The following is a 70265-nucleotide window of genomic DNA, read 5'->3' as shown; positions in this document are numbered from 1 at the left end:
GATGCTTCAATACCATATTTGTTTTCCATGTTCGACCTTATGTTCTTAGAAATATCTTTTGCAAACTTTTAAATATCAGTTTTTATAATCTATGAAAGACTATATGTCTGTATACTTTTTCTGTTGTATTCTTCAGTTCATTTCAAAATCTAAAACCATGTAATTTCATACATACACAAGCATTTACCTGGGTATCTAAATAATAGGGGATTTCATTACCTCATCAGATTACCTATTTAAATACCTCAAAATTTGTTTTTCAAATTTCACCTTATATTCTTACAATAATCTTTCACATGTGTTTTTAAAAAAAACTTATACTCTTTTAGTGTATTTTCTAATGTTTCAACTTGTTTGTATATTTTTAAACAGCTGTGAACTGTGTATCTCTCTTATCCACAGAATTTTGGAACTTTTCCAAACTAAAATAGTATAAAAAGAGCAACCCCTTAGTTAAAAGCCTTGGTGAACAGAAATGTTTTGGCCTGGCATCTGAAAGAAAGCAAGATTGGTGCCAGGCGAGCCTCAAGAGGAAGAGCTTTCCATAAGTGAGGTGCCACTACTGAAAAAGCCCTGTCTGTGGTTGCCACCTGCCTCACCTCTGAAAGTGGGGTACAGAGAGTAGGGCTTGTAAGGCCGATCTTAACTGGAGGGCTGGACAATATGGGAGGAGACAGTCCTTCAGGTCCCCTGGCCCCAAGCTGCTTAGAGCTTTAAAGAACCTGCACTTGAATTGTTCCTAGAATCAAATGGGCAGCCAGTGCAGATCTTTCAGCACCGGGGTGGTACAATCCCTGTATCTTGCTGCTGACAATAGCCCGGCTCCTGCATTTTGGACCAGCTGAAGCTTCTCTGCCATTTTCAGAGGCAGCCCCATGTAAAGTGCATTACAGTAATCTAACCTGGGTGTATCAAAGCATGGGTCCCCGTGGCCTGACCAGGCTCTCTGAGGAACGGCTGTAGCTGGGATATCAGCAGAAGCTGCTAAAACATGCCACAGGAGAGATGGGGTCCTCCAACTGTAGTCCAGGATCGAGCCGTACCCCCAAGCTGTGAACCTATTCCTTCAGGGGGAATGTAACGTTTTTGTTAAAACACAAGGAAACAACACGTTTTTCTGCAATGGTCTTCACAGTTAAAACTACCCACCTGTGCTTCCACATTGTGGGCTCTCAAACCTTTAGTTCTGCACATAAGGAGGAAAGGGAAGCGGGAGCCTTCAGGATATGTTGCCTGCAGTGTGTTAGAGTCTAAGTGTTGATGCTTTCTCTCCCCCTTCTCTTCCTGCCCCCCCCCCCAGTCTGTATCGTGGGCCCCAACGGTGTGGGAAAGAGTACGCTGCTGCTGCTGCTAAATGGGAAACTGCCACCGGTAAGAGAGCCTTATTCTGCTTTTCACATTTGGGCCTTCTCCCTGTAGCTCCTCCCGCTGTGTTTGTAAGGGTTTTTTAAATACACGCCCAGCAATACAGTCCTGAGTGACCACTGCCACTTAAGCAGTGCTGAGGACCTCTGTGGATAACGTCCCAAACTCAATGTAAAAACACAGGGGTTTCTTGAAGGGGAAGTTAGCCGACCAAACACACATGTCGCACGCGGTGAGTGCAGATTACAAACTGGCCACAAATGGTATGAGGCCGGTGCGATACCGTCAAAGCCAGACCATTGATCCATCTAGGTTCGTATTGTCCGCTTAGACTGTCGATGGGTCTTCAAAGTCTTAGGTGGGTCTTTTAAAGAGGAAATACCAGTGGCTCAACCTGGGTTCTGTGTGCACTTTGGATGCCTAGCGTGCGCTCTCACATGAAGCCCGGGCTTTCCTTTGCACAGCTTGCAGGCCATCCTGTTGTCTTGGCAAATTCAGTCCAGCCTCTGAAGTACTGGGAGCTGGCAAACCTTTCTCACCTACAGTGCCAATCTTTACCTGACATCGTTGTGAGTTTTTAGGGTTGATGCTCAGGAGATCACCAATAATGAGACACACAGTAACCGAAAATTAAACAGGGCAGTTCCGGTGTGCCTTCTCACCAACTTCACTTCCCAGTACTCCAGCCAACAGACCCTCTTGTCCCTAGCGCCCCGCACATTCATGGGGAACCCAGTGCTAAATCATTCGTAGATGACTTGATTCTGGGTCAGGGTTTTGTTCGCAGCAGAGCAGCTCCCTCGCTGCGATCTGTTGAAAGTCAGCCCTCGACACAAGCTTTTGTCATTTTTCTTTAAAAGAAAAGAAAAGAAACAAGAAAGAAAAATAAACACAGACAGGCTAGCAGAAGCCAGGCCGAATCTCCACTGTTGCTCCTAAAATAGCCCTTTTGCATCTTGCAGCTGGACAAGGGATTTTCCCAGTCAAATGGCCAACTGAGCTCTCCCCCAAGAGGCTGCCTCTTGACCCTCTTAGAGGGTGGAACCCATTTTTAGCCATATCTCTGTCTGCATCTGCACAGACACGTAAATTCGGATGGAACACAGATCTAACTTTTCTCCCCCCCTCCCCCTTTATATCGTTCCAGACAAGAGGAGAAATGAGAAAAAACCACAGACTAGTGAGTATTGGCGACGCCGTAAGGGTCTTCTGGGGAAGGTGGGACAGAATTTGTGAAAGCTGAAGGGGGCTGGGGGTGGTGAGCAGGTCCTCCTCCTTACGCTCTGCCGTTCTCCTTTCCCATCATCTGTAATTCAGTAAATCACTTCCATTGCAGTGAGCCTCAGTGTCACGATTTCAAACCTTTGCCACCAACCAGCGCCTTCCGGCCTGGGGCCGGATCAACCCCACTCTAGGCCTGGAAGCAGGGTCACCTGGGCTCGCTAAGCACCCCCTTTTGGACAAAACATCCTCTCTTCTTTTTCCCCCTGGTAGAAAATTGGGTTCTTCAACCAGCAGTATGCCGATCAGCTGAACATGCAGGAGACAGCGACAGAGTACCTGCAGCGCAACTTCAACCTGCCCTACCAGGATGCGCGCAAGTGCCTTGGGCGTTTTGGCCTGGAGAGCCACGCCCACACCATCCAGATCTGCAAGCTCTCTGGTATGAGGCGGGCTGGCTTCTGGAGAAGAGGGGCACAGGGCCCCTGCGGGGGTTGGGATGGGGTCAAGGGGCCACTGCTGAGACAGACCCAGCCCGATCTGAGGACACTAAGTAGGGTCAGCCCTGGTTAGTCCTTGGATGGGAGACTCCCAAGGAAGTCCAGGGTTGCTAGGCAGAAACAGGCAATGGCAAACCACCTCTGTTCATCTCTTGCCTTGAAAACCCTTTGGGGTAGCCGTAAGTCAGCTGTGATGTGATGGCAGAAAATTTCCTAGAGGTGAGAGGGAATATGGCTGGGAAGCTTAATGGTGCAGGCAGGCATCGGGACCTAACAAAGGCCAAGGGCTTGTGCAGAGCTAAGGAAACTTTGGCTCCCGCGTGCATGCCTAAGACTCCCACCAGTTCTTGGATCTTTCTGGCTCCTTTCTTGGAACTGTGAGGGTTCAGAAGTGCCTGATGTATCTGTGGAACAACAGGATTGTGTGTTTGTGTGTTGTATTCTTGGACTGCAAAGTGTGCTTTGTACAAAACGAACATCTCCCTTCTTGATTCGTATAGTGGCAGAGTAACGCCAGGATGAAGATGAGCAGTTTGCAAAGCTCATCAGGGGTTCTGTGGTACAATAGTGTGTGAGCTTATCTGGGTGGCAGTCGGGATACAGTTTATTGTCCCTGGTCCCTTTGAAAGGATAGGATCTCTTCCCTAACCAACTTTGCAGGGAGGATTTCCTTCAGCAATTTCATCATCTGTTCTTACTCTCGCTTGCTTGTTTGTTTACTTCTCCAGGGGGACAGAAAGCCCGTGTGGTATTTGCTGAACTGGCTTGCAGGGAGCCAGACGTCCTCGTTTTGGTGAGTTCATGGAACGGAAAGCAGCAGAGAGTGTTGTGGGGGAAAGTGCCTTTAACGATGCAATACAGTTCTGCGAATCGGGGCCTCGTGGTGTTCTGGGCTGCCTCCCTCTCCCCTCCCACCACCTGGCCTGGGTGCCGAAAAGAGACCGATCTGAGCTCCCTTTCTCCTTGCGCCAGAAAACTTGATCAGGTTTTTGGCTTGGGGGCGGGGGGGGCTTTGGGGCTGTCGGCGAGCACCCCCGTTCGGTCTCCTCTACAGCTGTCCCAGCCAGACCTCGCATCTGTTAAGTGGGGACCCTCCACGGGGGCTCTTTTGTTGAGAGCCAGGCAGAGTGTTAGTGGTTCAAGATCCAGGTTCAGATCCCCGCTGTGTCACAGAAAGTTGCTGGCTGGCCTTGGGTCCGTCACACGCTGTCAGCCGTCCCTGCTGTGAGGACAGAGTGGAGGAGAGGAGAACGACATAAACCACTTTTGGATCCCCCTTTGAGTAGAAATGAAGTGAATGAATGTTTTGTTTGTTTGTCTACAAAAGGTGTTAATTCTGCAGGCAGGTTCTTTCGGAACAGCTTGTGTGGTGAAGTGCTTCATCCAAAAAAAAAAAAAAGATTCCTATACTTAGAGGCAGTGTTCCCTCTAAGCTGAGTTAGTGTGAGCTAGCTCACAGTTTTTTAGCCTCCGGCTCACAGATTCTTGCCTTAGCTCAGGAAGGGTGGCTCCAGAGCAAACTAATTTATGCAGTAGCCAAACCGCTCACTCACAACTTTAATGCCAGTAGCTCACAAAGTAGAATTTTTGCTCACAAGACTCCACAGCTTAGAGGACAATACGTCAGAGGGAAGAAAGGGCTTACAGCTCTTCTGTATGTGCCAGATATATTTTTGTGCGGAGGAGCCGTCAGTCATTCGAAGCCCACGGGCCGTCTGAAGCGACATAGCTCGGTTTGCCAACCTCCCGGTGGGGCCTGGAGGTCTCCCGGAAGTCAAAGTGATCTCCGGGTGATAGAGATCTGCTCCTCTGGATAAAACTGGAGCTTTCGGGAGTGGGATTCTGTGGCATTATGCCCTGCTGGTCCTGCTGACCTGGGTAGCCCAGATCTCATCAGATCTCGGAAGCTAAGCCGAGTCAGCCCCGGAGTTATTTGGATGGGAGACCCCCAAGACGTATCAGGGCTGCTACGCAGAGGCAGGCAATGGCAAACCACCTCTGAGCGTCTTTCGCCTTGTCATCAGTTGGCTGCAACATTTGATAGGAACAAACAAACACAAACCCTGCTGAGGTCCCCTCCCCAGACTCCATCCCCAAATCTCCAGGACTGTTCTAAGCCAGAGTTGGCAACTTTCCACCTCAGTAACAACTAGGCCTCATTCTGTGGCTCTTTTCCTAACTGCCTAGAAATGACCCCTGGGGGCCTCTGGGTGGTAGGGCCCATCTGAACTGGTGTTGGTTTCTGGATCCTGGTATTTGCCAGTGCGGCGGGCAACTCCTGAGCCCTCCCACCCCCTGTGACTTGGGTAGAACAGTGAAAAGCCAAGAGGCCTCCTCTTTCCCCCTCAAGTGAACGCCTCCTCTTTCCTGCGTCCTCTTCCCCATCCCTGCCTAGGACGAACCTACGAATAACCTGGATATCGAGTCCATCGATGCCTTGGGAGACGCCATCAATGAATACAAAGGGGGTAAGTGGTGGCCTTGTGGTACAGTGTGGTGGTGGTGGTGGGGCGACAACGACAAAAGAACACTAAGCAGCTGCTTAGCAGCTGGGGTGGACATTTGTCTGGGGGAGGCACCAGGCCCTCTTCAAACCTTGCGCAGGCCACAGCTGGGCATTAGTAGGATGGATAGGAAGCACTGCTGGGGACTATGGTCTCCTCTGCCCCCTGAAGGTGTTGTCCTGTGGTCATGCCACCAGTGCTAAACTGCCACACCGATAGGTCTGCTTTTATAGAACTTCTAGCCAGGACTCAAATCTGGCAGCAAGCAAACGAGGGGGGACTAAAAAGTCCCGATGCAAAAAGGGGGGGGGGTACTTTAAAAAAATGTCCTGCTTACTCTGTGCATTCTTGGGGACATTAATTTTCTAAATATTTATTACCTTAGTTTTTACAACCTACCCTTCCTCCAAGGAGTACTTGGTGGTGTGCCTGGTCCCTTTCCCCCTCCCTCACTTTATCATCACAACAACCCTATGGGGTAGGTTAGGCTGTGGGAGTGACTGCCCAGAGTCACCTAGCGGCTTCATGGCAGAGTGAGGGTTTGGACTTGGGTGTCCCTTGTCATAGTCTGTGTGGGCCTGCCTCTGTCCCATGAACGCCTTTGCTCTACCCCAGCCTCGTTTTTGATTCACCACTAGGTGGCAGCACTAGGCTGCGAGTTGGGTTGATTGGCAGTACATTGGAGATAGGCGGAACTGAGGTTCCCCCCTAGGGTTCCCAAGTACTTACCGCGATCCGGCAAGGGAAACATGCTCCCTGGCCGGACCATTCCTCCCTGTAACGCACCATGCCATTGCCAGAAAGACGCCAGACGACGCTCTGGCAATGGGGCTGAAAACTCGGTGGTACCATTGAGTTTCCAGCCCCATTGCCAGAGCGTCGCCCGGCGTCACGTCCTGGCGACAGCATGGTGCGGCACGTCTGTGTCCCCCGCCGAATCACGGTAAGTACTTGGGAAGCCCGTTCCCACCCCATGTATTTAATGCATAAGTGAGATACAGAATTTTGTCTGCCACAGGATGCAGTAATGAGCACTACCTGAAATGGCTTTACAAGGGGAATTAGACAAGCTCATGGCGTGCTCTTGGCAGCTGTTAGCCATAAATGGAAACTCCATGTTCAGGGGCACCATACCCATGAGTATCTGGTGCTGGAAACTGATAACTGTGGAGGGCTGTTGCCCTCATGCCTTGCTTGCAGGCTTCCCCAAAGCATCCGGCTGTTTACTTCTGGAGACAGGATACTGGTCTCGGTGGAAGTTCTGAACGAGCCGGGATCTCGTTCTTGCAGCTTTCCCAGGAGGGGGGGGGCGGCAGGGCTAGGATGACTGCCGCTTGTGGGGAAACAGCTGCACTCTTGAGGGCGGTGCCTGTAGCCGAGCTCCCGACCTGGGCATTCTATCCTTCCTCTCATCCCATATCCCACTGCTGAATAAGCAGCCTCTAGGATTCATAGGATTTTCAGCGCAGTGCATGGTGCTGCTGCTGGCGGGAAAGCAGTGGAGGATACTCCAGGATATTCAAGGCCTTGCAGGTGCCTAAAGAGTTCTTTAGATCCTGGCCAAAGAGTCTGTATATGATGATCAGAAAAGAAAAGAAAACATCCATTTGATTCTGCCTTGTGTGGAGAGGTGGTTAGAGCGTGACCTTCCCTGCCAGTGTGGTGTGGGGTGGGGTGGAGACTGGCCTGAGCACGGCTGTTACCGAGAGGGCCTTCTGGAGGTCCCAGGGGCCATAGGGTTGCCATAAGTTGTAAGCGACTTGATGGCACGCCACCCCCCCCCCCCCCCCCACACACACACATATAGAGTGTAGCGGCTGCAGTGTCAGGCTAGGATCCGAGAGACCCAAGTTCAAGTTCCCACTCTGCCATGGAAGCTTGCTGGGTGGCTTTGGGATGGGCCACTCAAACCCTCTTAACAGACCTCAGAGGGGTCGTTGTGGGGACAAAATGGAGGAGAGGAACTATGTGAACTGCTCTGAGTACCCAGTGGGGAGAAAAGCAGGGTATAAAAGAAGTTAAATAAATAAATACACAAAGGCACCTCTGAATAAGAAGGTGACAGGCAGGGCCTGCCCACGGTGACTTCCCCACCCCCAAGAATGTGGATGTAGCTCTGTGGGAGGCGGGGGAGGCTCTTTCTGGCCCCACAAAAACTCTGCCGCTGCGCCCCCCCCTTTCCGTCTTCCAGCTGTGATTATCGTCAGCCATGACGCCCGCCTTATCACGGAGACCAACTGCCAGCTGTGGGTGGTGGAGGACCAGTCCATCAACCAGATAGACGGAGACTTTGAGGACTATAAGCGGGAAGTGCTGGAGGCCTTGGGCGAGGTTATCATCAATCGGCCTCGGGAGTGAGGCTGAAGGAGGAAGAGGAGGAGGAGGTGGCGGCGGCAGAGAGACTCCACCGTCCAGCTTCCCTCATCAGAAGCTCAGATCTCTCCTCATTCGCAGGACTCTCTTGAGTGGGGGGGGAGGGGTTGGCCGAAGCCAAAAGCTTCTTTTCCCCCTCGGCTGCTGTCTTCTCACCCCGCCCACCCGCCGGGAAAATTAAAGTTTTGGGGGTGGAGGGGTGGGAGTGCGGATATGTCTAAGCATGGCTCATTCTTACGAAACACAAGGTAGCATTTTACAGGCCGTTCCTCCCCCTTATCTCCCCCCCCTTTTTTCCCTGAGAATAGTTCAAGCAGAGTTTGTGTAAACCGATTTAAATTAAAATGTGAAGGATACTTTTGGGCAAGCCTGTCTCTGAGTCTTTATTTGGGAGAATGGAGACCGAGAAGTGGGGCCTCCTTTAAGAAGTGAGCTGAACACAGGGGGAAGAGGGCAAAACCCTCCGGGGACAACTTTTCCCATTGTCTCCTTGGGCCAAAGGATTGTGTGGTGGATCGTGCCCTTACGGCTGAGCTAGTCCAGATGGCATGCAGCCATGGTTATAGTGCTGATCTGAATTCTGGGTCTATAACGCATACCGTGGTTCTAAACTGAGACATGAAAGTCAGTGCTTTTCTCTTTGAATTTTAGCTATGAGCCCCACTCGGCACCAAGAAAACCAGTAATAGTTTCTTTGGCTGCATTTAGAATCATAGAGTTGGAAGAGATCTCCGGGGTCCACTAGTCCAACCCCCTGCACAAGCCAGGAAATTCACAAATACCTCCCCCGCACACACACCCAGTGACCCCTGCTCCATGCGCAGAAGATGACAAACATTTGGTAGCAGCTGAAATGTAGAGCGAAGAGTAGAAGCATGAAGGAGAATGAACAAAGAACATTGAGAATGATCTTAAGGAAAGGGCAAATGGGCACAGGAAGCTGCCTTAGTCTGTTAGATCCTTGGTCCATCAAGATCAGCATTTGTCTATTATGCCTGGTCTCCGGTAGAGGTCTTCCTTATCACCTTCTACATTACTTTTTTAAACTGGAGATGCCAGGAACTGAACTTGGGACCTTTTGCGTATAAAGTAGATGCTGCGCCACTGAGCCATGGCCCCTGTCCTTGGAGCTTCGTTTAAAAACAAATGAAAGCTTTGCTCTTCATCTATGTGGATAAAAACTCGCTCTTTAGATTTGAAAGAAGAATGTTGATAGCTTCTTGGAAATGCTATAGAAGGACCAGGTCCACCCACTGGAAATCAGCAACATGCAAGAAGGGTTTTTGGCGGTACTGCTGGAAATCTTTCTTCCTTGGGAGCACTCCTGCTTCCTTAACTGGATCGGGATGCTGAATGTACCCTGGTTCATTGTTGGACGCTCCAGCAGTAATTGTGACCATCAATGAACTGAGTAGAAAAGGGGAGGGGGAACGGTGCAGCCTCACCGCAGATGCGCACCACATTTCCTAACTTGCTGCCTGGGGACACAGCTGCTCTGTTTTTCTGCACGTGCCTTGAAAGCTAATCCTGTGATAGAAATGCAGTTCTGTGCCTTGAAAGCTAATCCTGTGATAGAAATGCAACTTCTATTACTGCATGAGGTTGGAGTTTCTTTAGTTGCATTCAGTTGAATGCCTGGGTTGGGTCCAGCAATCTGTGCAAGGGTCACAGATGTTCCTCACTCCCTCAGCAGCACCTTCCAACCTTAACTGCAGGGAGGGAGGGCAAAATTACTCCTTCCACTGCCACCCCCTCCCCCTGTCAACAGTGCTCTGCTGACAGAAGTGGCAGAAAGGGTGATCTCGCCCCTTTCTCCCTCCTTACTGCAGTTCCCCCACCTGCATGGCTGTCCTTGACATGGGTCCTGTGACCTTGGGGAGTCAACGGTGCTGGGGCTGGACAGTACTCCTGAGCTCAGGAGAGAGGAAAACAGTAAAGATCCACAAGGGACAGGACCTTCTGCTGATCGCTCCAACTCGCGAATGGAAACCGAAGCCTTTTTTTATATATACCATCACTGCTGAGAACATTTTCAGAGCTGCATCGCCTTCCAGTCGGGCGTGGTTTTGTGACATCTGCTTAAGTCAAGTGACCGGATGAAAGGACAGCTGTGTTCTTGGACCTTGAGTGGTTGTGTATAAGGGGCTTGTGAAGCCTGAATGAATGAAAGCAAAAAACCTCCAAAAAAGCATTACTTGCTGAAGTTTCCTCTCTTCCACCAGCAGAGAGTCTACTGGCCTCTGCAGTTGGCCAGAGGCTGGTTGCTGCTCAGGTTCCGGTGCCTTCTAGGGTTATCTCTTGCTTTCCTGTCTCGCAGAGAAGTGTTGCAAAGTTCAGGGGAACTCGAATGAATTAATTATCGTATGGCGTGTGTGGAATAACCGGGAGATCCTAAGCTTGTCTGGCAGCCTGAAGTTCCAGCTCTTTAGTATTATGCACCACCAGGTGGAGAGCTAGGCTTATTTTTAAGGTAAAAGACATTTCAGAGCTGGTCTGCCATTGCCTGGCTCTGCGTCACGACCGACCCTAGTATTTCTTGGAGGTCGCCCATCCAAATACTAGCGAAGGCCGACCCTGCTTAGTTTCCAAAATCTGACGGGATCGGGCAAGCCTGGTCAGGGTTAGGGGACGTGCATACAGGAGCCACCCAAAGAACCCAGAGGTCCCAGGTTACAACCTGCCGGCTGCATCCCTCACTGCCTTTCTCTCTGTCTGAAAACAGCTCCTCTTCTCTCCTTACCCCGTCTGCATATTTTCCCCTAGGTGTGGTGGTGCACAGACCTCCAGGTGTGCTGTAGAGCAAGCTGGACTGGGAGAGGGTAAGGCAGGCAGGCGTATCTTCCGCCCAGGCCAAAAGCAGGCCTGACCTGTTCCATCAGATCACAACAGCTTGAGTGGTGGATTTAAAGGTAAAGAATCCATGTGCGTGGCAACTCGGCCCTCCACTGTACAAGCCACACACACCACCAAAACACAGTATACACTGTCCCTTAAGCCTTTTGCTGGTTAATGTCTAATTGCTCCAAGCCTTCTAGCCAGCTTCCTCACTGGGACTGGTTCCCTGCCCTGCTGCCAGCTGCGAAGGCAACCTGTCTTGGAGCAGCATGGTAGAAGGCGTCTGTTTCCACCCCTCTTGTGCTGCTGCCAGCACCACCGGGACGCAGAGGCCCTCCGCAGCCTGCCTTGCAGCCACGGGGAGTGCCTGGGAGCCAGGGAGCAGTGATGCGGGGAGGGCACACCTCTTCCTCTGCAGTACTGTCAATCTGCTTGCTTTATTTCGTTATTTACCAGCAGCCAATTTACAACAACCCTGTAGGGCAGGGGTGTCAAACATGCGGCCCGAGGGCCGAATGAGGCCCCCGGAGGGCTTCTAGCAGGCCTGCAGTGGAACTGGCTGTCTTCTGCTGCTTCTTCCAGTTCTGCTGCTGCTGCGTCATTGTAGGTTTGCCACTTACAGGTACACACCTGAACAGCATACTCAAGACTGCAACAGCAGAGACATTTTGATGCAATAATTCAGAACAAGAGGTGTCAGTTATCAGACACAGTTAAATAAAATATTGCAAGAGTGCTAATGTTTTAAGCATGTTTTTATTTTAAGTTAAAAAAAACACCTTTGTGTTTGTGTCCTTTATGAAGTTTATATCTCCGTTACCTGGCATTACATTTTATGACACACATGGCCCAGCCCAACAAAGTCTCATTTATGTCAGATCTGGCCCTCATAACAAATGAGTTCGACACACCTGCTGTAGGGGTTTCAAGGAAAGAGGTGTTCAGAGGTGGTTTCCCATTGTCTGCTCGGCCTCCATGTAGTGACCCTGGTGTTCCTTGGAGGGTCTTCCAACCAAATACTGACCAGGACTGCCTCTGCTAAGCTTCTGAGATCTGACGAAATTGGGCTAGCCTAGGCGATTTTTTATAGGGGCTGTGGTGGCTCAGAGGTTAAGGCGCTGAGCTGCAGACCGGAAGGTCTGTAGATCGGCAGTTCAAAACCCGAGTGCCATGTGACAGAGTGAGCTCCCGTCTTTGGCCCCAGCTCCTGCCAACCTAGCAGTTGGAAAGTAGATAAATAGGTACCACTTCGATGGGAAGGGAACAGTGTTCCATGCGCCTCAGCATTTAGTCATGCCGGCCACATGACCACGGCGAAGTCTTCGGACAGTGCTGGCTCTTTGGCTTGGAAACGGAGATGAGCCCCTAGAGTCAGATTCGACTGGCTTTTGAGCAAGGGAAGCCTTTACCTTTAGGCAATTTTTTGCCCAAAAGAGTTGAGTCGCTTTGTTCCTCCCTTACATTTGGTTGGATTCACTGGAAGAGCTTATTGGAAGGAGCTGACAGAAGTGATCTTTTCCCCCGTCTTCCCCTTCCTCATGCAGTCTGCCATTTAAAAGTGATGTATGAACGCCACACAGGCCAGATCCTGATTAGGCCTGAATCACAGCAGGCTGAAGCATTTTTGTCCCCTGCCCCTATCCCTGCCCTCCATGTTTTGAATGGCAAAAAGCCCTCATAATCCCACATCATCATTATGATAGCATATGCCACACCCCCTGACATCACCGGAAGTGTGTCATAAGGCCACACACCCCGCCCCCAACGGTCCCGGCCGCCACCGCCGGCCTTGCAGCTCCACTGCCGAGCCCCATGAGGGGCCCGGCGGTGGACCTGCAGAGCCGGCGGGAGTGCGAGGAAGCCCCGCGAAGGCCCTCCCTGGCCCCAGGCAGGCAGGGGTGGGGAGAGGCAGGGAGGAAGCAACTTACCCTCCCTCTTCTCCTGCCTCCTCCTGGCTGAATGAGGGCCGGAAGCGGGGCGGCCGGAAGCAGGTGGCGGGGCTTCGTCATGTGCCCCGCCCCCCGTACCTCACCCAAGGGAACTGCGATCCCTCGCGATCCCCCCCAAAATGACCTCTGATGATATGGAGAAAGCATTATTCAAAAGATGCCTGTTGGCTTACTGTGGATTATAGCTGCCTACCCATCGTGTGCTTGTGTGAGTATGTATATATACACAATACACATACATACACATCTACGCTACTCTATGAAGGTGACGTACAACTAGTTCAGTGCTGTCTATGCTACCTGGTAATGGTACTCCAGGCTCCCAAATAGACTTGGGTCTTTGCGGAGATGTGAGGAATTGAACCTGGCTGGGAACGTCAACATGCAAAGCAGGTGCTGTACCAGATAGTCCATTACAATAAAAAATCAAAACATACCAACCAAATTGTTACCAAATACATAGCAAAGCTGCATTGGGTATTTGGGGTGTACAGCAGCATTGCCTCAGTGTAGGTTGAAAACTAACTGGGAAAGGAAAGTATAAATCTTCAAATGAAAAGGTGGAAACTCTCCCAAAAAGTGTTTAAAGATAAGTAATGATACTTGCTCAAATACATTGGCCACCAAATGAGAAGGGAGCACTCACTGGAGAAGACCCTGATGCTGGGAAAGATTGAAGGTCAAAGAAGACGGGGACGGCAAAGGATGAGATGGTTGGACAGTGTCATAGATGCAACGAACATGAAATTGAGCAAACTTCAGAGGACGGCGGAAGACAGGAAAGCCTGGCGTGATCTGGTCCATGGGGTCGCGAAGAGTCGGACTCGACTGTGCGACTGAACAACAAACAAAAAATGATACTCTTCCAAAAAATGTTTAAAGACGAGTAAACTATAGTGAATATGTAAACACATACAGCACTTCAAAATAATGTAATGTACGTCATAAAGTCACTCGAAACGGTCTTTATATGACGTACGATACCGTCGGGGTATACTGGACAGTATTTTTTCTATGGACTGTTATTGCCTCTAGGAGGGCTTGTGCTTGTGGACTCTTTCGGATTGTATTACTTTAGGAATAATCATTCTGTGGTTTATATGACTTTCTGATGTGCATTACATTCTTTTGAAGTGCTGTATGTGTTTACATATTCAGTATATTTAATCTATTCCTATGAGTATTATTACTTGTCTTTAAACGCTTTTTGGGAGAGTTTCCACCTTTCCAGTGTAGGCTGAGGCGTGATTTCAGAAACGAAGGACAAGTCATTTCAGAATTAACGGAGAAACTTTTCTTTCATGACTCATGAGATTGTAGGTATAGGATAGGACTGTTACAAATTTGTAACAGGTCCTTGGGGGGGAAATGCTTCGGCTCCATTTCTACATAGTCCTTTGTTCTTAAATCACGGTTTAAGCCACCTGGTATTCTCAGTCCCAGCCAACAGGCAGCCATACATGCGCTCTCTCTCTCTAGGGAGAATACCCACAGCTCTCCCGTGTGCCTATTTCTGGAGTCACTGCAGTTTCATCCTAGCTGTGTGTCCTTGAAACTTGCTTGTCTGCTGCTTTACGAAACAAGCAAGTGCTATGGGATGGAGGTGGGGTTGTGTTGCAGAACAAAAGAGGGGGAAATGTCAACTGATAGGTGACTGGTTTATTATCATACAAAGCCTCTAGACGCTTCACCATGCAGGCGTCCAGGGAAGAGGGGATCTATAAAAATATAATTCTGCATTAAATACAAATAGGACCCCATAATAACAACTATTACAAAGTATTAAAAATGGTATTAGCTTAAAAGACTGAATTAAAATTAATTTCACAAATAGATACACAGTCAAAATACAGAATAAGATGAGTGAACTATGCATTGGACATGAAGCAAGACAATTAAATATATAATTATATTAAGCAAATGATGACTAGGGAATTCACCTAGTGCTGGACCTGTCGACAGCAATGAAATTCTTTTACTAGAGTAAGGTCAGGAGTCCCAGATCAGAATTTAACCCATGAGGAGTCAAAGTCTGTAACCTTAAAATCCATTCAATCGTGTTTTTAAAAGGACTTTTTCATTGTGAAAATGAATTAGCCCCCCAAAATGAAATCAATGTGTCCATGTTCCTTTTCCATGAAATCCTGTACCAAAAGGGCACCAACGTTTCTGCGGAATATATCGCTTCTATGTTCAGTTATTCAAGTCTTTAATTTTCTAGAGGTCTCCCTTACATGCATCTTATTACAAGAACATCTGATGATATATATAACTGTAACTGAATTGCATGTATAATTGTTTAAAAGGTATTATTTTTTATCAGAGGGATTAATGAAACTTTTCATATTTTGAGTTAGGTTGCAACACCTGCAATGTCCACTTGGTCCTGGAATGGTATGTTGTAGGTTCATGGGAACAAAGGCACTGTTGTGCCAATTTGTCCTTTAAACTGGATGTTCTTTTAAAAGAGGGAGTTCGGGTTTTTTTTATCACAAAGTGGAATATCATATACCATATTCCAGTTTTTTTATATATGCTCTTTTTAAATTGTATGCTGATGTGATTACAAATCAAACTGATTGTAATTCTCTCACTTTGTGATGTGCTTTTGTTATGTAATAAATCTTCCTTTCTACAAGCTCTAGCCTTATCATATGCTGTTTGCAAGATGTGGTCTGAGTAACGCCTAGTGGCAAGATTTTGTTTTGGGGCTCTTGCCTTCCTTTGAATAATCTTCAATATTTATGCAATTCCTTCTAACCCTTAAGAATTGACGATATGGTACATTATTTTTTATATGAGCTGGATTAAAACTATCAAAACTTAAAAAGAAAACTCTATCTGTAGTTTTTGTGTGTATATTTGTCCATATCCTATTGTCCTTTGTATTACTCATGACATCCAGGAAATTGATATGATTTTCATTGAAATGTATTTCAGATTTGATATTATTATCTTGAACATTGAGCCACCTATGAGATTCTTGCAATTGTCCAACTGCCCTTCCATATGAAGAAAATATCATCAATATATCTCCACCATATAAATCTTTGAAAAGGTTCCTCTTTGAATATACACATTTCTCCTCAAGATTGCCCATATATAAATCCACAATTTCCAGTGCCATAAAGGATCCCACTTGAATCTGCCAAAAAAATTCATTTAATGAAAATAATTCTTGGTTAATGTAAATTTAAGACAGTGCCGCAAAAAAAAAAAATGTAGGTGGATGACTATCTTGTCTCTACATCAAAGTTTTTTTTAATAACTGAATGTGCTTCTTGTTGTGAAATAGTTGTAAACGAGGAGACCACATCTAAAGTTTCTAGAAAAACATTGGTATCAACCAGGGGTCGTTTTGTAGAAAAAGAGCTAGGGGAACTCATTAGCATAACTCATTAGCATATGCCACACACCCTGACATCACCGGAAGTGTGTCATAAGGCCACACACCCCGCCCCCAACGGTCCCGGCCGCCGCTGCCGGCCTTGCAGCTCCACTGTCGAGCCCATGAGGGGCCCGGCGGTGGACCTGCAAGGCTGGCAGGAGTGCAAGGAAGCCCCGCAAAGGCCATCCCTGGCCCCAGGCAGGCAGGAAGCAACTTACCCTCCCTCTTCTCCTGCCTCCTCCTGGCTGAATAAGGGCTGGAAGCGGGGTGGCCGGAAGCAGGGGGCGGGGCTTCGTCATGTGCCCCGCCCCCCATACCTCACCCGGGGGAACTGCGATCCCCCGCGATCCCCCCCGAAATGACCTCTGGTATCAACATATTTCAGATGGTCCAATCAGACCATCCCAGCATCAAAATAAACTAGAGTCTATGTTGTTTTAGTCTCCTGCATCTCTGTGGTAATTTCACCCTTCCTCCAAGGAACTCAGAGCAGCACGGATAGGTTTCTTGACCCAATTTTATCCTCTTAGTAACTCTGTGAGGCAGGTTACATTCAGACAGTGCGACTGGGCCAGGGTCACCCAGAAGGCTTCAGGGAGTGTTGCCAACCCCCATCTGGCACTGCACCGGAGATCTCCAGGAATTAAAACTGGTCTCAAGACAGCCAAGATCAGACGACAGAGCTCAGTTCACCTGGAGAAAATGCTTGTGAGGGAGGGTGGGACTCTATGGCATTATAGCCTGCTGAGGCTCCTCCCCAGGTTTCACTCTGAGTTGGCAACCCTAGTAGGGCCGCATGGTGATTTGAATCTGGGCCTCCCAGATTCTAGTCTGACATGCTAACTGCACCCCCACATTGTCTGTCTTAGAGCAGACAAGGGAAAGGTTTTTCCTTTTAAGGGCTGGAAGCTGGGTGGGGAGACTGTATCACCCCCTCTTCTCTCACTGGAGGGGTGGGACTTCATCCCTCTTTCTCACTGTCCTGTCCAGCGCGAGCTGTGGCTAAGCCAGCGCTTTCTAGGTGTGAGCCAACACACGACCACTGAAGAAAGCTTAAATCATCTTTATTCAACTTCACACACATTCAGAAGATAATTTACTCACAATCGTTCAGATGGCTGGGTGGAAAGTTACATCTTGTGATCTAGGTTAGTTCAATAGCCACGGTGAGAAAGAGATAGGCTTCCCCTCTCCTTGCAGTAAGGGTTGATGAACAAAGAAAACGGAAAAGAACAAAGCACTCCTATCTTTGCGCCTCTGAGCTCAGGAAATTACTCTTAATGAGCCAGTCAGAGGGAAGCTTCTGGGACCCCTAACTCTGGACCAATTCCCATGTGCAACTACTCTTAAAGGTACAGAGCAGTTTTACTAAACTACAGATAACTGGGGGCAGCACATTGACTGGGGGCAGCACATTGTCTCTTCTCCACAGTGCACGTATGCTTTTGGTGCTAGAACATGTTTACCATTTGGGAGGACACTGTTGTATGTGTCAAAACACCCCGGACTCACCTGTTTCAAATATCAGAAGGTGAGGTCCGGGGTCGCTAGTTCCTTAAAACGCTACCTACAAAAGTATTTGCCTTAGGCCCTCCCTATGGGGAGGAGTTCTGTTATACTACGAAAATCCCACCCACCTTGCAATGAGAGAGCAGGCTTTGCTTGCACCTGCAGAGGACAAACTTGAATCAGCATCTGGCTGCAAAACACTGTCCCTGACCTATCATGGAATGTGTGGTGTGGTGGATAGAGTATCTGACTAGGAGCTGAGAGACCCAGGTTTGAAGCCCTACTCTGCTGTGGATGCTTGCTGGGTGACCTTGGACCAGTCACACACTCTAATCAGCCTAACCTACCTCACAGGGTTGTTGTGAGGGTAAAATGGAGGACAGGAGAACAATGTAAGCTGCTTAGGGCCCCCTGCCATTGGGGAGAAAGGGGAGGTCTGACATTTGCCATACCTCTAATCTTGGCTACAGTTTGCCAAAACGGATCTCTGCTGCTGCTGCTGAATTACTGCAACTCTTTGGGTGGGAGTCAGAATGGCTCCTACCATTTTCAAACTGCTATTAAATACGGCAAGGCCAAGTGAGCGGGCACACCTCTAGTATCTGAATTAGGGTTGCCAGGTCTGGGTTGGGAAATACCTGGAGACTTTGGGGGTGGAGCCAGGAGAGGGCAGGGTTTGGGGCGGGGCGGGGCCTCAGCATAGTACAGTACCAAAGCAGCCATTTTCTCCAGGGGAGCTGATCTCTGTCAGCTGGAGAGCAGTTGTAAAAGTGGGAGATCTCCAGGCCCCACCTGGAGGCTGGCAACCCTAATCTGAATAGATACAATTCCTTGTGGTCTCCCTGCAGGCATAAAGAGGCAGCAATTGGGCCCTTCTAGACTGAAGGCCAATGACATCGTTATTTAAACTTTTCCCTCAAGGAAACAAATCAGCGTGGTTTGAAGGACGGAGTAAGCACGCTCCTGCTTATTTTCGTTTGACTGCTACAGCGGCAGCGGCAGCACGGTAGAGAGTGTTCGCTGCCAGATTCTACTCTTTAGCAAACTTTGGCACAACCTTTTTTGCCTGATCTCTCTTTTCTTGGCAGTTTCCCCCCCTCTAAGGACAAGGGTGTCCATTTGTCTTGTTTTCAATAGTTCTGTTTTTTATAAGTGAGCTGTTGCCTGTGTTGCACTAAACACACCTCTCCAGAGTAGGCCACAGGGTGGCAGGTTCTCTTCAGAATTCTAGGGAGAGCAAGAGCAATCGAACACACACCAGGTTAGATTTACACATCGAACCATTTTTATTAAGCACAATAGCACACGACACTAGCAAACAGCAAATAATCAAGTATACACATACAAAACATGTCCTGTTACCTCACCCACAGGAACTAAGGATACCATCTTACACTATAGGGCGGTCAGTTTATCACTGCAGAGGTAGAGAGCGTGTCTGGTCTTCTCAGTTATGGCAAGGAGGAACCTAGAGCCTAACTTTGCTCCTGCTGTGGTTGGAGAGTGTAGAAACAAGCTTGATTTCTTGAAACAATAGTTAATTCTCTAGGTTTCTCTCTTCCTGGATTGCTCTGAGCTTTCAGTGGCTAGATGGTCCAATTTTCAAGAAAAAAAAAACTTAAATTGCTTTTAATGGGCAGCTCAGTTACATCTCCTTCATCCACAGTTCGGTTATATTACCTTCTTGATTTTTTCCCCCTGCGTGTGTTCTGACCACATCTTGTCCAGGACAAGCATACTTTCATGTGTACATGTGAAGCAAAGATTTTGGGACCTTAATTCAGGAGTTCCCATGTTATACCTGTCCAGTAACAATATCACATCATAAATCTGGTCAGGTGGGGAAACGGCAACCACCAACACGAACCCAGCTGTCCAACAAAACTACAATGCTACTGTATGCTTATGTCCTGTTGAAAATAGTAGAACTTACTTAAGATGGTGTAAGACACTGAGCTCAACCTCAGAAGCCAGTGCCGCAGTGAACAGCACCACATCTTGATCTCAGACTTTTCTATGTCAGCATTTACCAGTCAATCCCTGTAAAACTGCACTTACACCTAGTCTCCTAGTCCCATGAGGCCTAAAGGAAGTATGATCTGGGTGTAACTGTTGAAGAAAGCCTTCTTCTTTTCCAAGTCCTCCTAGAGTTCAAAACAATTAAAAAATGTGGTAGGCATGATTGTTATTTTCCTTCACCTTTGCAAAATCTCTCCCCTGCTAGTATTCTTCACTTTTATTACCTCTTCCCAGGTCACCCACTTGGTCCATTTCCACTCCGCATTTAAAATTCTCACACAACTCATGCCCTATTTGCTAGCCTCTAAGGCAAGGGTCTCCAATCTTGTGGAGCCTGTGAACACTATTGGAATGGAGAGGGAGAGCAGTGGGCACTATCACAAAATGGCTGCCATGGGAAGTGGGAATCACAAAATGGCTGCTATGGGGGGTATTACAAAATCAAGACCAAATTCCAAGTCCAGCATCCTCCTATGTTCCTACAATGAAAAGCAGCTATTTCTGAACAGGTGGTCCGTGCAGACCCAAAGGTTATGCTTTCTCTTTCACTGAGGTAAAGGAAAGCCTGATTTGGCTCTTTGCTTTGCTTTGGGTGAGAAACCAAGTGGGCATTATGTTGGTGATCACTGGCCTAAGGATGTGTTCCTTTCCCCTCCTTTTTTGCTTTCCACATATTTTTCTTTTTTAGTCTCTGTTTCTGACACCAAGCATGGGAGACAACTTTGTGCACAGTCTTGTACCTCACTGCTGTTGCTCCCTTCCATTTGCATTTAGAAATTAGTCGAGAGTTGGGCGTAGGCTAGATTCCCTACTATGCTGAGAGACAAAGGCTATTATTTGCTTAAAAAATTAAAAAAATTAAAGCCACATTCACATTTTAAAACAAATCCTGCGTTCATGGTGTTCTCTTAAAACACAAGCAGAAAAGCTAGCCTGTGGCATGTTCAGTTAGCCTTTAAAATGGCAAGGCTTCTTCTACAACTGGGAGAAGTGCAAACACAATGAAATTGTTAGGAAATAGGTCCGGATTCCCATTTTTTATCGCAGGAAAAACTTCTTTACTCAATAATTAAACAGTGGCATTCACTGCCTGTGGAGGTAGGGATGGCCAGATAGCTTGAAAAGGGTGTCAGTCCAATTCATGAAAGAGATCCATGAGTGGCTACTAGCTGTGGTGACTGAAGGGAGCCTCCATCTACAGAGGTAGCAAACCTCCGACTACCAGTGATGGGAGGTGCTGGCAGTGGGCGAAGGCCCTCAGCCTCTATGTAATGTTCATTTGGCTCTCCAGGGCAACTGTTTGAACAGACACTGTTTGACTGGATGGCCCAGTGGCCTGAGACGATGGGAAATCTTCAAAACAAATAAAAGTGGCATAAATTAGGCTTCCAGAAAACAGCAGGGTTACTGCATGGTGTGTGTGTGGGAGGGAAGTGCAGCTGTGGATACTGAAGAGTGGATGGCAAAGTTGCACAGCCTAGCTCCTTTCAACTGCTTTTTATTATTTAAGACCACCTCTGCTTAATCATACCAGCATCCTGTTTTACACAGTGGTCAAGCAAGGGGCCTTCCCCCAATACTGCCTCCTGACACGCCTATTCAGATATTTGCTGTTGGTTAAAGTTCCCTTTAGTTACCATGGCTAGTAGTCATTGATGGACCCTCTCCTCTTCAAATCTGTCTAAAACCATCTATGCTTTATGTTTACATTTAAGAAGATTGTAACCCTATGCATACCCAACTAAGAGTATGTCAACACTCTGCCCCCCCCCCCCCGCCCCAGTTGACATATTCCACATTTGTACCTCACCTCTTCTAATAAATCTACAGAATAGCTTGCATACCATTCCATGCCAGCCTCCCATTCTGGCAGCCTATCTGGTATGGTCTTAGCAAAATGGTGTTAGGTGCCTACTAATCACCTATTATTTTTTTAGCCATAGGTTTTAGACCACTGGCTTTTTAGGGCAACTCAGCATTTTAGCCAAGGATGTGAGGAATAAGGGGAAAGAAATTGCCTCCAAGTCCCTACTATTTACTGAGAGGCCTATTAAAGTACTGCGTTCAGTAGGTCTGATGTTCATGTAAGCATTTTTAGGATTATGGCCATAAGATTCCTCTTCTGCTCCACTGAAACTAATAGAGGGTTCTGTTTAGGCATCTGGTCCTTTGCGTCCTGTTGTATTTTCACTCCCCATGTCAAAGAAGGGTGGCTGCTTATGACGGGAGGTAGAAAAATACTGAATGTGTAATTCTGCAGAATTCTATTCCAGGTACACAATGGCATTTGGCTACAAGACAGGTGCTAAATAGATAGTTCTGGACGGGCTTTTGAAATGTGCAGCTACCTGTAGCAAATTGGGAAAAAGGGCTCAGAGAAGAATGATGTAGGACAAGGTAGAGGGATTTGTTTAATCTGCAGAAAAGTTTGTTACTATATAGATTTTTACCTATGTGAATCACATACCTATGTGAATTAGGAAGCCTAATTTGTGACTGATTTTTACTCCCAAGATCCTGTCTGAGAGGATCAAAATCACTAAGTATCCAGAACTTTTTTGATAAAGCCAGTGGAATCCTCTGGTAAAAAGTACTGCAGTTAGACGGTAACAAATTGTCTGCTCTCTTTCTTTGAAAGAAAGCAGTATTAACAGTTTTTAAATCCTTAAAAAATGGGAAAGTAGATAATTTCCTGAACTATTTTGAACTATTTGATTTTTTTTAAAGAATCTCTAAGACGGCTAAGTTCCCCCCACCCATAGGGAAGTAAGATGGTAAGAACAGTTTAAGGAGCACAAAAAAATGCAGAAAGGGGAAATATTGCAACGGGAGACAGGTCTGTTCTGAGCGCTCTGGCTTCCAAGTCCTGCAAATGTTAGCAGATACTATAAGCACAATCGCAATAGGCCAGAAAATTATCCAAGGAATCTAAATTCCCAATATTACACACAAAACTAGATTTTGTACAAAGATTCCACCTATTCGTGAACTGACAGAATAAAAAACAAACATCTCTAGCCAGTTCCAGATGGGGAGCTGTGTTAGCTTGTAGCAGAACAAAACTGGAGTCCAGTGAGACCTTAAAGCCTAAACACGTTTATTCCAGCATGCGTTATTTGTCAGCCAGAGCTCATAAAAGTTTATCTTGGAGTAAAAGTCAGTCACAAAGGTGCCACCGAAGTACTATTTTGTTCAGTTTGAGACAGGGTTTCCTGGTTCTGAAGCTCCAGGTAAATATGCTGGACTGGGGAGATCTTAGAACCTCTCTAACCTCCTTTTTGGTGCAGTTTAGAAGCCCTCCTTCCCCTTTAGTGAAGACAACAGAACAAAGAATAACCTAGGCTATCATGGTTAAATTAGAGAATGTCTTTTTTTCCATCATGTTTATTACTAATGTACAAAATATACAAAACACAGAGGGAAACATCTCTTCCCCTCAGGAGAGGGATTGCTGCACCCACTTTGGGGGGGGAGGGAGGGAAAAGTGTGAAGAGACAAAAGATGTAGTGAGGAGTCCACATCTTGTGAGCCAGTTTTTAAAAAAACAAAACAAAAACAACCCACAGCCAACGACAATGTTATCAGGAAAACAGAAGTCACCCCTCCCCCCCAAAAATTATTAGAGTCGAGTTTTCACAGAAAACAGTTGGTAGATTTCCCCCAATGACAGCCTTAGCACCAAGGGAAATCATATCTCTGCAGTCAGTGGGGGCACTGCAGGGGGCACTTCACAAAGAGAAGAAGGGGCACCACGGGCAAAGAGGATATTGTGCAAGAGGGCGCTGATGGAATCCCCCCCCTCCCCCAGCCCCATGTGGTCTTTAGGCACAGTAAAGATCCCACAGAGTAAAGCCAACTGATCTACGGGCAGCTGCTTCACTTCTATCCCTGCCTCACATGCATGTTCCTAAAAGGGCCAAATTCCCCTGCTGTTCCTCCAGACCGAAGCCAAAGTTCTCAGTGCAGGCCTGGTGCCTGGGAACCGGCAGGCAGAATACAATACGGAACCCAAGTAGGACTGTGTGGTGGTGGAGTGTCCCCCTCTTCCTTTGCTGGTTTTCACAGGGCTATTTACACAAATAGTTTTAAAAAAAATATCCACAAGTCTCTTGTGCTTTCAAGTCATTGGTTGCCTCCTTGCCCCACAAACAAGAGGGAGAAGGTTCCTCCCAGTGGTTCCTCTTCGGTGGGTTGTGGCCTTTCACCAGTAGCAGCAGATGTGGCAGGAGGGATCAGCCACCCTCCCTTGCCCCAAGCATTCAAAGGGCCTCACAGAAGCCATATGGGGAAAAAAGGGGCCGGGGGGGGGGGGGGGGGGGGTTCAGACCCCCATAAAGTCCATGGCATGGGAATGTGCGCTGACACCACAGTTAAAAGACAGAGGCAAAGAGGAATAGGTCCTTGTGACTAGGGCAAGGGCGGCCCATTCACTCCGGGGTGGTAGAAGGCACAGTTGTTCTCGTATCGACAGCTGCCTTTCATCGTGAAATGACGACATACTGGCCGCTTTGACCTGTCTGAGAGGCACAAAAGAAATAGGACTGTCAGCAGCGGCAGGAAGATCTAGGAAATCCACACGCCACTCCCTCAGCATGCATGGCCCTACTCCTCCCCCCAGCCAGACCGCATCAAGAATCCAGAATACAACACATGACCCTGCTTTTACAGTAATAAAGGCTACCGCTCCTGCTTCAACAGGTTTACACAGAAATTACAACTGCCAGCATGCCTTGGCAGTGGGAGGAAGGAATCTTCCACTCAATCCAGGCCAGAATCAATCCCTTTGAAAAGCCCACCTTTTAATAGCTGAAGAAAACACAGGCACCCAGCAACACATGCAGTCCTCGCTCTCATAAAACTGCATTTTGATCCAACCCCTTTCTAAATCCCGTCCCATCCCATCAGGGCACAGCAATCCACACTGCCAGTATTTACCTCCTCCATGGCCTCCTCCATGCCCCCAGCCGTGGTCCCCTGGGTGACCTCTGCCATGGTCCCCTGGATGTCCCCTGCCGTGGTCCCCAGGGTGGCCTCCTGGATGTCCCCTGCCGTGGTCCCCTGGATATCCCCTGCTGTGGTCCCCTGGGTGGCCTCCTGGATGTCCCCTGCTGTGGTCTCCAGGGTGGCCCCCTCCTCCATGACCTCCATGGCCACCGCCGTGTCCTCCTCCATGGCCGCCACCACCTCCATGTCCCCCTCCATGGCCACCGCCCATGTTGCTGTTCGGAGGTCCACCCCTGCCATTGGGGGGCCCACCATTGCGTCCACCGCCACGCCCACGGTAAGGGGGCTCTCTGCCACCACGCCCACGGTGGAAAGGACCAGGGCCAGGGCCGGGGCTGCCACCCCTCATGCCTCCATGGGGCCCACCACGCATTCCACTATCTGGAGGGTCCCAGTATCCGTCATTACACTGTGGAGGAGGCGGACCCATCATTCGAGGCCCACTTGGTACACCAGGGCCTGGTGGCATGTTAGGGCCTCCTGGGCCTCCATGTGGTCCTAAGGAAAACAGAAGAGGAACATGATGAGCATGATGCAGGATAGAAGTCCCCTCTCACAGCCCACCACAGATTATGCCCAACACCATGCCATCCCCCCCACCAGTCCCAGCACAGTCTATCATGTTGGTATTTGTCAAGCTAGGAAAAAATCTCTCTGCACTTACCAGGCATGGGTCCTGGCCCTCCAGGAGCAAAGTGCTGCATATTCTTTGGCCCTTGCGGGAATCCATTAGGAACTGGTCCAGGTCCTGGTCCAAGGAGTCCATGTGGAACTGTAAAACAAACAGAGCACCCAGATAAGCGTACCCTCCCATTTGACAGTCTTGTAAAAAGTTGTTTTATGTTATGTTATTTTATTTTATTATTTATTTATTTATTGCATTTATATCCCGCCCTCCCTGTGAACAGGCTCAGGGCGGCTTACACTGACCAGTTTTTAAGCTGAAATTTCAGTTTTGAAACTGAAAATATATTTTAACTATTACTGTAAGCCACCTTGTTGAACTACAAGGAAAGGTGGGCCATAAATGTTTTAACAATTAATAAATGAACTATTCAGGACTCAGTTTCCAGGTGGGGAAAAGTAGTGCTACCCTGCCATGTGACAGAGTCTTCTGTTGGGGAGAAGCTGTGTTGTACATAGGAGGATGGTTGATAAAAACATGTGGTTCCCAGGACTTGCCACCAACTGGAGTCAGCACAAGATTGAAAGGGGGGGGGGCTGCTTCAAAAAAGGGACCTCCACCAACTTACCTCCTCCTGAAGGACCTGGTCCAGGCTGGCCCTGTAAGTTGCCCAGCAGGTGCTTGATTTTGTCTGAATAATCTGGTTGCTTCATCAATTCTTCTGTTTTATGATTGTTTGAGCCTCCCTGTGTTAAATGTTAAGAAAATCCATGGGATTAGAGAGAATGCTTACAGGATAGCCCTAATCTGTTGCTGTTTGCTATGCTTGCCCTGCATTCAACCCTACTTGGAAATACTACCTAGGGACAACTTTTTGACTACTTAAGTCGATAAATCTTGACCTAGGCTAGAATGTCAGAAAATGGGCTTCCAGAAAGAATCCCATTTGTCTGCTTACCTTCCTGCCGCAGTATGGGAACTCAGACTGGAGCAGGACAAAATAAAACATTTCTGGGGCCCTTAGCGACACCTATTTGAAGGTGTTGAGTTAAGATGAGCACAACGGGTTAGCGTAGATCTGGTGCCTCTACTATGCTGAAGGCCATTGACGAAGGCAGCTTATTTGCACACAGGCAAGAAGGCCCAAGTAGGTTTTCTCTTTCCCAGCTCGACTGCCATTAATTGTTCTGCTGTTAAAGGCTGCACTGTGGCAGCTCTAGTTACCATGATAGAGGTGAGGATCTCTTGTACGTTGAGAGAGGAGTTGGGGTTGGGGCCCTGCGGGTTCTTGCCTGCCCCCATGCTGCCCATGAGGTTGGCCAGGACCGGGGGCAGCTTGGAGCCCCCAGCTCCATCCGGAGACTGCGAGGCGGTGGCCGGGTCGAGTCTCTCCTCGTAGGTAGCCTCATCCATGGAGCATTCCTGAGAGAGGTGATAGAGGAGACACAAGGAGTCAGGAGGGAATGGCTACTGGGGAGCTGGCTGCTCAAACCCAGGGGGAGAAGATTGTTAAGGAGGAGTCATGGAGGAAAGGGGGGCTGGCTGCTCTACTTTGAGGGGGGGGGGAACAGCTGTGCTTCTGTCTAGAATATTCCTCTTCTCCAGCTTGTTTCCCCTACACTGAGGGGGAACAGAGACAGAAAGAAGGGGGAAATGGTACGGAACACAGGACTGCTGGTATTGCTGCTGTAACAGATAGCCTCCCCGAGAGGGAGCCCATCAGCTTTGCCTATCTGCTGCCCTGCTCTAAACAAAAATCCCTGTCCTGCTCCACAGTGCCAAGATGATCCCTGGCTATCACTCCCACTCCTGCCACGGCCCACCAGAGTTTCTGCTCAGAGCAAAGGGTGGAATGCAAGAAGGCTGGGATACACTTACCTCATCCAGAGGGATGAGCTTGGGTGGCACTGGCTCATAAGATTCTGGGTCAGGCTCATGAGGACTGTCGGGAACACTAGAATGAAAGAGCAGCTTGGATTTAACACAAGGACAGATGAGAAGATGGCACAAAACGGCATGTCTGTCCAAAGTTAGGATTATTAAACCTGTGGGGGGACAGACCAGAAAACTTAAATTTCCACAGGGTCAGGTCACATAATGCCCCCGATTATAGACCTTTGTCTGCCTCATAAAAGAACTGGGAAGACAAGCAAGTCCAAAACTGTTAGGGACCCTGATAGTACAAATGGATGAAGAGAGAAAAGCAGCATTACTAAGAGCTGCCCAGAATGAACTAGGCATATACCTCCTCTCTCCACTCTAGGTTGTTCCTGCAGCCAAAATTCCTTAGCTGCAACCCCTCTGGGCGAATGACCAAACTCAGTTACATTTAGAGCATCTCCTACTGAGTCAAGCAATGCTCCAGCTAATCTTCAATGTGTGGGACTCACACAGAGAACTTCAGCGTCTTGGGAAAAGGTTTCTCTCACAACCCCTGGAAGCCACCCACCCACACAGATGCCGGGGAAAGAGCCCGGGAGTCCTGACCCATGCAAAATTATGCACTCTCAAGTCTGCAGGCCATTCCACTCACCTCTCTTTTGAGAGAAAGATCTCCTGTAGGATGCCTTTCTCACGTTCAGCTTGAGTGAACTTCTCTTGGCTGCCACTTCCTGGCTGCACTAGCGGGGCAAGCAAGTCGATGGGCTTTGGATAGACCCAGGGGACCTTCTCCTCCATGGCATCGTGACTGAGTCGACGGGCGGTCTCAAAGGCGTGGCGGTCCATCAGCATCTCCCGCTTGGCTGCCTCGCCGAAGTCCTTGATCTTGTTCACATTGACTGTGGGGATGGAACGGAAGGGGGGCTGGGGTCAGCTAAATACACGAGCCGGCAAATCCTTGGGACACCACCACAGGGCTAGGGACACTCGTGTGCCTACAGGACAATAACATTTTAAGGACTAACTGGGTAGTGCAGTACAAGCTTTGGAAAAGCCTACTCTACCAACTGCATGACATGAATAATGGAAAGGTGTAAATATACCTAAGGAAGGGAGGGAGGAACAATGGAGGCTGAACCAAGCCCTGGCAAGAATGAATAAATATACATGTGTAAGTAATCGGCAAGGCTGTACACTATGCAGAGATTCTGAGGTGGTGCAGAAAACCCACAGAATGGGGCCCTGGGGGTCAGAGTTAACTTTTCTAAGGACTTCAGTTTTTGTAATGTACACAACAGCCAGTTCTGAGCTTTCGCAGCTGTGAACATACGAAAGAAACACACGTCCAGTCCCTGCGAGGATCTTGCAAGCTAAAGGGTGGCTCAACAAAAATTTCAGTGAGGTGGGATGGGATGGAGGGCAGGGCCCTGGACTGATCAATGACCCAACCCTTGACTAGCAGACCAAACAGTGCATAATAGAATACAGATTTAGAGAAGGCGCTCACCACGCTCTGTCTCGTCCAGTTCAAAGTAGAAATACTCCCGCAGTTTACTCTCCTCAGGCCAGCTCACTGTCTTCTTCTTCTTGCCCTTCTTTGTTAGCTGCGTTGAATCAACTGGGCTCTCTGCTGGTTTGGGATCTAGCGACCCACCCTGCTCAGAAGAGCCTACAAAAGTGTAACACACAACAGTGTCAGGGACAAGACCTCAGACGCCTCAAGTACCAGGGACAGACAAGGAAAGGCCCCCCAGCCTGCCATGTACTCTGGACAGGGGTGGGGGGCACATTTAGCCAGAATCCATCTCCAAGAACCTCTTCCTCAGGATGGCAAGAGCAGCATGGGGAGATACCAGGGTGCACGCCACTCTCCCATTACCATAGCTGTGCCTTACTTACTTGTCTCCATGGGCTCAGGAACCTCCACAGCTGGTACTGGGGTGCCAGGTCTATCCGCATCCATGGGCTCTGAGGCAGGGTTCAGTTCTGGTGAAGATGGCTTGGCAGGACTGGTCTCTGGAGCTGGCTTCCCTTCAAAGGGACTTGGCTGAGGATTGAGGAAGACACACCAAACCATAATGTAGGTACTGACACCGCCAGCAGGCCTTGCACCCACTCTGAAAAGCCAGGAACGGTTTGCAGCACACTTTTCAAACTGCCTTCTTACCTTAGCAGCCGTTGGAGACGAGACTTTCCTCTTCTTCTTGATCTTGATCCCTGGGACAGGGGCGGAGTTTAGGGCATCCAAAAAGCCCAAGCCTTCCATCGCTGGAGGGAAATTAAGACGAGAGCTTAAAAAGCAGTTCTCTGATCTGAGCCTTTTCAGCTCAAGTCTAATATCTACGAGTCTCATTCAGGAAGGGCAGGGCTCTACCTCCATCAACTCTAGTGCACGTTACTACCCTGGAGAACAGATGTGTGACGGCTACCTGAACAGAGAGAAACTTACGTTGCGGGGGGATGATCTTCACTTTAATTTCCTTTGTAGTATTTGGAGTGGTGTTGAGAGGCTTGTATTTCTTCTCGGCTGGTGGGTTGTCCCCAGCTGGGATAGATGTGCTGTGGGAGGGAAAAGGTAGACACAATCAAAAGGAGATAAAAGCACCAGTAGGTGGTGGGAATGACAATTCCTTCTCAGTCTGAATGACTTCCTATAGTTCCTGGTTGCACCCAAATGAACTCAGAAGGGGAAAGTCATTATCTTAATACAAATCCATCATGCTCACAAAAGCACAGATAGCCTTGTCCCCATTTTATTTTCCTTGTACGTGTGTGATTTCACAGTGTCCTCTGACATACATAACCCAGTGGCCAGGTCCCTGTCCCCAACATAGGAAACCTCACTTGACAGCAGAAGGATTGACAGATTAATAGTGTTCTTGATGCTGTGGGTGGTAGTGCATGGCTGTTCTTGGCTGGTGGATCAATTTGGCTGATTAATTCCAACAACAATGCAGACTCCAGCATGCAAATTACTTGCGGAACCTCCAAGCCAATACTATATTGACCATTAATGACTTGTATTATGTTTTTACTAATGTTTTACGTGTAAACTCCCTGGAGAAGTGGCATAAAATCTTTTAAGTAAACAAACTACATCCCATGTCCCACCCTTAGCCACAGATAGGGTCAAGGGGTTCCTTGCTCTCACCGAAAGAGCTGTGGCTAGAACCCAGTGAAGAACTAGCTTCATAAATACCATTATGTCCTACAGAGGGAGACCAGAGTAGTTAAAAAGTGTGTTCCCAGGTTCAAATCCAACATCAGTGACAAACAAAGGTTGGCGTTTTCTCAGTTCCTTTCCTTCAAGACTATCATAACTCAGGGACCTACCTCTGTCTCTTCAGTGGTATCGGCTTAAGGTTGTATTTCTCTGAGGTTACTGCCGTGTTGGCATTCTTCTTTGTAGGAATGAGCGACGGAGTCTCCATTTCCAAACCTGCAAGTTGCAAGCAACAGGAGCCGTCAGATCCCATTTTTAACATCAACTGCACCTCTAGAAGCCCAGAACCCACCCATCTGAGAAAAGCTGCCTCTAGAGGTAACAAAACACCACATATTTAGCTGCTGTGGCCTACGTGATTCCTTCAGGCCGGAGTGTACACACACAACCCACTCACCAGTTGAACGGAACTTGGCATGGCTGGGTGCTGTAGTGCGCAGAGACTTGGGCTTTTCTTTCTTTTTCTCAGGGGTCTCCTCGGGCTTGGCTTCCGATTTGGCCTCCTGAGGCTTCTCCTGAACAGCTGCTTTGCTTTTACTCTCCTCTTTCCTCTTTTTCTTGTCTCGCTCTGTGAGGGGAGTAGATGGTTAAAATGAGCTGAAGCAAGAAGCTGTGACTGTGTAAGAACAATGGCCGAATTATGGGCCTTGCTGAGACGCAGAAGCAGGAGTAACAAACTTAAGAGACAAGACGGAGGGGGGGGGGGTTTGTAAAGAATTTAGGAGGCAAGGAATAGCCTTGACATACATCAACACGAATCAATCATGCATGCCTAATTAGCGACTGAATATTACCTAACCCACCTTGTTTACTTAATAAGCTATTTTAAATGCAGATGCGATCCATGATGAGGGAGAAGTCTTGTTATGTTATATTGTGTATGATGTAGGCAGAGCTGAAAGAGTGTCAGCTTTGAATCCAGCAGGGATTTCCGGCTGAGACAGAGGTGATAAATTGATGGGTTTTGGAATGTGGAGTTCATCTGCACTCCCTTTATGGCGCCATGAAGCAATAAAAAAAGGATATTACTGGCTGACTGTTCTTAACTGAGTGGTTTTGTGTTGCTATCTGGAGGGGCCAGAGCCAAACACACACAGACCTATTTTTGTTTCCCACACACTGCAAGGAACCGACCAGGTCAGAGGCACTGTGTGTTTGTATAAAGAGGTAATCTCTCCTAGCCCTTTCAGGAAGGGCAGGGAAGGACAATCAGTCCTTCAGGTTCAACACCCAATCACAGTTCCACCCTTGCAGAGCTAAGAGAGGCTTCCTCCACATTTACATTCCTGGAAAGAAGCTAATCCATCGCTGTAAGGGAGCTACTGAAGAATAAACCCCTCTGGCCTGATTTAGAGGGCACCCTCACTGGGTGGAAAGGTGGCATCAAAATGTTTCAAAGAAAGAAAGAAAGAAAGAAAAATCTAAGACCACCTGAAAGTAGGTATAATCCAACTACACAGTCCCATATCTCTGGGTGATGATATATTGACAATATAGTGCATTGAAAAAAAGTTGTTGATTTTCTTTCAGACTTGGCTATCTTGAATCTTTAAACACCAATAGCTGCAGGAGAACACAAAGCAACTCACCTGTAGGTTGTGAGCTACTCTGAGAGCGGATGACGCCCATCCAGTCGCTGACAAGTATGGAAGCCAGCCTGCGAAGTTCTAGGAAAGAGGAAGAAAATACGAAAGTGCATGATGACGAGCTGTATGTCTCCAGTATGATGGCTGTACTCCCCCCCGCCTGAGAATGCGCACAGTTGAACTTAACAGATGCCCAAAGAGAGGTGTTTATTATATAAATGTTCATGTGTAATTATTTTAAATAAATACACGTGAAATTTTACCTTCATCCTCACTGGACTTGCTGAGCTGTTTCACCAGCTTGGCAGTATTATTCTGAAACAGATTAAAGGGTAAACGACAGTTAAATTGCATGAAACAAAGCCACAAGACTGTGTTCCCTCAATATGACATTGGGGAGTTTTGGATTTGGAAGAGATACAAGAATGTAAGGGGAAGAGACAGACATCAAGCCCTACTAACCCATCCACCATTTAAGCACGTTTCTCCCGCCCAACCCTGCATTGTAAAAGACCACCCGATGACAATGGATGCTGCTGCTTCTCCTCCCCTGACTAACCTGTTTCAGATGATCGACCGTGAGGGGCAGGTGCTGCAGTGTGAGCAGGATCTGCTGAAGGAGGGGTACATTGTTAGAAGCTTTTGAGCTGGTCAGCCAGGTGTTGAGGAGTTTGTAGCCACCAGCCTGGATGAATCTGTGGAGAGAAGCACATATTGTGGAGGTAAGAACACTGATAATTGTGCTTGCCATTCTACCTATTCTTAATCTTCATCCCACCCTTCTTCCAATGAGCTCACAGTGGCATACATAGTTCTCTTTCCTCCCCCCACCCTACAACCACCCTGTGATGCAGCTTAGCTAGAGAATGACTTGCCCAAGATCACTTGGTGAACACTGTGGCTGAATGTGAACTTGAACTCAGGTCTCCTTCATCCTAGTTTTGATACCCTCTAATTTCCACATCACCCTGCACTCTTTCTGTCTAAGTAGGTTTCAATGGGAGCCCAGAATAATTATAAGCAAGCAGACACAGGAACTGAAAATCTCTGGGTCTGATGCTATCCCATCAGGTTAACATTGAACTCGCATGAAACACTAGTGAACAGCAACAGTTTACATCGCAATAAAAATCAGACTATCGCTAGAGTCTTCTATCTTCCTAATCAACGCTGACCCACCTAGTTAAGATTCCCCCCCCCCAAAGCAATTCCATTGCTACCGGTCCAGAAAGCCAGTGGCCTACCACAAAGGAGCCAAGAGCTATAAACACAAAAGCTCCCAAACGTGCAACTCCTTATGCTGTCTTCATGATCAGGAGCAATATCCACTCAGAGGTGGGGAAAGAGGTGGAGCTCAAGTTTCCCACAATTTTGTTTACTCGGATTTCTTTCTGAGGAGAAAGCCACCAGTGCCTTCAAGAGGTCCTCCTTATCATCAACGGTCCCATAAACAAATGCCGCAGGCACCAGTCTAGCATCCTGGCCCAGTTCCTCAGGTTTGCTATGACTGTGCTGTGAGCTGCACCACCAAAGGAATGTCACCTTCAGCTTCTTATCAACCAGGTTCCCAGACAAAGTGCTCTCAAAAGCCTTCAAGCATCTTTGAACCACCAAGATTATATACAGAATCACGCTTCCCTTCTCCAGACCAGAATCCATTTTGTTTGGTTGACTCTGGATTCAAAAATTTGGTAGGACCGTATTATCAGGAACACAGCAGCATATGTTTATCCGCGATGTGAGTGTGCCCACTGCCTGCCCACGGGTCAAATCTAGCATTCTGTAACTCGCCGTTTCTGTTTTTAAAAAAGCAAGTCCAGCCCTAACAAGGAAGAGGAATACTCGAAAATGGGTGGGAAGCATCTTGATGGCTTAAAAAACAACAACAATTCAATTTGATTTCAAGGTTTTCAGTGGTCAGGAGTCAACACTAGTGCTTGCTCCCTTTCCCCTAGCTACTGCTTCCTGCTTCCTATCTACATTGGTATTTATTAGGTTTGTGTTCTTTCTTCCGTTTGTCATTTAAAACACTCAATTCTAAAAACTTTATTAAAAACTGCTTAATTTGCAGACGTGGAATTATTCCCCCGACCCTAGACAGTGTATCTACATAGACTAGCTGACTACATAGACTAGCCAAGTGACTAGCTGATAACTAAATGGCAACCCGGTAGCAGCACAGATTACAGACGCCAAACTCTGTTATGGCATTCTCCTTCCAACTCTGCTCAAGCCCATCTTCCGAAAACTGGAGACAGAAGTCCTTCCCAAATAGCCCCGTCTAACCAAATTGTATCTTCTTGTTGCCCCTGAAACCAGCAGGCCCAATCCCATTCTTTTAAAGTATTGACCAACTCTTACTTTGAGAGGATGTCTTGTGTCCGGGTCTGTAACAAGATGTTCAAGTAGATACAGCGACTGACCATCTTCTGAGCATCTTTCATTAAACTAAAATTGGGGGGGGGGAGAGAAAAATGGATATATCTTTAGTTTTACTAGAGGTAGAATACCAAGGAAAAGAAAATAATTTGCTGGATAGAAGTCAGTAACAGTTATAGAGAATACGGGAAGAGTCTCATCTGCTAGGAGAGACAAAAATTTCATTTATCTTAGAGTCTGGTTTCCGTTAATTCTCAGTAACTGGCTTTCAGAGTTCTATTCAAAGACCCAGACAGCTAATCTGCATTGGGGACCCGATTTACATGATACTCCCCTGGTGACTCATTAAATTACTGTCTACCTGAACAGCTGTTGACCAGATGGGTAGGTATCTATTGCACATGCAGTACAAGATAGGAGAAGCACAGATTGCTTGGGAGGGGGGTAAATTTGGGAAATCCCACTACTAAAAAAGAATTACTTTCTTTACTGATTACTTCCAATAATTCCTCCTGCTCATTTGTCCTGATGTGTAGTCCACAAATTACATCAGCACAGTGCAATGAGTACTGTTCTTGATAACGATTAGGATAAACCCAACATGTATACAGTTCAATTATATCCTTTATGCTAAACACCTACTTGAAAATCTTAGTGATCCCTTCATGAGTTTTGACTTCTCCATCTTTGCCAAGGAAACAATCCAGTCCTTTCAGGAGTTCCTTTGGGTCTATTGGTCTGGAGCCCATCATGGAAAACAGTCTGTTAATATACAGGGGTGGGAAATTACTATAGTTACTGGACTCAACCCCAAAATCAAAATATACAAGAATAAATATATGGCATAAAAATTCCTGTAACAGCTTAATGCCCTACCAAGTGCAAAGTATAATCATATTTCCACTCCTCAGAAAATCCACAGTACTTAAAAGGTTCCACAATTGTAACCCAAAAGGCAATTTGTTCTTATCCAAACACAATCGAAAATAGCATTTCTGGAATGAACAGGAAACACCCTTAAGCATATACCACTATGCTTTAAAACAAAAGTTTTCAGTGCAGTGAAGACTCTTCAGGAGAGTGAAGAAATCAGAACTTTTTGTGCTGCTAAAGCCGTAACTGCCTTCAACATGATCTTTGAAATAACCATTTTAGGGTTAACACAGAATATTTGGCTGTTTATTTGGTTATATGTGAAATAGAAATAAGTTGGCTGGTTTGTTGGTTCAAATCTCATTGGATACCCGGAATAAAAAAATGCTTCTCCCCAGCATTCCAAATGAAGGAAAACTGACTCTTACAAAAGGCCTTATTAGCGGAGTTCAAGTACAAAAAAGTCTGGTCAGCTAACAGAAACTGCGGTGCCTGCTAACCTAAGCAGAATTACGGCTTTCTAAGCCCATTGAATTGGGGGGGGGGGGTGTCTTGAAGGGTATAACTCTGCTTAAGATGGTGATCTTATAAATTTTATTATGAGAAGCCTATGGTCATGTTCCCTAAAATTAGCCTAATAATTTGGCAAGATGGAGACAAGCTACAACACAAATGATCACTATCATGTGTGAAACTAAAACTTTAAAACCAGCAACATATTCTGCTGATGGCAGAGCATTTGCAATGTCCACAATATTAATTTTAAATAAGTACAGCACTTAACAGTGCTCCCTACATAAACAGATAAATGGCTACAGAACAAGGGCCACTATTCTTTTTTTCTTCTTTAGTGCAATTATTGTATTAGTTCTTAATAATGCATCTCGGACTCAATGGCTTACATTGTTGGGGAGACAAAGTAAGCAAGAGCCAAGGCCCACTACTTCATGATTCTTCTGCTAGTGCTAGAAAAGGGCACTAATATACTAGAAGAACCCTTACACCCTGGGTGGTGGTCATAGAAGACTCAGTTCCATTGGCCCTCCCAGATACTCATTCTACAGATCAGCAAACTAAACCAAGATCCATAAATGGATATATTCCCTAGCAGTGGAGCATAAGGCCACATGGCAGTAATGTGTTTGAAACTATTCATGTTCCCATGAAGCTGAGGTAGAAAACACAACTCAGAAACTTTCTGTGCAGTGTTATGGTGTGTATGCCACATTGGTGAATGACCCACATTAATTATATGTAGTTTGAATATCAACTTTTGATTGGACCTTTGTGCATACGCAAGACAGCCCAGTGTCATCCCTTCCCTAGTGTCAAATGTATTCCTTGGAAATGAGGGTCCAGTTGCAGCAGAAACCAAACCAGCTGCTGTCAGGTCCAGAATAAGGGAAAAGACTGTTATATGAGAAATGGAACTTTAAGCTGTCTTGCTTGGAGGAAGTTACTGATCCACAGCAAGTTTGTATGGAATGTGGAGGAATGACAGCTTGTGAACAGTCAAAGAGCCCTTGGATAACTAGCTAAATAGGTGCTTTCTAGTTTTGACTTTGTGATTGTACACCACACATGAAACTTACAGATTTTACAGCAAGGCAGAGTAAGGATGGTCTCTTCTTCAACTCCCTGGTTTACAATCTCTAAAGAAAGCCTAGATGTATTTGACCCCCATATGTATGCATTTACCACTTCCAGGCTACAAAGGAACAGAAGCGTGCCACGCAGTGTTCCCTCTAAGCTGAGTTAGTGTGAGCTAGCTGTTTTTTAGCCTCTGGCTCACATTTTTCTTAGCTCAGGAAGGATGGCTCCAGAGCAAACAAATTTATGCAGTACCCAAATCGCTGGCTCACAATTTTAATGACAGTAGCTCACAAAGTAGATTTTGCTCACAAGGCTCCAGTTTAGAGGGAGTATTGGTGCCAAGTTCTTAGTCAGTGATTAAATGGTAGCTGTTGAGATACTGAAGAAACTTGAAGCTACCGTGTCAATTACCATTCTACTCAATTAAATCTAGACACCCAGCAAAGATGAAGTTGCCAGTATGAATGTGTAGAGATAGCTTAAGTGGGCAATTCCCCCATGTACCTGAAATCATTGCAACCTTGCTTCATGCAGTTAAGAAATGCCTGCATTGCTTAGTGGCCCATGGAAGGAATACCCCTTTGTATTATCTTCAATTAAAAAGCATGCAGGAAGGCAAATTCTTTGTATTGCCTAGCAGTTACCAGGGAAGTGCCAGTACTTATTGCTGCAGTACTTCTCCCAGTTAAGTCATATGTGCTGGATCAGAGCTAAAGACACCCAGCCAACATTCTAAACTGCATTCCAGCTGTAAGTCATCAGTTGGTCATCAAATTAGGAGGGGAGTATTTCACCTTGAAAGAACCTTCATTCTCTTGCTGTAGCAGATTGATCTCCGCACAGAACACCCCCCTCCCCATTTACTTTTTATAGTAGAAAAGCAGCACTGCTTAAATCCAGTGTGGCCTTGCATTAATGTCTTGAGTTCAGTTAGAATAAAAAGTAGGTGTCTCCATCAATGGTAGGGTTCCATTCCATATACCTGTGTATTCATATGAAAGGAAATAAAATCCAAGCATTGTGGATGCTGGGAAGGAGTGAAAGCAGATGTTACCGGCTTGCAGCTGCTTGCAGAACAGTCTCTTTTTTAAAATTATGGCATCAGTAAAGTTGTGAAGTATTTGCACTGAAGATCCACATATGTTCACCCTGTGGTGGAGGCCAGATGACCAAGTGGGCTTTGGAGACTGAACTCCCCTTTCACCCCCACAATATGGCCTGCCACATGCAAGGCTATGAACTGGTGAGGAAGACTTGGACTGATGATGCTTGAACTCAGCCTGCTTTGGTGGTAGAGGACTTCAGTCTCCAGAGCTGTCATTCTGGTACTTTCCAACACTATATTCCCAGGAGAGATTGAAAAAAAAAACAAGACATGTTACTAGGGACAATTTAAGCCATTTTAATTTGTTCTGCTGTATGTAAGGTGTGCAAGCAGTCTCTTCATATGGAGGATATCCAAACATATGGTGGGATATGGGAGGTTTGGTTACAGCCCAGGATGTTGAAAAAGTTGACCCGATGATAGATTCACTCCCATTTAAACTAATGAGTCATGTCAGATCAATACTCAACTTTCTCTATCCCACACCCTCCACAGACAAGCCTGGCTCAACCTCGCATACGCAGCACTATGTTGCTGCACCTTTAACAGTTCTTGCCCCATTAAAAGAAATATAACTTGGAAGACCACCACACACTACTTGAGTAACTTTCTGTACCTGTACCTGGAGAAAAGACACTAACATTCTACAGCCTCCATTAGCTACTGGTTTGTGGCTGGATTTCCCACAAATTTATGTTATTGTTCTAGACCCACATACCTATTTAGGTATGCTAGTAAAGTGCATTAGGTGCAAGATCAAAAATAAAGCTTCAACAGAACATAGTCCTGTCACAGCTTAAAGACCAACAAATGTATTATGGTACAAGCTTTCATGAACTAGAGCCCCCCCCCCCCCAATGTCTCTGTTAAAAGTGGGCCCTACTCAAAACACTTAAGACAGAATGTATGTTAGCTTTTAAGATGCCACAGGAATTGGAACTGTTTGATACAGTAATACTCTTTATTCTCTGAAAGTTATTTATATAAAGAACATTTACTGGTGTGACACCCCTCCCATTTGTAAACGGCCATGAAACAGATCTACTCCCATTTACAATTACTTATTTTATGTTCCTCCTTTAATAATTGCAACCCTCATTTAATCTTGAGTTCTTTTCAGGTTCCTCACATTTACAAAACTGCAGTGTTTGCATTGTAAAATCTGTAAAATTAATCTCCACAGAACTAAATTCTGCCAGAGACCTCAATGGAGCCAAGACTGAAAACAGAGGACCTCAACTTACACAGTTCTAAAAGATTAAGTATTCTATGGTTTAAAGGTAGGGCTGAAGAATTCTCATAGCTTAAGCTCTGTATTCTCTGTAGCTTAAGCAATACTTGTCTGTCATACTATATATTGTGCAGTAATCTGGGATGTAGGTCTGTTAGTTTAGTGATTGACCAAGGAGTTAAGTGATGTTCTATAGATGAGTAGGTCACCTAGGCATTTTCTTCTCCCAAAAATGTGTATATGGGAAAATCAGACCTGTTATCTTAAACCACAAAGTAACACTTTTAACATAAACCCCAGAGTTACTAGAGTACTTTGCACAAATTCAAAATAAAGGATGAACACCCGAGTCAGGTAATTTTCCTTAGCAAAAATTGTTCACTTATAGCCCAGTCCTCTAAAGTCCCAAACAGAGCAGCCATTCTTAGGACTGCAGTCCTTAATCAAGGACCAGAAAATGAGAGTTGGGTCTCCCACTAAAGATAGAGTCATATGCATTTGCTTCCAATATAGAAAAAAAAATATTAACATTAAAATGGAAGCAAATCATTTTAAATTTCTTGGAAACCAATTTTGGCTACCCATACATCCACAATGTATTATATTCTTAAAAATCAAAGTTATGAAAATGCTAATTCTAAGCTTTCTAAAAAATGTGTAACCTTCACACAACTCCCAGCTTACTACTGCTTTCTCTCTTCCAGATTCAGTTCTCCCTCTACTGCACCTCCCAATAATTTCAAAAAAGAAGAAGAAGCAACATTAGGATATCTACCTCTGCAAGCCAAACATAGCTAACCCAAAATGCTTCAGCATCCCTCCTACGTTGCACGTTTAGTAAGTTAGGCAAGCTGTTCTCACTAAAACACAAATTGCTCGGGCAAAATACAGGCTTCAAAATTACCACTGCAATCTATGTAGTTACTTAGGAGCAAGTCCTGCTGTATGCTTGAGTGAGCGTGTGGAAGAACAGGCTGCATATAGGCATATGAAAACCAGAGAAATTATAGTTGACAGTATGACTGAATGCAACTGTTCATATCACTGTAGGAAGCTCAACTGCCTATGAAGACAAGGATTTGAGGTCAAAACCATGCATCCATGGGAAACCTTCCAATTAATCATGTTAATGTAATGGTGGGAACCTTCAAGCTGTCTCCATATAGGAGCAGAACAGGAGGACCATGAATCATTCAGAAAGCTGTAGTTAGTGGCTCAAGTATTAAAGAAACAGTAAATGTATGATTCATGTTGTTTTGCTAGTTTCCCTATACTTGTCTGAGTGCTAAATGAAGCCTGAATGCTTTTCTCTATTGCAAGCTGGACAGTTTTCACTACCTAGCTGTCCTTCTACCACATAAATCTTCACCATTTTCCCTTCAGCAATCCAAAACTTGAGCAGACCTGAGATCATGGATTCCAAGCTCTCTACAATTTACAGAAAGGCACAGATGGGAATGACTTCTGCATATGATCAACCTGCTCAAAAACAATACTGTATTAAAAGAAAAGTCTAATAGTTCCCCCCCCCCCGAACTGGGAGAGACCATTTCAGTGAAGTATATAGGGACCTAATCTCAGTATCGTAATTTGGCATCATAGTTAAAAGAAGTGACCAGGCAAGCTAACCCAGTATGAAACAGGGCATGTCAAACATGTCTTCTTCCAAACCAGACAGATCACTTCGTTCCAACTACTTTGCACAGAAATTAACGAAGGACAACTGAACATTACAATTTAATCACATGGCATGTAACTTGAAAGGCAGTGACTTTACAATGGTACCAAGAACCTTGTCATCAATCATGTCAATCCTATTTAAAACTATTCCCTCTCCCCTCAGAAGTCAGGGATTCATGTTAGTATCCCTCAACAGTAAATAAAATGTCACATGGCTAGAAATGCTTCTAGTGAGGCGCTATATAAAAACTGAATGCAACTCAACAAGTCTAGCTGCTGTGCCAGTTACCTTGATCCCATCAAAATTGCCACTGATATTAAACATACCGTGTTTCCCGAAAATAAGACACTGTCTTATATTTATTTTTTGTCAAGACACACTAGGGCTTATACCACAAATGCATAGAAATCCTGCTAGGGCTTATTTTGGGGGTAGGTCTTATTTTAGGGGAAACAGGGTATATTAATTTTATACTATGTCAAAGGAGAAACCTTTGCAGGACACAGCACACATTTCAAACAAATGCCTGAGACTGAAATTTCCTGTAATTAAAAAGTTAACCAGTTGTAAAGAAACACAATTCAGTAATAATCCCAATTTGCAATACAAACACTGCAGCTTATTGTACAATGTCTAAGCAGTGATAAGGCATTTTGATTTTCTGACACCTGTGAGGCAATTATACTGAACACTTTATCTCCATCGTATAAAGCTACAATCAAATTTCTGTCCGAGCGGAAACATTAGAAGAGGGCTGGAACTGATGCAAGGAGCCTCAATCAGTTCCTAACAAGGTATTCCCATTGGAGTGCTTTGTACACTAACTGCTGCCAATGGTGGGCAGCCATTGTCTGATGTAAGCCAATCACCTACAGCTGTGTGCTTCCATTATATTGCTGGGCTAATCATGCAAAGCATTTTGGAAGACCTTTTTACACTAGTTTGGGCTCACTGAAGCAGATTTAACACAGGCAAGTAGCAAAATTACTATTACTGGAGGTTGGGGGAGAAACATATCCTGAATGTCACAGGAGACACCACAAACAAAGCAGTTCTAATAATCTATTTAGCATTACCTCTTCCCAAGTGCTCCAATCCACTTGAAAATAAATTCTCTAGGATTGGATGCCATGGGAGAGTCATTTGGTACTTACAGTTTAGAGTACTGAATCGGGATTTTAATCCAATGAAGAGTTATCTTCATATCCTATAATCCTATTAATATGTTAAAGTGTTTTTAAAAATGTGTTCCCAAGGGAATTATCACAGCTTGATAGTTGCCATTGCACATACCCCCCTACTGCACAGTAATGCAGTGGAAGCACAAGTACTCAGTTCATTAAATGTAGAATGTTGAAGGCCTCCAAGCATTCTTCTACTGTTGTATGGAGAAACTGAACTGTAGCAGTCAAGCGGTTCACTCAAGGTCAGCGTTTCAGAAGATAGCAGTCCCAATACCCAGGTTATCACTTCTGTCAACTGTAAGGCAATTAAATTAGTAGCAGCCCCCCCCCCCCCAATTCCATATTCACTGGCTGCACTCATACTGGTGTTTCTAAGCAAGAGACCGTGAAATCCCACCTCTGTGCTTTCTTCCTAAATTAGCCTCTGAATTAGCTGTATCGCATTTCAGACTGGGCCAAGATTCTAGGGCATTCATGTGTGGTATAATCCTGAAGATGTTTACTTGAAGTAAATCCCGCTTCACTCAGAGGCCAATTTCCAAGTAAGCCCAACTCTAGCAAGCTGGCGTGTCAGCAGCAGCACAGCTGCTCTTCAGTCACCTTCCAGATCACTTTATGGCAGAATGCAGTATGAAACCCTTCCTAAAGGAAGCTGGAGAAGTTACTTTTAAGGAATAGCCCACACACTTGCTTTCTGGTTTGCAACACTTGCTTGGAAATCAGGGCTAATCAACATTCTAAATAAGCATGTTCAGATTTCAGAACTCCTGATTCTGTTCTTGGCCAGTGCAAATGGAGGACTATTTACTTACAAAGGAATATTGCTTCCCTCCCCAACTCCTCTAAGCAAAGGACCAGATTGAAGGATGATTTAACTCATCAAGTTTGGGACAAGGTTCTAAGTTCAATTGCCAGGTTCTTATACAGTAAGATGAAGGAAATGGGATGTCAAGAGACTTGCTGTCTTTTCATGGGAAAGATATAGTGCAGTCAACCTTCCAGCTGTTTTACATCATACAAGAAATCAGGCTAACCTGTTTGCCCCATGTCTTATGACATATCACTGCCTCACCAAGGGGGCTGACATAATAATGTAACTATAACATCTAACAAAGGAATTTAGTTATCAGGCTACAGAGACAACCCTTAAAGCAAGAGCACAAGCCTATCAGGCTGCTTTACAGGACCACAGCTCTTTTTCTAAGCTTCCAGAATCAATGTTTTAGAACCTTAAGCAAACTAAGATTCTAAAATCATTGTTTCCTCTTCATGGGAGGGAAACTTCTGAATAGTTAACTAAAGGGAATCTTTCCCCATGTGCCTTATTCACTGTTTTGAAGGACTTACTAGGTATATCACTATGCTTCTGAAACAGCAAGAGTGCTAAAGCAACTCGTACTCTTGTATTATTTAACTTCCAAGCTAGAGTCCCATAACACATCTTCAGTGTAAAGCCTAGCTTTACAACTTCAATTAACTTACTCTTGACCAGAGTATTGTAGTCACTGAAGCTGTAAAAAAACTCTCACCCAATTTGGACTAAATCTAAGGTGCAATTAAGATGGCAAATTGCTATCATCCTGCACCTACTGTGGATAGTAATGTACTATTCTCCCAAGTCACTGCCTCTCTAATGTTTATCATGACTAAAGGTAAAGCATACAATTGACTAAAATGGGCGCATGATCAATCTAATTTCTGCGCTCATGCACTGAGATGCAGTAGTCGTTCATCTAGTTGTATCCCTTTGTTAAGAGTGCTGTCCTCACAGCAGAATATGTCTCACTTTGTTTACATCCCGTGTTTAAAATTAGCCAGATAAGGGCCTGGCCCTGATAAAGCACTTTGAGAGGTTTTTTACTTCACGCTGAAGTGAGAAGTGCTTCAATTAATGCAACCAGGTCCATGTTTTCTAACCAGAACAATGTCAATGATTCACTGAAAAGGGGACTTACAGTATGAAATGCTACCACCGGAGGTGTAAATGGAGGCATTAAGTTCTGCTTTGTGAAACATTTCCCCCCAGAACAAAGTACCAAGACTTAATGGAGAAAAACATCATAAGGGCAGCATCCCTTAAATGCCATTTGATGCTCATGCAGACCCATTTAAGAAACCAGATTCCTTCTGTTTTCAAATAAGACAACTAATGTCCTCAGCAGATTGGCAAACATTTAACACCCTTAACAGCCTGCATGCATCAGTCGGTGTCACTGCACGGCGTTGACAATGGAAGAGAACAGTAGCAAAAACAAAAAAGTAAGACAAAAGTGGTCTGGAACAGAAATGAAGGTTGTGAAATGTAATTAATACCAGAAAGATTTTGCTTACCAGGTGGAATTGTGGTTGTTTCCCTCCCATTGATGAGGTAATACAAGTGCTGGCTTCCCTTTTTTCCTAATGATCACTTCTTTCCTAGTACATTGTACAGGAACTGTGGAATGTGGCAAATAAATACAAACACCCCCTGGCCCCAGACATTCATGTGCATGCGGCCAGAGCAGAGAACCCCCCTCCCAACCTTTTGTCCTTAGTTCCAGCAAGTGTCAGTGACACTCACTAAACATTCGGGGTCCAGTGGTAGCATTTCATCTTTTAACGATTTGATTCAACTATGAAATCTGCTTTCCTAAACAATCCTAGGACTAAAAGGTGAAAAGAGGAGGGGGGAGAGAAGAACATACAACAGTTTGCCTGCCTGGTACTAAATATAAGCATTTTAACCAAATTGTCTTGATACAATACAGCAAACATGGAGAAATCACTGAAATCCATAGCTCACATGTGATGTTGGCACCTAAAAAGAAACCCAGTGGATTTATGATTATACTTTGCACTTATATTAAACTGTACCTATACGTTTCCTGTAGATGAAGTGGGAGTGGAATTTCATTAGATCATTTTAGACAAGAGAGGAGGAGGGTTAAGGGTAAGCCAGTCCTGCCCTCCCCAACCATCTCTCCCTCCCCTCCATTCCGTGACTGCTCTGCTTGCTCTGGGCGCCGAATGAAAGCCATTCAGGGGGAGGAGTTTGCTACAAGCTGCTTACATCAGCTCCCTGCCCAGCAAACCTTGGGGGTTCTCTTGTACCAGAGAAAGGAAAAAGGCAGAGGCGCCATTTTAAGCAGACTGCAAAAAAAGCAAGAGGCTTCCGAGTCTGTTGAGAAAACTATACCAATACAACCCCGTCGCATACACATCTCTGTATCTTATTATGTCAGTTCTATAAACTACAACCTATTTAACATACAATTACAAAAAAAAAAGGATCTTCAGAGTGCCAGAGATTCGCAAGAATCTCCCCCTTATTAGTCTTTGCAGAAGCCCCCCGATGGGGGGCAATGGAATAAAAATGGAAACATCCTGTAAAGGAAAAATACAATGCTGCTCGTCAGGGACAAAAGACAAAATATCACCGCCATATTGCAGCAAGGAATGGAGGGGGAATATAAAAACGACGAACATTTTCAAAGCACATTAGACCTCATTTGAGTCCAATAGATCTTTCAATTAATGAGGGATTTAAAATATATTGGACTGGTTTAAAACGATTTTCCCAAGCCACCTTGCAATCTTTATTTCTAGATTGCCATTTAATTTTTTTCCAGTTTTACATACCTACATACACATTATTAAAGTTTGCAAGTAAAAAAAAACCACAAAAACTTTTAACATCGACATCAAATTTAAAAATAGACGAGGCTATGACAGATCATCCTGTATTTTAAGCTGACTCATTGCCGGCTACTATGCAGAGTTATTGCTCTCTTGGTCCCTTCCACTCTTACCCTGCAATCTTTATGTACAGATTGCTTATTTAGCTCAACTTCCACGTCTCCCACACAAAGAAGTAGTACTTTATGGCTCAGTTACCACCATCTATTATGTGGGAGCTCATTAACCCTTGACAGTCCTGGAGACGATGGATTATGTAAAACCACCATCGAACTCCTTATAAATATGCATTTTTGGTAGCAAAATGCCCAAATCGTAAGGGTTAACACCTGAAACACTCCCCACTTCCCCTCCATTTTTTTTGGTCTTTTCTTCGTGCCATTAGCTCACTTCGACATGGATGAATTTTTTTTGGTCAGTTGGTTCAAAATGCGACACTTACTATCCAATTATTTTTCTCGTCGACAGCGCCTCAAGGTTTAGCTTTTTTGGATTAAGCTTTGTTTTTAAAGAAAAAAATGAATTTGGTTTTGCTCATTTTTAAAAAATAGCAACTTTTTTGATGCTCAATAAAGAAGCAAAAAGCTGCTCGCTAAAAAAGCTCAGGGAGGATTGTTGCTAAATATTAGTTTTGTTTTTTTATGTTTTTAGTGGCAGTTGTTCTCCTTCAGGTCATAAAGAACTTTAACAGCTTCCCAAGACAGGCGATCGGAAATGTAGCTGGCTTTTTTTGTGTCTTCTCAGAGGCTCAACTGTGGGGAATTTTTTCCCTTTGTTTCCCGAAGTCAATTCAGCAGTTTCTCACGACCAAAGCCAACCCTAGAACAGGAAGAGATAAAAAAAAAACAAGATTAAGATTTTTTTGAAGCCCCAAAGGATCACATTAGAAAAATATTTTTATTTAATAATAGTATATAACCCCATTATACAAAATTAACCTAAACCAGAACTTTTAATGGGAGAAATAAAACCCGAAATTAAAATGAAAAGTCACAAACCCCTCAACTTAGTTTAGCTGGTCGCTAGGGAGTGGCTCGGGCTTTATTGAAAATTGAGCTGAGACTCCTGGAAAGGGCAATTTACCTTCAACATAGCCAAACAGACAATTAGGAGTTGTAAATATTAAGTACGACTTTAATCCGGGGAAAAGGGAGCAAAAGCAGTAACAACGTAACCCTTTTTTGTACCCCTCCCAAGCCGTTCCCCACGATAACGTGTCCAGAGACACCGTACTCACCTTTAAACAGACCCCAGAATGGCCGAACTGGGCGCGCGCAGACTATTTTATATGTGGCCACTCCCTTGCCAAGATCCCTCCTCCCGTCTCCGCGCGCTGCGGCTAAAGAACAAAGCATGGACCGAGTCACCCCGCCCAACTTTAAGATCTGATCGATTAAATACAACCTTAAATTTAAATCAAGACGCAGTGGCTGCATTCTGTTTTAAACCTAAATCACAAACTTGAAAAATAAATAAATTTTAAACCTTCTAAAGATTGTGACGCAGTTAGGAGATCATGAATACGCATGCGCTAGAAGTTGCCATATCGTCAACACCCGCGACATGCACGCGCAGCATCTGCCCTAGTTTTCGAAGGGGCCTAGGAGGTATAAGCCGATGCTCCAAACAGCGCATGCGCTTACTGTAGAAGGTTATGCCACGAGAGACTCACAAAAGCCATCGCTTTGCGCATGCGCAGCAATGCCCTAGCTTGCGGCTTGTGGCGCAGTTTTTATTTTGTCAAGCTTTCTACGCATGTGCAATTTCCCGTGTTTTTTAAAAAAACGCGAATGCGCTTGCGTGTTTTTTAAAAAAATATTCTTGTCATAATAATAATTTTTGTGAGTAATCGAAGTTGAAGCCTGAATAAAATCAAATTTTGGAATCGTTAATATACTTTTTTGTTCAAAAGGCATGGGGAGTTACATAAACCTTTTTCCTGAGATGACTTTCACTGGTGGGAGGTATGGCGCGTGCGTAAAATAAGCCGTACCTCAAGATGGCGGCTGCCAGGGGACCCATGTTGCTGAGGAATATAATGGGTCATATGTTGGTCCGAGCGGTAGTTAGGAGGTCGTTCTGGGTGCAGGTGAGAAGCAGGAGCTTTTGTATTAAGGAATACGGTGCAATGATTTTATTATGTGGTGGAAAGGAGTTGCATATAGTTGTTATCGTGTCTGCTTTTAATTTGTTATGAAAACTTGCTGTTAATTTGGCTGGGAATTTACATTCATCATGTATTGGTATATCGGAATTATGTAACTCCTTCCGTCCCCCCCCCCGCACAATTTGCTTTTTTTAAAGGCGTTCTGTATCTTTAAGTATAGACTTCTTTAGCTTCGTCTTCAAGAAAAGTGCGTGTGGGAGATGTGATAACCTGAGCTGTCCAAAGTATAGGAGCCCTATCAAAAAAGTTGGCAGCCCTTGTGATGCTGAAGACTGTCACTGTTATGTGTCCCTCGCTTATTTCTAAAATGCATCCATCTTTTAACTGCCACCCTTTGTTGCTCTTAAAGGTGCCACTGTACTCAAACTTTCTTCTGTCCTTTTATTAGGTGAGTTGTAAAGGAAATGGAAACTTGGTGGCTAGATAGCACAGATTGCAATCCTGTACGCTGGCCAGTTCTAAGAAAGTAAGAAGATCCCTGCTGGATCAGACCACGAGTGGTCCACCTAGTCCCACATCTTGTCTCACACAGTGGCCAACCAGTACTTCTGGAGGTCCAATAACAGGGTATAGAAGTAGAGGCCTACCCCTGATGTTGCTTTCTGGCTCTGGGATTCAGAGGTATCATGCCTTTGAATGTGGAGGTTCCATTCAGTCATCATGGCTGGTAGCCACTGATAGATCTATTCTTCAGGAATTTGTCTGATCCCATTTTAAAGCTGTCTACGTTCTCATCACTACATACTCTGGCAGTGAATTCTGGATTTTAGTTATTTCTTGTGTAAAAAGTATTTCCTTTTGTCCATCCTGAATCTACTGCCCATCAATTTCAATAGGTGCCTTCAAGTTCTAGTGTTTTGGGAGAGTGAGGAAAAGTTTGTTTTGTGAACTCTCCATCCTTTGCATAGCATGATAAACCTCTGTCATGTCTCCCCACATTGGGAAGGTGCTACAACCCCCCTGAACGAATTGGTTGGCCTCTTCTGTACTTTTTCTAGCTCTGTGATGTCCCTTTTGAGGTATGGTGACCAGTATTCCAAATGAGGCTGCACCAAGGTCGTTATTATAACATTGACTGTTTTTTTTTCCCAAGCCCTTTCCTAATAATCAACAATGGCCCCGGTCACACGGGCCGGATATTGCTGGGGGGGGGGAGGCGTGGCTGTTTGCCCCGGAGCGAACTACCGTGCGGCCGCCAGATCAAACGTCCAGCCGACGTCCCGTGGTTCAGGGGAAGGTGCCAATCATACGTCAATCCTGCGGCGCGGCGGGGGTTGTGGTTTTTTTAACCAAAGTGTGCACATGCACCGTTGGGTGCTTGTGCGCATCCCGTGGAGACTTGGGGGGAAAAAACCTTTTCGCGACGGGACATGGGCGGGCGCCGGATGCCACGAGCTACCACCGGAAACGTGATCAGACGCCCGCCCTTGCCCCGCGGTTTCTGGAAACTAGTACCTCGGAGGTACTAGTTTTTTATGGCGCATCTTCGGCGGGAAGCCTTGGGTTCGCCACGGGAGCTCTACACTTCCCAGATGTTGCGGTTTGATCGCGCCCGGAAAATCCGCCTATCTTCCGTCTCTGTAGCGTGGCTAATGCTCCGTGTGACCGCAGCCAATATAGAGTTTACCTTTTTCACTGTTTCAGCACACTGGGTTGACTAGCTACTGCAACTCCAAGATCTTTTCCCCTCTCAGTCTCTGCAAGGTGATACTCTTATTAGCATATGCTTACACTCACCAACATTGAACTTCATTTGGCACATTGTTGCCCACTCAACAGGTTCGTGGAGATAAGTTTGGAGCTCTTCACAGCCATCCTGGGTTTTCAACTGAATACATTTCTGTCATCTGCCAACCTGATCACTACACTAATCACCCCTAGTTCAAGATCATATATGAACCAATTAAATAGTATTGGCCCCAATACCGATCCTTGTGGAACCCCGCTGCTTTGTCCCCTTCATTGTGAGAAGAAGACCTGTCCATTTATACCAGCTTTTTGCTTCCTGTCATTTAACCAGTTTTTAATCCATTAGAGAACCCATCACTGCTATATATAAAAAATAAAATATATAAAATAAAATAAATGCATGCTTATTTTAATGCATGCTTTTGTCATTACATGCGCATCGACTGCGTTTGGAACAGTTCTAGTGGGGTGCCATGTGTTATAATTCTGTTTAGGTGCTGAGCCTTCAAATACAATCCTGTGTGTAGAACTCTTCTGGTCTAAGCCCGTTCAAATCACTGGGCATAGTCTGGAGTCACTGTATAGAGTTGTATTGTTGATAAAGGCTACCATTGGCTATGGACTGAGCCCAGATATCCAGTGTTCACAGGAAAACGGGGTGACTCTTACCCAAACCCAGGAAGCTGCAGTTCTGTTGGATGTAACTGATAGTAGAATGATCCAGTACCTACAGTTGCCAACTCTGAGTTCAGAAATTGCTGGAGATTTAGGAGTTGAGCCTGGGAAGGGCTCAGTTTGGGGGAAAGGACTTGAGTGAGATATATTGCCATATAAACTTAGTCCAGTGGCACCTTTAAGACCAACAAAGGTTTATTCAAGGTATGAGCTTTCATGCACAAGGTACATGAAAGCTCATACCTTGAATAAACCTTTGTTGGTCTTAAAGGTGCCACTGGACTCTAAATTTGTTCTACTGCTCCAGAGCAACATGGCTGACCGTCTGGCTCTATATTGCCATCTAGTCTATCCTCCAAGGCAGCCATTTTCTCTAGGGGAATTGACCTCTGTGGGCTGGAGATCAGTTGTAATTAAGGGAGCTCTCCAAGCCCCCACCTGGAGGGAGGCAAATCTTAGCAGCAGAAGAAATGTGTGACCCACTGATCCAGGTCTGAGTTTCAACTCTGCCATGGAACTTTGCTGGGTGAAGTTGAGCCAATCACACTCCCTCAGGCTAATGTACCTCACGGAGTTGTTGTTGTGAGGTTAAAATGGAGGACAGGGAAACAAACAGTGAAGAACCCCTTTGGATCCACATTTAGGAGAAATGCAGCACAGGCAGGGAGAGTGGAACACATTTTTTTTACAGAACAACGGCGTGTGTGTCTGTCTTCAATGGGCTTTTGGAGCCAGCATGGTGTAGTGGTCAGAATGGTGGGCAGGGATCAAGGAGATCCAGGTTGGGATCCCACCTCTCCTGTGGAAGCTTGGTCGGTGACCATGTGCCAGTCATTCACTCTCAGCCTAACCTACCTTGCAGGGCTGTTGTGAGATAAAATGGGAGGACAGGAGAATTATGTAAGACACTTTAGGTCCCTATTGGAAAGTAAAGAAGGTTATGTGTGATCCACAGTGGCAATCTTCTGGTGTCACTAATATGTATCTGTGTTAGTTTCTGATGACTGTGTAGCAACATTTACATTACTTAGGCTGGGCATGGAGCTCTCTTCTCCCTCCTCCACTGGAAATTACTTCCTCTTCATCATTTTTGGAGAATGTTTGCACCACTGAGTCATTAGGATGTTATGGTGTAAGCTGAATGTGTTGACTTGGTGATGAGAGGAAAAACAGTCTGCATATTGCTCAGAGATGCTCAGTGGTCCCTGCTTCCCAGCAGTCATAGTATCTAAAGTAGAGAGGCTGTGCTATTGCTGAGCCTTTGGCTGGGGTCTCCCCCCACAAAAAAGTCCTGGAGCCATTCATATAGAAAGTTCTGTTCATCTAGAACTGATGGGCTGGTACTTCATCCTCTTGCAAGATGGAGACATTGCAGATATGTTACGTTCCAGAAATGTAACAGAAACTCTGGATAATCTGTGGGATTGTCTACGTGGGAATCCTGTTTTGCTTTACAAGAAATCCTTTTACGGCTCAATTCTGCACGGAGCTAGGTAGCCTAAATTCATTGCATTTGGTCAGCTTGGATGTGGCCAGTTCTGCACAGCTGTGTGAAAACCTTCCTACTGCAAAGGTGAAGGGATGGCTGCCAGGGCATAGGTCTCGTGCAAGAATGAGGCGGCTTTTTTGCTAGTTACTCTCAAGAGAATAGGCACAAGCTTTCCCCTTTGCTCTCGCAGTTAAATCTAAGAAGCAGAGTTTCAAAGTCAGTTTCAGAACCTGGATGAAACTTGTTAAAAGCTAATGCTGGTTAGTACCAGTTTGATGTAGTGATTAAGTGTGCGGACTCTAGTCTCGGAGAACCGGGCTTGATTCCCCAGTCCTCCACTTCCAGCTGTTGGATGACCTTGGGCGAGCCATAGTTCTGTCAGAGCTGTTCTCTCAAGAGCAGTCCTCGAAGGAGCTCTCTCAGCCCCACCCACCTCACAGGGTATCTGTTGTGGGGAGGGGAAGGGAAAGGAGTTTGTAAGCTGCTCTGAGACTCCGAGTGAAGGGTGGGATATAAATCCAATCTCTTCTTCTTCTTCTGCCTATGCAGATGAATTGGGATACACCCTTGCTTTGTGCTGAGACGTGGAGGGAGGTTGTCTTGTCAGCCCTTTCCTGCTCTCTTAACCATGGTTGACCATATTACCTCTGCAGTGTACCATGACGTACTGACATGGCTGCGGCCTGTGAATCTTTTAAATTCCAACCTAGCCACGGACTTTGTCCCCATAGCGGGTCACGTCGCCCCGCAGGTATCCAGCCATGCAGCTCTGCCAACAGAATGGCATTTCTGTGTTCAGAAGGGCGGTGGTTTCTGCTAATCCCCCCCTCGCGTTGTAAACGCCGTTGTGCTCCCTATGCTGTTCCTGAGGTTGTGCTCACCCTCCAGTAATAAAGGGGGGGGGGGAGGCTGCAGCAGGAGGGGAAGGTGGGAGAGGCCAGCTCTGCAAAGTCTGTGGGATGATCGCCTCCATGCCATAATCTGTGTGTCTATATTTATTTGCTTTGGTATTTGTCCTTTATGTGAGGAGCTCAGTTCAATGCATGTGGTTGTCCTCTCCTCTGTCTTACTGAGAGAGTGACTGGTCCAAGGTGAGCTTCCATGGCGGAGTGGGGGGTTCAAACTGTGGTCTTGCCGGTTCTAAACTCTCACCGAGGTGGCTCTCAGAAATCCGGTTTTTGTCTTTGAAAATGAGGTTGGCTACTATTACAAATTCTGAATGGGAGAAGCATTTAAATTCGCTGTAGGCTGCAGAAAGGGCAACAGAAGTAATACGGAACCCTGAATCATTGACTGCTTTGGTCGGGGAATCCTAAGTTTTTGAGCTGATGGTTGTTCTTTTATTTCTTACAAGGAGCAGTTGACAGTCAGGTTGGTGGCTGTGTAACTCCTGCCCTGGCTCTGCTTTCTTCCTTTAGAACACACCCAGCACTTTCCTCCTGAGGCCTAAGCAGTTGCCTTTCCGGATTTGCAGCACGGAGGCTGGCCAGGCTGGATCTGCAGAACCGGCTGCGTGTGAGACAGAATCACGGTTTAAAGAGAAGCCATGGGAGTACTTGACGTCGGAAGGTATTGGGGTGGGGGTATAAAGCCAACAATGTGGCGTGTGAGGTGTACATTGGCATACTGCTTTAGAAGACGCTAACTTCTGATGTTTCAATCCCTGTCTTCCATTTTATATTCACAAAAACCCTGTGAGGTAGCTCATGCCGTGGGAGAATGACTGACCTGAGATCACGTAGTTTTATTGTGAGTGGGGATTTTAACCACGATGTTCCCAGGAGCTTAGTCCAGCAGTCTCATGACCACACTGGCTCCTAATTGAGCTAGAATTTTTTATTTCTCCCTAAAAAGCCATAACCTTGTTAGATGCTGTTGAAGGCAGCATCTCCCTCTTCTCTTTCCTTCCCCCGATTCCAGCATTAAACAGGAAAGGAGGATATGGTCCAGCCTCAGCTCATTTGAGCTTTCCATTTATTTTTCGAGTTTAAGATACTTCTGTAGAGATTAGAGAAGCAAAAGACTACGATAGAGACAAGTCTCTGTCGTTAGGCTAGCTTGCAACAGGGTGTCCCCAGACATATTCTGTGGATGCTTTTGGAACTTTGAGAAGGAGTAGCAGGCCCCTTCCCAAAACGGCTGCCGTAGGAGGCAGGGGCAATCACAAAATGGCTGCCGGGGGCAGTCATGGAATGTTGGGAGGTTCCAAACCAAACATCAGGCCTGTAGCCACCACCCACGAGCCCTGCCCCACCATTTGATGATGCCAGACACCCCCGCCCCCAGTGTGTGTAATCCCACAGCAGCCGCCAGACTGGGGAGAGACAGGGAAGCCGGCTTGCCCCCTTCTGGTCAGTTTCACTCCTCTGGGATCAGCTGTTAGTTTAACAGTTGATTAGAGGGGAGTGAAACTGACCCAGAGTGGCAAGGCAGCTTTCCTTTCCTTCTCCAGCCTCCCTGCGGTTGGGGGGTGGTGCTGGGGAAGGAGAAAGAAATAGAGAAGGCATGGTGATGGTGGTGGGGAAGCCGATCTCTCTCTCCCCCATAATTTTCCATGGAAGGGGGGGGGAGTTTGGTGATGGTGGGGGAAGCCAATCTCTCTGTCTCTCCCATAACTTTCCATGGCGGGATGAGCAGTGGGGGGCTTGGTGATGGTGGGAGGAAGCCAATCTCTCTCTCCTGGGGTTGCCAGTGTCCAGGTGGTGGCTGGAGATCCCCTGGCATTGCACCTGATCTCTGGGTGGACTCTACGGCGTTATATCCTGTTGAAGTCCCTCCCTGAACCCCATCCACCTCAGGCTCCACTCCCAAAATCTCCAGTTAGTTATTATTTTTTAAGTCTAAGCATAATGTGTGCCCCACAAAACGAAAAATCCTGGTTACGGCCTTGCCAAGCGTTGTCCTCTGATGGGGGCAGCTATTCTGTAATGAGGCCTCTGTGCAGACAAAAGGTGCCGTCTGCTACTTCAGTGAGATGGAGGAAAAGCCAGGACTGGCTCTTTGATTTGAGGAAGAAGCAAGTAGACACCAGGAAGCCCGTCAGTGGGCACCATGGCACCCAGGCGCTCCGTGTTGGTTCACAGTGTACATTTCAGGCAGGAGGGGAGACAAGGAGAGGCAAGGGTAACATAGCATCATAATCAGCAAATTATATGTGATGCTGGTGGGCTGGAAGGAACTTAAATGATGTGACGTTGCACCCGTCCAGCATCTTGTTTAAACTCTGGCACTCTCACCGGCACAGTGTCTTCTGGAGCGACAGAACTCTGCCATGCTAATGTTGCCTGTGCAGCATCTGAGAGCCCAGTTTACACGACTTAGCGGCTGTGTACAGTGTAGCTCGTCTAACTTTTCACCCACCCACTTTACCTTTCGATCGGTCTCAACGGGTCAAAACCAGAAGCTTTACAAGATGGGTAGCTGTGTTAGTCTGCCCGTAGCAGTAGAAAAGAGCAAGAGTACGGTGGCACCTTAAAGACTAACAAAATGTGTGGCAGGGTAGGCGCTTCCGTGAGTCACTGCTCACTTCTTCGGATACCAGGTATCTCAAGACGTGAGCAGTGACGCACAGCAGCTCCTACTCCATCACAAATGTTGTTAGTCTTTAAGAAGCAAAGAAAGCCGGGGGCAGGGCTCTTTAACAGAGAGGGTGGTGTTTAGGGCAACTGCAGATGTTTGAGATGGTGGAGCAAAGGGCAGCAGGGTAGGGTGCGGCAACACCACGGTGCAATTTACAGATAAGGCACTCATTCAGACTCGGAAATGCTTCTAGGCTTGAGGAGGGATATGCATGTTTAATTTAAAATGAATGCCAAAAGTAATTCTGCACAAATTTACTCATGTGATCCTGAGCATGCTCACTTGGAAGGAGAATGTTCTGAGAGATGCGCTTCTTCTTCTTCTTCTTTTTTTTTAAACCCCCGGAGGGCATTATTTATTTATTTTTTTAGAGGTGTGGGTTTGGACACCTGCTGTATCATGCCACCTTATTAGACGAGTTTGAGCTGATCGCTGTCTGTAATCCTCACCCACAGGAGTGTTGTGAAGACAAAAACAAAAGGGAGGGGAGAATGATATTGTGAGCTGCATTGGGTCCCCAATTGGGGAGAAAGGTGGTGCATAACTGTCTTAAGTAAATAAAACGCGACTGTGAATGACCCTCTGTTTTCTTTCCTTTAGAATACATAGAAAGGTATGGCGACAATCCTGTCTGGTTTGGCTACAGGCGCAATCACAAAGGCCAGGTTGCTCCCCAGAAGACCCGGAAGACTTGCATTGTGAGTGAATTTAATTTCCTGTGCGTGGTGTGAGCCAGGAGAACCGAACAGGAGAGCATATGCTAACACTCCACCGCTGTGCAACCAGAATTTCATAATTCCTGGGGAACATTTAAATTCTGTTAACAAAAAGGAAGTAGAATTAATTGTATTTAATTTACAGGCCTCTGAATATTATAGCAGCTGGGCTGGATCAGACTAGTAGGCCAGCCGGATAATATCCTTTTTTCAACAATAGCCAGCCAGGTGTCCCTGGAAAGCATCCATACAGGGCACTGAGGCCAAAACCTACCCCTGTTATCCCGCCCCCTCCAGCACAGGTGTTCAGAAGTCAAAGTAGACAATGTTGACTTTGATAGACCAAGGATCTGATAAGGCAGCTTCATGTGTTTAACAGGGAAAGTAAGGTATAATTGCAATGGGAATGCAAAATATCTGCCCTCTGCACTTGGCTGCAGCCCTTCTGTGGCTGAGACCTTGGAGAGCTGCTGCTAACTGCAGTAGTCAGTGCTGGCCTAGATAAACCAATGGTCTGAAAATGTATTTTCCTGTAAGTTGAAAGAAAATGGCAAGCTGGCCAATTTCTTACCTGGTGTAATGTTGACATCCTTTGAAGTTTGACCAATAGTGTATATATGACTAAATTGGTTAAAAAGTCTGTTATCAAAAGATAATTTTTGTTGAAGGCTTTTATGGTTATTTTCCCACCCCTTAAATACTGTGATATTGATGGTTTTAGCTTGAGCGTACCCGTCTTCTGCAAGTGTTCTGTTTCTTCAAACAGAAACTGAAGGTATCTAAAATCGCCATTTTCCCCACTGATCTCAGCATGTGTGGAACTGCTCAAAGTGAAACGGCCCTTCAGGGCAAACAGCTAACAGGAGAGATAGTTATTTAGAAACAAGGAAAATAAGCTTTTGATAATTAAAGGTTAGGTCCTGGGATCTGACAGGCTGATTTTAGATCGTGCAAGCATATCCCCCTTTTTCCCCACAGCGGGAAGAAACTCACCTTGTTGTATGTAGCCTCCATGCTTCCCTCACATACACAGGGCGTGGTTTCCTGTGTCCTAGTTTTATAAGCCTTCAAATTGCATTCTAGTGTTCCTTGATATCTCCGTGCAGGTGCCTGGGAAAGATAGTTTTTCCTCCCCGCAAGGCAGGATTCTGAACTGGGATTTCAGCTGTGGTTTGGAGTCCCAGCTTGTGGTGAGGAAACAAAGCTGTATTCAGATGTCACAGCAGAATTTTATTTTCCGCCAGCTTTCCAAGTTTTGAGAACCTTCAGTCATAGTCCATGTACAAGGGCAAGAACAGTGTAAATAATGCCTTTTCACTTACAGACTTCATTATGTCTTAGTGCAGCTCTGGTATGACGTCATGCTAGTCTTTGGGCCAGTATTGTGATGGAAGCGAGACTTTTTGTTGTTTGTAGCATTGTGTTTTGTTTTGTTTTTAAAAAACCTGGTCTGACACTTCTTCTTTGCAAATAACACAAGTGTTTGTCTGCAAATGAAAGTGATTCATTTCCAGTGAGTGTCAAGGTATCTGCCCTTCTTTTGGGTTACTTACCAGCAACTGGCGAGTGAGCTTTTGACCGTGTTTCTTCCCGACAGAGAGGAAAGACCGTGTGTGGGAATCCCTGCCCCATCTGCAGAGACCAAAACCTCTTCCTGGATTACCGGGTAAGTGGAACAAGGTGAGATGGTCTGAAATAGCTTTGTAGTGTCTGATTCCTTTTCTGACTTGTCACATGCAAAATCTGGCACTTCCTGATCTGTTTGTAAGATCCTCTTAACAGCCCTTGCAAGTTGTGATCTTCTTATTGGGCCTGTTTTTTGCTAGCTTTCTAAATCTTCTTTTGACCTTTGCTTTCTCTTAACCTGACGTGCCTTGTTGTCCTGTTTCCTTGGTATTTTAAGCATTATGGATGGTTTTTAAAAAAACAACTGGTAAAACCATTCATTCTGTGTTTCTTTACCCTGTTACTGTATAAAAATAGGGCTTGTTGGTGTTTGGATACCACTTCCTCAGGGGGTACACTTGGGAAAGTTTTGCGAGTCACCCAAGGCTGCTTAAGGATCCTGTGGCCATAGGGTTGCTATCCCCCAAATGGGGGCAGGTTTCCCCTGCTTTCAGGGCCCCCAATCTGCTTCTGCCCAGCTGGCTGGCAGGGGGACCCACCCCCAAGCAGCCCCATCCATGCCTGATGTGCCCGGTGCAGTGACATCACCCAGAGGTGACATCGCACAGGGCACATCGCATAGAGGACACTCTAGCATTTTGGGGGAAACTCTATGGTAACGCGGTAAGGACCTGGCAACTCTATGTGGCCAAGTAGGAAGTGTGCTCTAGGACAGTTTCTGAAATATGGGGTGAGGATTAGCCTAGATGGGGTATCTTTCATGGTTTTGATCTTAATAGCTGTACAAGTAATATGACAGCAGGGCACTCTTGGAACTTTACCTTGGCTCTCCCAGGCTTATGAGGTAGGCAGAATGTAGGTAGCTACTCATAGATTCTGAAACTTCCCAGCATTGGCCCCACATCTCTGCTCAGGGATTCTGTCTCGGCCTATTTCCAATCTCCAAAGCACCATTTTTATTCTGTACAGAACCCCCGCCCCCAATTCTGTGCTAGGAAAACTTTCCCATTCTACTGTCTGGATTACTTTTATGTTTATTTATTTAAAAGTTTTTTGATCCTGTCCTTCTACCCAAAGCAATATTTAAGGTGATTTTTAAAAAATCGATATTTTCATAAATTTCAGTAAAGCAACTCAACTAGCTAAAACAATTAAATAGCAAAAAGAAAGAAAGAAAGGAAAGGGGGAAAGATCTGAATTGTTAACTATGGAAACATGTAATGTGAACAGCATGAAGGAACTTTTTACCATATGTGGTGGACTTGTAAGAAAGCAATTTTGGATACAAATACACTTACTAATTCAGAAGATCTTAAAGATTAATAAGCAATTGAAACCAGAGTCTTTTCTTTTGGGATTAACGGACACTCATCTGGAAAGAAGTCATGGAACTTTGTTTTTATATATGACAACAGCAGTGAGATTACTATATGTGCAAAAGTGGAAGAGTCCAATATTGCCTACAATAGAGGAATGGTTGGTGAAGGTGTTGGTGAAGGTGTTGGAACTTGCTGCAATGGCCAGACTTGCTTCACTGATTAGAGAAAAGACAATAAGTTCGTTTATTGCTGATTGGAAACCCCTTTTAGACTTTTTGGATGAAATAGATAATAATGACAATGATTTGTGGATTTAAAGAATAAGGAATCTAGATAATAGAAAAAAGAGAGGTTTTATTTGTAAACATAGAGTAAGAGAAAATGTTGTAATCACACACATATTTGTCTCAGAGAAAATTGGAAACTTCCTTTCCTTTTAATTTATATGGCCTTTCTCTTTATTTCTCTGCTTTGTTTTTTCTTCTTTTCTGCTCTGTTATCTGTAATTTTTTCTCCCTAAGAAAAATTTTAATTAAAAAAAATAAAATATGAATCATATGAATGAACAGGGTGGGGGGAAATGCTCTCTCTAAGCTGTGGAGTCTTGTGAGCAAAAATTCTACTTTATGAGCTACTGGCATTAAAGCTGTGAGCGAGTGATTTGGCTGCTGCATAAGTTAGTTTGCTCTGGAGCCATCCTTCCTGAGCTAAGACACAAATGTGTGAGCCGGAGGCTAAAAAACTGTGAGCTAGCTCACACTAACTCAACTTAGAAGGAACACTGGTGGGGGGTACGAGGGGGAGGAGGAGGAGGCAGGAAGGCCTTTTTTCACTTGGTGCCTGGAGCACATGGCCCCGCAGTTGCTGGATGTGTAGATCTGCTTCTGCATGCAAGGTCTCTCCTTGTAAGCATTATTATTAATGCAATATTGAACTGTGTATTTTACTAGAATGGTCTACTGACTTGATCATGATTGTCAGCATAGCTTTCTCATCTAGAAAAACCCCTCTCAAATCTGCCCAGCGATTCTTCAACTTAAATTTCTTGTTTTCATCCACCAGAATGTGAAGCTCCTAGAACAGTTCATTTGCCCCCACTCTGGAATCACCTATCACCCAACCCAAACAGGTAAGTCCATGGTCTTTTCTGCACCTCTTTCGTACTTGCTGAACCCCACTGTTTGGGCTCTCTGGCTTATGAAGCAACTATATGCTTGGATTCCCCCCACCCCCCCCGCCGCCCTTCATGTTAATGGCCGGAGATCTAACAGTTCAGTTTTATAATGCTTCTGAGTGTCCTCTTCCCCATTAATGGATGCAAAAATCTTCTGTTAGAACTTGTTCAGATTTCAAGGTGTGCTTTTCATTCTAAAGTCCGGAGGAATTCTTATCTCCATGGATGGACAGCCATCTTGTGGAAATGAGCAAGGTAAAAAACTGGCTTCCCAAACAGCAACTCTGTGCAGACTTCATGGTCCGTCCTGCACATGTTGCTGGACTTCGGAGCGCGTTTACATAGGCTTGCAGACATGGGTCCTCCTTACAAGTCATGTGGAAAGGTAGACCTGAAGAGACCGTTATCTGTTTGACTGCTGAGCTCCAGGAGTGTGGTGACGAGGCAGTGGCAGAGCAGGGAAGACAAGGTTCAGGGTAATTCAGGAACGGCTTTAAAGAGATGCTTCAGGAGAAAATCAAGAAAAGCTGTTCCAGGCATCAGGAGTGGCATGGAGATTGACAGGACTGACTGCCAATGGATAAGTTTTTGGGGAGTGGAACCAGGGTTCAAGGACAAGGAGATCCCGCTTGTCACTGCACCTCAGTGAAAGCATTGTTGAACTGGAAAGGCAGCCAGTATTCCCAAGGAATTAGAGTACCGTCCCTATGAGGAAAGGTGAAAGAACCTATGGCTCAGGGGAAAGGGGGCGATAAAGCAGGGGCATAATGTTAGATTATAAAATTATGTATAGTGTGAAAAATTTGAGCAGATTTCTCTCCCAGTCTCTAGACACCTTGTTGGCCAAATGAACTTTGTTGGCTGATTGAAGATCATCCACAAAACATAATTATAGAAGCAGAAAAGAGTAAGAGTCCAGTAGCACCTTAAAGACTAACAAAATTTGTGGTAGGGTATGAGCTTTTGTGAGTCACAGTGACTCATGCCCTGCCACAAATTCTGTTAGTCTTTAAGGTGCTGCTGTGGGCTCTTACTCTTTTCTGCTGCTATAGACAGACTAACGTGGCTACCTATCTCTCCATAGTTATAGAGTTCGCTGCCCCAAGTTGTGGTAATGGCTACTGACTTAGATAGCTTTCAAGATGGAATTAAACAAACATGTGGAGTCTATCATTAGCCACTGTAGGGGTCTGTCATTAGCTGTTGGTCATAATGGCCAAATAGAATATCAAGGTTAAGAGACAGTTAACTTCTCTGGAATCCACCCCCCCCAAAAAAGTGAATACATTTTAAGCAAGATTGTAGTTGGTATGAAAAAAGAACAACATGCACCCCCCACACACATCTTCCATCCCACAGTCTGTGACACTGAATAGCACCCAAGAATACAGGTGAGCTGTTCCTGTTTGTAAGATATAAATCCACATCTGTCGTCAGGGTGATGTCCACAGTTGCTTTTGCAGACCCTGTGACCAAAGCTCCCTCTAGGGGGCACTGGCACAGAAAATTTTAGCCAGCAGCGCTGGAAGAATTCTCTCTGCTCACAACTGAAAGAAGGCATTCCCCCCCCTCCATTGGAAACAATGGAGGATGGCAGCACCGCCTTCTGGGGCCCATAGAATTGGACCTCCTGGTCCAATCATTTTGAAACTTGGGGAGTTTTTAAAGGAGAGGCATCAGCAGCTATGCAGTAAATGTGGTGCCTCTACCTAAAAAAACCCAGGCCCCTCCAGCACCTCAGATACCCCTGGATTGATTCTCCATTATAGCTTATGGGGCCCACTTACTGTAACGGTCCCTGTAGGCTATAATGGAGCTGGGGGGAAATCAGTTTTTTTGTACACCCATTTTGCTTTTCAGTATGATTTGTAAGCTACCTTGAGTCACAGGGAAAAGTGAGATATAAATATTTGAAATATTTGAATAAATAAATAGTTTGGGCTGGTTGATAACATCTAACTTCCTGTTTTTTAGGTTAGGCAGGGGTTTGACCATTATACTTGACCTGTAATGCTGGTTGTCATATTTCACTAAAAAACCCATAGTAGACTACAAGAGTTCCCCTCCCTCCCAAGTGCTGGTATGTTTTTTAAGGCTCAGTGCAGGGGAACCGTCCAAGGCCAGGTCTACCAAAGGGTGGGTAGACCTGTTCTCCAGAGGCCAGGTTTGCCAATGTAGTGGAAAAGGGTGGGTAGACCTGTTCTCCACAGGCCAGGTCCACCAATATAGTGGAAAGGGGAGGGTAGACCTGTTCTCCAGAGGCCTGGTCTACCCATGTAGAGGACATTTTCTGTAATGAAATTTGACTTGATTCTGTTTTCTCTTATAATGTTTAAATTATTCTTAAAATATAGTTTAAAAGAATTATTGTTATGGAAATAATCTTCTAAAAACTAATTTATGCAGTAGTCAAAACTTCCTGTTTTTTAGGTTAGGCAGGGGTTTGACCATTATACTTGACCTGTAATGCTGGTTGTCATATTTCACTAAAAAACCCATAGTAGACTACAAGAGTTCCCCTCCCTCCCAAGTGCTGGTATGTTTTTTAAGGCTCAGTGCAGGGGAACCGTCCAAGGCCAGGTCTACCAAAGGGTGGGTAGACCTGTTCTCCAGAGGCCAGGTTTGCCAATGTAGTGGAAAAGGGTGGGTAGACCTGTTCTCCACAGGCCAGGTCCACCAATATAGTGGAAAGGGGAGGGTAGACCTGTTCTCCAGAGGCCTGGTCTACCCATGTAGAGGACATTTTCTGTAATGAAATTTGACTTGATTCTGTTTTCTCTTATAATGTTTAAATTATTCTTAAAATATAGTTTAAAAGAATTATTGTTATGGAAATAATCTTCTAAAAACTAATTTATGCAGTAGTCAAATGTAGACTCGCTCACAACTTTAATGCTACTAGCATTTTTTTGCTCACAAGGTAGAATTTTTGCTCACAACACTGTGAAGCTTAAAGGGAACATTGCGGCCCTCTGAGGTTTTTTCCCCCTTTTTCCATTCCAGGGATCTGTATGAAGAAGTATAAACAGTTGACCAACGCCATTCAGCAGGCTCAGGACAATGGTGAGGAGTGTTGGAAGGGCTGGCTTCATTGAAATGTGGGATGCTCTGCCACGGGATGTATGGCCACAGGCATAGGCAGCTCTATAAAGGGATTAGATGGATTAATGGAGGATAGGTCTGTCGATGACTAAAAGGAGCCTCCATGTTCAGAGGAAGCAAGCCTCTAAATACCACCGTCGAGAGGCAACATCAGGGAAGGCCTCAGCCTCTATCCCCTGTTGTTGGCTCTCCAAAAAGGGACTGGTTGGCCACTGTGTGAGACTGAATGCTGGACTAGATGGACCCGAGGTCTGATCCATCAAGATTCTTCTTATGTGTAGCCCTCTTTCCTTCCCCCGATTAAATAGCCCAGAAATCTAGTGTGGTATAATTGTCAGGTTCAGCATCAGATTAGGACTGCGATGGCCCAGGCTCAGGTTTCCACTCTGCCTCAGTTACCTGGGTGACCTGATTCTGCCATTATGCTAGGTGTAGCATAACATTCAGAGGTTAAGGCGCTGAGCTGCAGACCAAAAGGTCGGTAGCTTGGCAGTTCGAGACCCGGGTGCCGCGCGACGGAGTGAGCTCCTGTCTCTGGCCCCAGCTCCTGCCAACCTAGCAGTTCGAAAGCAAGAAATTGCAAGTAGATAAATATCGCTTCGGTGGTAAGGTAACAGTATTCTGTGCACCTCGGCGTTTAGTCATGCTGGCCAGATGACCATGGAAAAGTCTTCGGACAGCGCTGGCTCTTCAGCTTAGACTCAGATTTGACTGACTTTCGAGCAAGGGAAACCTTTACCTTTACTTTACTGCTACCATGTGAGCCACAGAGCTCCTCAAAGAAAGGGCAGGATAAAAATACAATGCATAAATACAAATTGCACAGTGGGTTTTGTGCAGGAGTCCAGGGATGGTTGTTCATCTTCTCTCTGACACCTTTTCTTCCTGTCCCTTTCAGGCTTCCTGTTTTTCCATATCCCCTTCATCAGTTTCCATGGTCAAGATTACAGTAACCAGCACCCTGCTGTTACCACAACCCCTCCATCCCCAGCTTTGCTCAACAAAGCTGCTTGGTACGACTGGTATGACTGGCAGCAGCCCCCTGAGAAGAAGATTGCGCTGATGAGGAGGATTTACAAGAACTACTTGAGGGAGGAGAGCGGCCCTCCCTGAGGCTGTCAGGTGGCACTGGAGAGGACGGAACATTCCTTGGTAATGGTGGGAGGTCCTCATAGGCCCTCTGAAGAGGGGAAGGCCTACTTTGATTTTGGGTGCTTTTTTAAAAAACAAAAATCCACCTGGTGCTTGCATTATCAATAAAGTCTGCGCCCATTTTGGTGATTTAAGGTTTCTTTGTTTTTTCTGACCAGGCTGTGGTGGTGGGGAATACAAGGGCAAACAAAAGTCTTCAGAGCTTTTTAGTTTAAAAACAAGGGGTGGGGGGGAGAAAAGTGACAGTTTTCAAAAACTTCATGGTGTGAAAAAGAAAGGACTGAGGGGTGTTGTTTTGTTTTTGCCCTCTCCCATAATCACTAGCTTTCAGGGTAACCTCGTGAATAGACAGGTAAAAATTCAGAAGCACTTCTTCACACAGCACAGTTTAGAGAATTTAATTGTCATAAGTTGCAGGGACCACTGACTCAGATTGCTTCCCTTGCTATCAGCACCTATTAGCCATGATAAGTTGATGAAACCCCCAGCTTTGGAGGCAGTGTACCTCTGAATGCTACTTGCTGGGAGGCGGCAACAGTGCCGCTGCTTGGTTTCAATCCACTAAAATTAAGGCTGATGGCAGAGGAAACTAAAGACTAATGCACGTTCTTAGCCATGCTGTCTCGTGTCTAATTTAAATGATAAGCGCCTTGTGCTCTGTATTGCATCACGCATGTGAATAATTCTGCATTAATAACCCGTAACAATAGCAAGGTAGCACTGTTGCTTTCCTGTCCTCTTTGTAAGCTTCCCAGAAATACCTTCCTGGACAATATATATTTACTTACATAATTTAACTTCTGTCTTTCTGTCTTCACCCAGTTCAGAGTGGTGTGCAGAGTGATTTCCAGGAGGTCTCGTAAACAGGCACTGATCAGGCTGTGGCCTGCTTGGCATTTTTACAAGTTTGCCTGAAGAGGTTTTTTTAAAAGCCTTGAAGGCCAAGCAGTGCAAGAGATTGGTTAGCCATGCGATATACCTATTGCTATCGAAGGAATGTAAGAACCAATCAGCGTTGGAGGAATCCACTCCCAACTAGTGCAGCTAGTGTTAAACTCCCATAGCAAGAAGGGCAATATAAAGAAATGCCTGGGGTGGGGGAAATTTCTGGCTCTGGCAACTCCAGTTAGTTCAAAACACTACAGCCAGGTTATTATCAGGGTCTAGGCGGAAGACACCCATCAGTCCCATTCTGCAGTCACTCCATTGGCTGCCTATCAGTTACGAGGCTCAATTCAAAGTATGGACCTATCACATACAAAGCCCTTCCCAGCCTTGGTCCCTCATATCTGCAGGGATGCCTCTCTCGTAATGCTCTGCCAGGACAGGTTTGCTCATCTCTGCTGGGGCTTCTGCCGGTACTGTCCTGCAAGTGGGCAAAACCAACAACTGCCCCTACTCGTGTATTCGCTGTTGTGGTCTCCACCTTATGGAATGGCCTCCCTGAGGAGGTTAGGAAGACTTCCACTCTCATGCCATTCTGCAACTTACGTGTTAGAGAATAGCTTCAGTCCTGGAGGAGCTGCAGGAAGTCCCTACAGCATCCAGCTACGAGGGTCGTCACCAGCCATGTCTCTCTTATTTCATTCTTATCACAAGTGCTCCCTCACCTCCCCCCTTTACAGTGCCTAGTCCTGTCTCTGCTTCCCCAGAGTGAATCCTGCAGTCTTGGGCAAGCCCTTCCCCCCTCAAGTCCGACCTGAGCCCTGGGAAGCCTGCAGGGAGGCTCTTCTGGAGTTCTGACACTCCTTTCAGCTTGTTGTCCCCATCAGCTGTTCTGGGTGGCCCACCCCCTCCTGGCTGACACTGGAGAGAGGCACTTCCCCAGCATCTATGTCATTAGCTGTTTGCCGTCTGTGTCCCTCTGTGAACTCTGCTGGATCTCTTCTTCCAAGGCAGGTTCTCTCCTCCCTCCTTCTGGCTGTCCCTCTTCCCCCTTTCTTCTTACAAAGTTCACCTCTTGCCCCCTGTCAGTCCGGCCTCCAGCTGTTCTCTTTCCTCTGTTAAATGCATCCCCTGCCAGTTTGGTGTAGTGGTTAAGTGCGTGGACTCTAATCTGGGAGAACTGGGTTTGATTCCCCACTCCTCCACTTGCAGCTGCTGGATGACCTTGGGCAAGCCGTAGTTCTGACAAGAGCTGTTCTTGAAAAAGAGCAGTTTCTGTCAGAGCTCTCTCAGCCCCACCTACCTCACAGGGTGTGTGTTGTGAGGAGGGGAAGGGAAAGGAGTTTGTAAGCTGCTCTGAGACTCTGAGTGAAGGGCAGGGTATAAATCCAATCTCTTCGTCGTCTTCTTGTGGGCCCCTCCCTCTTGTTAGCCGGCTCTGGCTCGTCGTCTGCTTACACTATGCAAAATGGACTTATTCAAGAGAGCTTTCTGCACAGGTAAATAGATCTGAACAGTAACAAAATGGTCCGAAAGTTGAATTGGTAGAGGAGTAGGGACTGTGGTCTACACTACTGCATTGCTACCTATCACTGTAAGTGTGGCTCCTGACTAGGTAGCTTCTAAAGCATGTTTCAGCGTTTAAAAGCTCATGCTGTGTTTCAGTTCTGTCTGAGATTTGTTTTCAGATTTCTGTAGCCCAAACCCTATTGTGTTGTTCATTGATGTCCCATCCTGTTGATTGTACTTCATTGTACTTGAGAGCCAGTTTGGCGTAGTGGTTAGGAGCATGGATTCTAATCTGGGAGAACCAGGTTTGATTCCCCACTCTTCCACATGCAGCTGTTGGTGACCTTGGGTTAGTCATAAGTTCTCTCAGGGCTGTTCTCTCAAGAGCAGTTCTTGAAAGAGTTCTCTCAGCCCCACCTTCCTCACAGGATGTCTGTTGTGGGGAGAGGAAGGGAAAGGGATTGTAAACCACTCTGAGACTCCTTCAGGTAGTGAAGGGCAGTATATATATTCAGTCTCCTCTTCTACTGTGTAATCCACCTTGAATCTCAGTGAGAAAGGCAAACTATAAATAACCGAATAAATAATAATTTCAAATGTGAGGGGGGGGTATGTTTGAAGGGGTTGCTTTTTAGCTACCTCTATGATTGCCTCATGATTCTGAGGAATCCTCGCTTGCTCTTGAATATTTGTTAATAAATGTGGCTGGCCTGGGAAGTGAGCTGGTAAAACCACATTTCCTGTCATTCTAGAAGTTATTTCGAGGAAGTTTAAAGCCACTCAAAGTATTTCAGGGCCACAAGGCCTAGTATCTAAGTGCAACACACCGTTACAGGTCCACTGCGGGTCACATTTATGTAACTGTTATGTGTGAGTGATTGTGCACTGTTTGCAATCATCCAGTTAATCCTACTCATTATAACTTTCCAGAGTGGCCATTAGTGGAGAGAACAAGCTGTCCATGCTGTTCATTAAAGCGGAGGAAGGGAAATGGAGCCCTGAAACTACAATAGGACATGAGCTTTTGTAAGAACTAAGTGCTTCCGAGTTTTAACTTTTTCTTAAAAGCTGCTAGCCCCCCATCAGTGTTAAGAAAAATCTGAGTGCATGTTGGACTAAATATGTACTTATATCCTATTATTCTTGCATGAAACTTGGAGCAACACAGGGGTTCCTAAGAAGTTTCTTATACTTAAAAAAAAAAAAAATCCACTGTCCATGTCTGGGGTAACGTTGCTTTAACAGAAAATGCCTCTCCACATTATAAGCCTAAACATGTCTGACCTTGAAAGTGTTAAGAGCAAAAGGAGCAAATGAAGTGAAGATTGGTTTTTGATTCCCAGCATTTCTAAATCTATCTTTTTGCCTGACGCAGGCGAACTTATTTATTAAGATGGTCAGATCTGATGTAATTGTGTTTGGGCCATGCGTACCATAAATTATCAGAAGAATGCAAAGAAGTATTTACTAATCCTCCTAATCTGCAGGATTGCCTCTCCTGCTGTGCTCTACTGTGACAGGCTTCCTCATCTGAGCAAAGCCTGAAGGGGCCACCCTGCAAATGGGGAAGATGGATAGCTGCCCAGTGCCCGTGTATGTGCATGGTCTCCTGTGGCTCTTACCTTGTGGAATGGGCTGCCTGAGGAAGTCAGGCTCACGCATATCTGTCATTCTGCAAACTCTGTAAAACAATTGTTCAGTGACGGTAACAGGAAAGCCAGTTTGGTGTAGTGGTTAAGTGCGCGGACCCTAATTTGGGAGAACCGGGTTTGATTCCCCACTCTTCCACTTGCAGCTGCTGGATGACCTTGGGCAAGCCATAGTTCTGGCACAGCTGTTCTTGAAAAAAAGAACAGTTTCTGTCAGAGCTCTCTCAGTCCCACCTATCTCACAGGGTGTCTGTCGTGGGGAGTGGAAGGGAAAGGAGTTTGTAAGCCGCTCTGAGACTCCTTTGGGTAGTGAAAGGCAGAGTATAAATCTAATCTTCTTCTATAGGGTAAGTGAATGATTCAGGAAGGTTCTTTTATAGAGCCTAATGGGTACCAGTTTCTCAGATATGCTTTTCCAGATACCTCTGCAATGGAGGGGGATAGGGGCTTACTTTAAAAAGAAAAGAAAGCTGGGAATTCAGAGAACCTGGTACATGTATTTGGTATATTGTGGTATTGATATAACAATATTCTAATGCCAGTTTTAAAAAAGAAACCCTTAAAGCAAGGGGAGGAAAAGGCCTCCACATGGAGACGCTGGGAAAATATGGATTTTCCTACCCATACAGCAGTCAGCCAGACTTTACTGCGATGTTTTGCAAAACTTTGGAGCAAACTATGTTTGAAAAGGATTGTAGAAAAGCCAGGGAAACCCAGGGGGTGCACAAATGCATCATGATGCTGTGTTGAAGTGGGGGGGGGATCCACTTCCCAAAAACACTGAGCTCAGAGCAGACAACCTGTGTGGAAATGGCCAATGTAGCAGCATGTGGTTTTCTCATCCTGAGAAAGTGTGCCTGCACAAAAAGGAAGGAGACAAGGCCTGCGTGCATGTGCTTCCTCAGGATGTTCAAGCAGTGTGTTGTTGCAGTTGCTTTCTCATCCTGAGCATAAGGACATAAGAGCCCTGTTGGATCAGACCAGTGGTCCATCTAGTCCAGCATCCTGTCTCACACAGTGGCCAACCAGTTCCTCTGAAGGTCCAACAACAGGACATGGAAGATGAAACCTTCCCGAGGTTCTGTCCCATCACTGGGATTCAGTGGTTTACTGCCTCTGAATATGTAGGTTCCCTTTACTCACCATGGCAAAGAACATAAGAAAAGTAAGTAACCAACGTGGTGGCAGGGAGACTGGTAAGGGGTGGACAAGATGCCAGCAGCTGTTGGACATGGCTTGTTTGCTTCACAGGCCACACAAGTGGCCTTAAAGGGCTTGACATGGATCTCAGCTTCTTGAGGGAAGTCATAGGACATATGCATAGCACATTTGTACGATTTGTATACAGTGAATGGAAATAATTCATTGCTGGAGATTCATTTGAAAAGTCATTAAAATGTTGCTGTGTTCTGCCACAGTTTGCCATTTGCTCTTGAAAATCAAGTGAACATGACATTCATTACCAAAATCAGGTGGCTTTGATGGCCAATTGAAGCAAAAATCAGGGTCAATAAAGTAACATAAAAGCCATCAGTGAACGTATAAGGTAAGCAGTAGTGTACGTTTCTCTATGAATCCAAATAGTGGCTCCTGAGGGGTATTTCGGGTTGGGCAAATGGTAAGTGGGGAGGCTTAAGCCCCTTCCTACATACCATGGCTCCATTTTGAATGAGCACAGGGAACAGGAAGCATAGAACTCATTAAAAATCCTTGCCCTGGCTACAAGGACTTTTTAATGTGTGAACTGGCCCACAGTTTGGCAAGACTGAGGATTGTTCTCTCCCCATGCATTTCAGAAGGGTGGGCTTCAGCGATAACGGAAGGGGTGACC

At 45.7% G+C, this 70265-nt stretch overlaps 3 protein-coding genes across 4 annotated transcripts in view; 2 read left to right on the top strand and 1 right to left on the bottom strand.

Annotated features, from left to right (window-relative positions):
• ABCF1 (ATP binding cassette subfamily F member 1) overlaps positions 1–8322 on the top strand; it is a 49181-nt gene extending 40859 nt beyond the window's left edge. The window contains exons 24-29 of the mRNA XM_015412843.1: positions 1301–1371; positions 2513–2545; positions 2860–3028; positions 3815–3879; positions 5482–5554; positions 7782–8322. Of these exons, the coding sequence (XP_015268329.1) occupies positions 1301–1371; positions 2513–2545; positions 2860–3028; positions 3815–3879; positions 5482–5554; positions 7782–7948 (578 nt within the window). The 3' untranslated portion in view covers positions 7949–8322. The remainder of the gene's footprint in view (positions 1–1300; positions 1372–2512; positions 2546–2859; positions 3029–3814; positions 3880–5481; positions 5555–7781) is intronic.
• Positions 8323–23960: 15638 nt separating this feature from the next.
• Positions 23961–46518, bottom strand: PPP1R10 (protein phosphatase 1 regulatory subunit 10). 2 transcript variants are annotated; one of them, XM_015412853.1, is made up of 19 exons: positions 46146–46518; positions 35004–35123; positions 34344–34430; positions 32542–32677; positions 32246–32297; positions 31986–32063; positions 30794–30964; positions 30507–30612; positions 29623–29732; positions 29341–29441; positions 29073–29220; positions 28681–28842; positions 27826–28072; positions 27171–27246; positions 26517–26714; positions 25921–26038; positions 25332–25439; positions 24599–25165; positions 23961–24180 (listed from the first exon to the last, which is right to left on the bottom strand). In XM_015412853.1, the coding sequence occupies exons 2-19, from the start codon at positions 35111–35113 to the stop codon at positions 24071–24073; spliced, it is 2685 nt and encodes an 894-aa protein (XP_015268339.1). In that variant the 5' UTR covers positions 35114–35123; positions 46146–46518; the 3' UTR covers positions 23961–24070. The 2 variants fall into 2 exon arrangements, with proteins under 2 accessions (XP_015268339.1, XP_015268340.1); XM_015412854.1 differs by lacking the exon at positions 26517–26714.
• A 1152-nt stretch (positions 46519–47670) lies between these two features.
• Positions 47671–64505, top strand: MRPS18B (mitochondrial ribosomal protein S18B). The gene is made up of 7 exons (XM_015412850.1): positions 47671–47792; positions 53142–53292; positions 55903–56000; positions 57616–57684; positions 60026–60092; positions 63141–63200; positions 64138–64505. The coding sequence occupies exons 1-7, from the start codon at positions 47703–47705 to the stop codon at positions 64350–64352; spliced, it is 750 nt and encodes a 249-aa protein (XP_015268336.1). The 5' UTR covers positions 47671–47702; the 3' UTR covers positions 64353–64505.
• The last annotated feature ends 5760 nt before the right edge of the window (positions 64506–70265 follow it).

This window comes from Gekko japonicus, unplaced genomic scaffold, assembly GCF_001447785.1.
Source record: "Gekko japonicus isolate JY-2015 unplaced genomic scaffold, Gekko_japonicus_V1.1 scaffold1199, whole genome shotgun sequence".
Classification (NCBI taxonomy): Eukaryota; Metazoa; Chordata; class Lepidosauria; order Squamata; family Gekkonidae; genus Gekko; species Gekko japonicus.
The sequence above is the reverse complement of the archived record's forward strand: the minus strand, read 5'-3'. Positions and strand labels throughout refer to the sequence as shown.

Bases quoted from the DNA above. Each gene is read 5' to 3' on its own strand.
- MRPS18B (XM_015412850.1), top strand. From the start codon at position 47,703: ATGGCGGCTGCCAGGGGACCCATGTTGCTGAGGAATATAATGGGTCAT. The intron at 47,793-53,141 runs GTGAGAAGCAGG...TTCTTCCTTTAG, and splicing joins GGAGGTCGTTCTGGGTGCAG to AACACACCCAGCACTTTCCT. The intron at 53,293-55,902 runs GTATTGGGGTGG...TCTTTCCTTTAG, and splicing joins GGAGTACTTGACGTCGGAAG to AATACATAGAAAGGTATGGC.
- PPP1R10 (XM_015412853.1), bottom strand. From the start codon at position 35,113: ATGATGGGCTCCAGACCAATAGACCCAAAGGAACTCCTGAAAGGACTG. The intron at 30,613-30,793 runs GTGAGTGGGTTG...TGCAACTTGCAG, and splicing joins TGCCAAGTTCCGTTCAACTG to GTTTGGAAATGGAGACTCCG. The intron at 25,166-25,331 runs GTAAGTGCAGAG...TGTTTTCCTTAG, and splicing joins AGGGCCAGGACCCATGCCTG to GACCACATGGAGGCCCAGGA.